The 69,663-nt window shown below is 41.0% G+C and overlaps 5 protein-coding genes and 1 long non-coding RNA gene across 9 annotated transcripts; 3 read left to right on the plus strand and 3 right to left on the minus strand.

The window, feature by feature from the left end:
- Positions 1 to 899: 899 nt before the first annotated feature.
- Positions 900 to 11,958, plus strand: pde6b (phosphodiesterase 6B, cGMP-specific, rod, beta). The gene is made up of 23 exons (XM_035607212.2): positions 900 to 1,333; positions 1,526 to 1,837; positions 3,687 to 3,839; positions 4,686 to 4,775; positions 4,940 to 5,080; positions 5,187 to 5,261; positions 5,661 to 5,725; positions 5,960 to 6,026; positions 6,144 to 6,191; positions 6,281 to 6,430; positions 6,660 to 6,803; positions 7,028 to 7,093; positions 7,202 to 7,351; positions 7,460 to 7,567; positions 7,757 to 7,866; positions 8,029 to 8,116; positions 8,244 to 8,344; positions 8,471 to 8,578; positions 8,660 to 8,723; positions 8,947 to 9,021; positions 9,428 to 9,511; positions 9,759 to 9,912; positions 10,183 to 11,958. Exons 1-23 carry the CDS (start codon positions 1,175 to 1,177, stop codon positions 10,236 to 10,238), a joined length of 2,568 nt encoding a protein of 855 aa, XP_035463105.1. The 5' UTR covers positions 900 to 1,174; the 3' UTR covers positions 10,239 to 11,958.
- A 574-nt stretch (positions 11,959 to 12,532) lies between these two features.
- atp5mea (ATP synthase membrane subunit ea) lies at positions 12,533 to 14,346 on the minus strand. Its single transcript, XM_035607216.2, has 4 exons — positions 14,211 to 14,346; positions 13,502 to 13,556; positions 12,766 to 12,864; positions 12,533 to 12,622 (listed from the first exon to the last, which is right to left on the minus strand). Exons 1-4 carry the CDS (start codon positions 14,244 to 14,246, stop codon positions 12,597 to 12,599), a joined length of 216 nt encoding a protein of 71 aa, XP_035463109.1. The 5' UTR covers positions 14,247 to 14,346; the 3' UTR covers positions 12,533 to 12,596.
- LOC118284489 lies at positions 14,299 to 18,909 on the plus strand. The gene is made up of 3 exons (XR_004784886.2): positions 14,299 to 14,449; positions 14,941 to 14,991; positions 18,689 to 18,909. It is a non-coding gene; the product is annotated as an uncharacterized LOC118284489 (long non-coding RNA).
- Positions 15,409 to 27,301, minus strand: fybb (FYN binding protein b). 3 transcript variants are annotated; one of them, XM_035607213.2, is made up of 19 exons: positions 27,047 to 27,300; positions 22,630 to 23,593; positions 20,590 to 20,725; positions 20,431 to 20,504; positions 20,134 to 20,159; positions 19,769 to 19,821; positions 19,150 to 19,270; positions 18,767 to 18,926; positions 18,403 to 18,523; positions 18,281 to 18,300; positions 18,074 to 18,149; positions 17,800 to 17,886; positions 17,276 to 17,316; positions 16,656 to 16,722; positions 16,442 to 16,541; positions 16,130 to 16,292; positions 15,986 to 16,019; positions 15,867 to 15,898; positions 15,409 to 15,775 (listed from the first exon to the last, which is right to left on the minus strand). In XM_035607213.2, the coding sequence occupies exons 1-19, from the start codon at positions 27,047 to 27,049 to the stop codon at positions 15,753 to 15,755; spliced, it is 2,301 nt and encodes a 766-aa protein (XP_035463106.2). In that variant the 5' UTR covers positions 27,050 to 27,300; the 3' UTR covers positions 15,409 to 15,752. The 3 variants fall into 3 exon arrangements, 2 of the variants coding, with proteins under 2 accessions (XP_035463106.2, XP_035463107.2); XM_035607214.2 differs by lacking the exon at positions 17,800 to 17,886 and having other exon boundaries at positions 27,047 to 27,298; XR_004784885.2 differs by lacking the exons at positions 15,409 to 15,775; positions 15,867 to 15,898; positions 15,986 to 16,019; positions 16,130 to 16,292 and having other exon boundaries at positions 16,455 to 16,541; positions 17,783 to 17,886; positions 27,047 to 27,301.
- Positions 27,302 to 28,273: 972 nt separating this feature from the next.
- On the minus strand, positions 28,274 to 34,052 carry ccdc80l2 (coiled-coil domain containing 80 like 2). Of its 2 annotated transcripts, XM_035607215.2 has the most exons (13): positions 33,926 to 34,038; positions 33,485 to 33,837; positions 33,318 to 33,406; positions 33,029 to 33,202; positions 32,785 to 32,936; positions 32,340 to 32,669; positions 31,898 to 32,138; positions 31,592 to 31,745; positions 30,511 to 30,647; positions 29,949 to 30,097; positions 29,746 to 29,849; positions 29,461 to 29,541; positions 28,274 to 29,195 (listed from the first exon to the last, which is right to left on the minus strand). In XM_035607215.2, the coding sequence occupies exons 2-13, from the start codon at positions 33,765 to 33,767 to the stop codon at positions 28,861 to 28,863; spliced, it is 2,229 nt and encodes a 742-aa protein (XP_035463108.2). In that variant the 5' UTR covers positions 33,768 to 33,837; positions 33,926 to 34,038; the 3' UTR covers positions 28,274 to 28,860. The 2 variants fall into 2 exon arrangements, with proteins under 2 accessions (XP_035463108.2, XP_047185617.1); XM_047329661.1 differs by having other exon boundaries at positions 33,485 to 34,052.
- A 3,562-nt stretch (positions 34,053 to 37,614) lies between these two features.
- nnt (nicotinamide nucleotide transhydrogenase) lies at positions 37,615 to 68,028 on the plus strand. Its single transcript, XM_035607208.2, has 22 exons — positions 37,615 to 37,767; positions 39,366 to 39,589; positions 42,687 to 42,916; positions 43,015 to 43,232; positions 43,537 to 43,624; positions 43,722 to 43,810; positions 44,109 to 44,296; positions 44,856 to 44,989; positions 45,152 to 45,343; positions 46,818 to 46,971; positions 48,322 to 48,483; positions 51,715 to 51,825; positions 54,330 to 54,475; positions 54,714 to 54,909; positions 55,527 to 55,760; positions 56,756 to 56,916; positions 58,070 to 58,249; positions 58,605 to 58,764; positions 62,378 to 62,459; positions 63,607 to 63,725; positions 64,519 to 64,634; positions 65,545 to 68,028. The coding sequence occupies exons 2-22, from the start codon at positions 39,436 to 39,438 to the stop codon at positions 65,692 to 65,694; spliced, it is 3,264 nt and encodes a 1,087-aa protein (XP_035463101.1). The 5' UTR covers positions 37,615 to 37,767; positions 39,366 to 39,435; the 3' UTR covers positions 65,695 to 68,028.
- Positions 68,029 to 69,663: the final 1,635 nt, after the last annotated feature.

The following is a 69,663-nucleotide window of genomic DNA, read 5'->3' on the forward strand; positions in this document are numbered from 1 at the left end:
AGTACCCAGCTTCTTGCTGGGTACTAAACTCCCTCAGTCTTCTCATAAAATCAATGGCAGTCACTCCCTCGTCTCCTAAATCTAACTCTGTGGTTGTCACTAGGCCGACTGCTGTGGGAACTCACAGAGTCGGGACAGGTAGACCGTATTAAAAGACTGCATGTAGTGTAGAGGAAGAGGGAGAGTTGGGGTGCTGAGATAATCAGCCAGTGTCCTAACTAAATAGGGCTTATGCCAGGAGGAGGCCTTGTTTAATAAGGACTTAAAGAGCTTGTGTCTGTGGCCTGCATCTGTGACAGAGACTCTGTATCTCTTAGATGACACATTAAAAATGGAAAATGTGGAAAATTGTTTGGGAATATGATAAAGAAGAACATGCATGGATGTGTGCATTATGTCGTACACTGTTCTGTAGATATTTTATAACGAAGTGAGGGTTAAACTCATCAGACATGTTTGCACAAATACAGACAAACAACACAATCACAGTTTATCATCTAAAGTTTGGAGAAGCCTTGAAACTTGTTACAGAGACCTACAGTGGTATTTTTGTTGGTGCAAAACGAAAGACAGGTTGAGCGTGTTGCCGTTGGTAATCATATTTTAATCATATAAGCTATTTCATAATATGCTTACATCATTTCCACATGCAGTACATCGCAGCATGTATTTCACTTTAAACGTAACCAACAGTGTGTCTCAGTAAATAAACATTTTGCTGGTAACGTGTCAGACTTTGATCTGTGCTGTTAAAAAGGTAGTGAAGTGTGCACTGAAACACTTGTCAGCTGATCATCGTTACTAGATGATCAGCTGACAAGATCCCTGCTAACCTTCAGCACTATCTGCTGATGACACAAGGATTGTTTGGATTCAGCCCTCTGCCTCCTCCGCAGGGCTCTGCCTCTCTCAGTACGCTCATCACGGGGGGGGATTTTTTTTTTTTAACTGCATTTGAATGTGCCGACTTCCGTTTCCCCGTTTTCTATTTAATCCATGGGTAAGATCTGTTTTCCTTCTTCTCTTTAGGGGATAAACGGGGTGAACAAGCCGCTGCGAGTATTTTTTTTGTTGCTTCGTTTATCCCTGGATGCAGCTCATTTAGAGCAGCGTTGGACTGAGCTGAGGAGGGACAAGGCAGGGGCGTTTGGGAGAAGAGGGGGAAGAAGGAGCCATGGGTGTGCAAAAGGAAGACGTGGAAAAGTTCCTCAACGGGAATCCTGCGTTTGCAAAACAGTACTTTGCCAAAAAGATGAGTCCTGCCTCCATATCGAAGGCGTCGGGTCTGCCGGAGAAACAGATCGACTTCAGCCAGCTCCAGGAGCTCAGTCAGGTAAATGACATTATTTCTCTACTTGTCTCTGATGCAGAAAGGAGAAGGTGCTGTAGAGGATATCTGACTTACCTAAATAAACCTGTCAATAACCAGCACGACCTCTGGTAAACTGCTCGATTTATTATGAAGGCCATAGTCTTCTTTGCTGACACCAAAATCTCAAATGTAATTTGTCATCTTTTGTTCCAGGTTGAGGAAAGCCAAATAATGTACGACCTGATCAAAGACATGCAGGAGAGCATTAACGTGGAAAAGGTGGTCTTCAAGATCCTGAAGAGAATCAGCATGCTCATCCACGCCGACCGCTGCAGCTTGTTCATGTACCGGCAGCGGAACGGCATCGGCGAGCTCGCCACGCGGCTCTTCAACGTCAGCGCGACGGCAGAGCTGGACGACTGCGTGGTGCCTCCGGACTCCGAGATCGTCTATCCACTGGACATGGGAATAGTCGGCCACGTGGCCCAGACCAAGAAGACTGTCAACGTGAAAGATGTGCGAGAGGTAAAGTGGCAGAGTTGTCACGGGTGTAGTTCATGATACGACCACCGGGTGATGCCACAGCCTTCAACTTCCAGGTCCTACACATCGTGGCTTTAACTGGAATTTGTTCATCTCCTTAACAATTAGAACTTCATTTCTTCAACAGCAGGCCACTTTTTACAGTTCATTGTAACGATTTTCACCTTATTCTTATAATTAGATGTGGTTCAGTCAGTTTGCCCCTTGCAGTCCTCTGAAGCTGTGAAGAAAATTGCTTACCAACTTAAAAAATGACCTTCAATTGTTGGCACAGGAATGAATTAAGTTTTTTTCAAACTTGTCAACTTCTTAACTTGTAAAATCTAAGTTGCACAAACTTGGTTTATTTGTGTGTTACCAGTTGAAGTATTATTTTATAAGTGGGGAAACCATTTCAACTTTTTCAGGGTATGGAGGCAAGTAGAAACTGCATTCAGAGCCACTTTATGTGAGAAATATCAGTTAGAGTTGTGCAGCAAAGTGACGGGGAATCTTTTCTTTTATCTAAATTTAAGAGCGAATTCACAATATCTTTTGAATCGCCCTCGATGAAGTTCGAAAGACAATCAAAACTCAGGATAACTACAGAGTTTCTTCAGGAATGTGGAACATGTGAAACAGTAGTGAGACAATGACAAAAGATGGACAAGGGGGCAACGATTGTGAGTGAACAACTCCTAACCTTTTGGCTGTTGGAAAACTGCTGCTCAACCAATCAACATCCATCGTCTGATACAGATCATGTTTGTGGGGTTGTGTTCAACGTTACACGCAGTGTAGAAAGATTTTTGGGTAGTGCTCACAGAAAACACAGGGTGTACAGCAGTTTTGGTAGCCTTCATTTGGATTTTTATAGAAAATGGAACAAATATGTTAATATGAGTTTTTTAATCGGTCAATGACATATCCTTAGTAAATGTGTGTTTTCATGAAGTGTAATGTTTTTCTTACATTGACCAGTCCCTGCTGGTGGTAGACAACTAAAAGGAGAGATGGTAACACGTATCTATACTTGACCAAGTGAAGGTGTAAATCCCCCTTTCAGACATAATCCTTTTATTTCCAGATCCCATCAGCCTCTGCTCTAGCTGTGGATTAGACGCCTCTGGCATTTAGTCAGCAGTCAGCAGGAAACTAAAACAGATCAAAACTAGTTCACTTTGCACAGTGTGACCACGTTACGCTGCACCTTTATAACAGGATATTAATGGAGCAGACATTTCACATGAGATATCCTACTAAATACCTATTGTACCCAATTCAAACAAATACAGCTGAGCTCTGCGAAACAGACGGCTGACTATGATTGTGGGACAATTTGCTCATGTCAAAAGCTGTGAGTCTTGCAGGGAAAATATCTTACAAGGCAAATAATTATTAATAATAAGTACGTTTTACTGTGTTCATTGTAGTGGTTTCATGTTTTTACAAAGACTTGTTTTGGTCTATATTGCATAGGGCCAAAAACCACCAACAGTACCTAAACATTGCATTTCAAAAAAGAGACACTGATTAGGATATTGATCTGAGGACGATTAATAAAATGTATCAATGATTGGAGATTTGGTATCATTACTTCTAATAAGTTCCAAAGCCTAATGTACAGTACATTACAACAACTAATGTTCAGACAGACGACATCAAATATTTACTATGCCGGAAAAAAAATTATAAACTTATTTTTCAAAATAAACTTGTCAAACACTTAGATGAGAAATGGGTTTTTACAGTAACAACACTGAACAAAAATTGCAATGTACCATCAAATGTTGTGTGTTTGCAAATATGCTTCCCTATAAGTACTGAAAACATCATATTTTCTCTCTCTTAGAACCAGTTCTTCAGCTCATTCGTCGATGACCTCACAGAGTATCAGACCAGGAACATTCTGGCGACGCCCATCCTCAACGGTAAAGACATGGTGGCAGTGATCATGGCCCTGAACAAGACCACGGGGCCACATTTCACTGCCGACGACGAAGACGTGAGTCCTAAACACATATGACGCTGAGCACAGAGCTCACACAGTCCGCTGTCGAGATAAAATCCTAGTTTCTTCAACACAAACCATGGTTTCTGTCAAGTGACAGTCAGATTTTGATTGTGGCTCACATTAGTTACATAACACATTTTGATGAGAACTGTAAGAGACACTTTCAGGGTGTCACACTACAGCTGGAAGGGAATTCCCTTTGAGCCGACTGGAAGATTATGAAAGTGTTTACGAGGTGTGTTCAATATTCTCAAGTCATTAATCCAATCACGTCTGGTGATCCCACTCAGGAATAAAAATTTACAGTAGAAATAAGCCTGAGGTGAAGACAGGTCAATAATGGGACTTGGACCCACAGCAGGTTAATGGCGTTTTTAAACAGTCTTGATTGTTTTAAAGTCATTCACTTGATTATACAAGAGCAAATCCACTTGTATTCTTTTTCAGATGCTTAGCCAATAAATGAGTCTATTATGAGGATACAGATCATGAAAGAAACCTGGTTTGTTGGAGAAAAGACTTCTTCAAATTATAAATCATAACACTTTTCATGTGCTTCAATTCTGTCATAAAGTTCAACTGTTAACTAATCACAGAGTCATTTAGCTCCTCTTTCTCCAATCACATTATTTATCTGCTACAAGAAAAATGACTGACTGATGCAAAATGATTTTTGGGGTTATAGTCATATATTTTGATCTGTCTGCAGGGCGTCAAATTAAATCCTCCTCATCTATCACTTCATCTGATACTGTGTCATTAGCACTAACTCAGAATATTTGTTGTGTCATATCACGCCTCTAAATTGCTTTTTTCCTCTCTCGTTCGTCCATTTAGCTTTTTTTAAAGTATCTGAAAATTGCCACGTTGAACTTGAAGATCTACCATCTGATTTACCTGCACAGCTGCGAGACGCGTAAAGGACAGGTACAGCACACTGAGCTGCACATGGCTTCATAGACGTCACAGGCAGAGGTTGACTCGCCGCTCTACTCAATGAATACAAAGAGAGAAACATAAAAAACAACTACTTTGTGATCTGTGAGTGAACCGAACAGGCTGAGTATTAATTCCTCTGTGATGTTTCCTAGCTGCTGCTGTGGTCTGCCAACAAGGTGTTCGAGGAGCTGACGGACATCGAGCGACAGTTTCACAAAGCCTTGTACACAGTCCGAGCCTACCTCAACTGTGACCGCTACTCTGTTGGCTTACTCGACATGACGAAGGAAAAGGTACTCGGCCCGTGATTGTGTCTTTGCCAGTAATATCCCAACATTTTGTGTTCATGCACTTGTTACCATGCAGTGACCGTTTCCCTCTGCTCCTGTCTCCTGCCAGGAGTTCTTTGACATCTGGCCAGTGTTGATGGGGGAGCAGCCACCTTACTCTGGCCCTGTAACCCCAGACGGCAGGGTACTTTTTTTTTTAATCTTAAGAGGAGTATTCTTTTTTTTCCCTTTTGCATTTCAAGAATGAAGTCAAAATGTCAAGAATAGCGTCAAACTAAATCTGAGGCAGAGCTGAAAGAGAAGGAACTCCGTCGTGACCAAAACTGATTCCGGAGAACAATTTCATGAATTCATCCACACAAGGCATTTTGTGGAGGCATTCATTTACACACCAACGTTTGCAGAATGACATATTGTTCGACTTTAATCTAGAATTTTCAAGTATATATTCTCAAATTTCAAAATGAAAGAATTTCTTATGCCTGAGTAGTTATCAGCACTCTGTCACTGAAGGATACCTAAACATACTTGACGTTGCTCTTGCTTTTTCTACAAATCTCTGTGTTTTATTTTATTTCTCCAGGAGGTCATTTTCTACAAAGTGATTGATTATATATTACATGGAAAAGAAGACATCAAAGTAATACCGTGAGTAAATATGTGGTCGCTTCAAAGTTTGGCTCAGGCCGAGTATTAATTCCAGGCGTGGTGATGGATTTATATGACGACGACAACATCCAACAACTCAGTAGTAAAAAAAAATCTAATTAAAAAAAGATGAGGAATTGACAACAAATGAATTAACCAGAGCAGACTGTCAGTTGACCAATAGCAGCTTGGACACACATACCTGCTAACTTGTCTATTTAATCTCTCACACAGGGGCCCGCCCGCAGATCACTGGGCCTTGAGTAGCGGCCTGCCAACTTATGTGGCTGAGAGCGGTTTTGTGAGTTATTTTCTTTATATACACATTACAAAAAGTGGTTGAATCAGTTCAGACCAAATTTAAAGTGTTTGCACATTTAACCTCTTGATCGGTACGTTCTCTTCCTGCTCCTTATAGATTTGTAACATAATGAACGCTGCTGCTGACGAGACGTTCGCGTTTCAGGCAAGAGAACCTACAGTTAAAGGGACAAGAAATGAATTTCAGTCCCGGGATCTGAACATGTTTTCACTCGTTGTTTTCCGATGTTGCAGACTGAGCCACTTGACAACAGTGGCTGGACCATAAAAAACGTTCTCTCGTTGCCAATTGTCAACAAAAAAGAAGAGATAGTAGGCGTGGCCACGTTTTACAACAGGAAAGACGGAAAGCCTTTTGATGAGCAGGATGAGCAGCTGATGGAGGTAACGTTATCACTCCTGTACTGATGTCATACAAATTAGATTCTATTTGGTAGTTTTTCACAATATGTGCACTGAATACACTGTTGTTTACTACTGTATTCCTCATGTGATGCTCAAGAAAAATACTCAAGTTCACCGTCTGTATTTTGTCTGAGAGCCGTCCTCTCCTGATGGATAACAAGACGTACAGTAAATAATGATCCAATCCTGATTTTCTGCTGTTTCTCAGGCTTTGACCCAGTTCCTGGGCTGGTCGGTTTTGAACACAGACACTTACGACAAGATGAACAAGCTCGAGAATCGGAAGGAGATTGCTCAGGACATGGTGCTGTATCATGTCAAATGTCGGGATGATGAGATTCAGAATATCCTGGTCAGTACTTTGTACCGTTATAAAAAGGCCCAGTGAGCACTCACACATTATTTCTTGGGTTTTTTTGTGACTGTATTTTTGATTTGATTGAACTTTAACTAGAATTCAAAGTATGCTGCTGATTTTTGGATCCAACGACAGGCCCCTGAAATGGTTCCAGCATTGTACTTAACCAATTTGTCACTTCAAGCATGAAACCTTAATGGTTTTCCCGTTTCTCCCAGAACACCAGAGAGCTCTATGGCTGTGAGCCCGCACAGTGTGAAGAGGATGAGCTCCTAGGCATCCTGGTAAATGTGACACCTAAAATAAATCAGATACTTAATCAGAGCTGTCTGTCTGCGAAGGAGCTGTGTACTGGCTTATCCCACCCTGCTCCTTGTTCATTTCCCTCGCAGAAAAAAGACCTACCTCCCTTGATTAAGAAGTTTGAGATCTACGAATTCCGCTTCTCGGATTTTAACTGCACAGAGATGGAGCTGGTGAGGTGCGGGATCCAGATGTACTATGAGGTCGGAGTGGTCAAGAAGTTCCAGGTCCCTCAAGAGGTGATCTAGACGACACAAAACGACAAACACACACAAAAAGCGTTTTATCTTCGGACTGTGTGCAACAAACCTCGTAATGTCTTGGTTCTCCTCCACTCCGCGGTTCAGGTGCTGGTTCGGTTCATGTACTCAGTCAGTAAAGGCTACAGACGAATCACCTACCACAACTGGCGTCATGGCTTCAACGTGGGACAGACCATGTTTACACTATTAACGGTATCATTCAACATGCATTATTTTAACCTCCTTTTAGAGTAGAAACTTTTTAAATTTGCCTTGAACCCTAGAAAGTGCAATTTAGTCTTTGCAGCACCATGTTTTGCATATATTATTTACTGGAATACTTTGTGTGTGTGTGTGTGTGTGTGTGTGTGTGTGTGTGTGTGTGTGTGCGTGTGTGCTCAGACGGGAATGCTGAAGCGATACTACACTGACTTGGAGGTAATGGCCATGATAACTGCAGGCTTCCTGCATGATATTGATCACAGAGGGACAAATAACTTGTACCAAGTCAAGTAAGTGCTGTTGGGAAACTTTTCATTTTTTTTAAGTAGAAAACAAAATTCAACTTAAACTGTCTAAAATTATACTGTTTTTAGAAAACATCAGTCAATGCATTTTAAGGCGTGATTGTTGTTAATCTCGTGTTTAATCCCATTGATTTCTGATGCCAACAGATCTGGTAACCCTCTGGCCAAACTACACGGCTCCTCCATCATGGAGCGACACCATCTAGAGTTTGGAAAGTTCCTCTTGGCTGACGAGGTGAGAAAGAAGAGGCGAACTATAGAGGATAACCAAACTCCTGCATTAGTGAAACCTCCTGATCCTCACATCCTCTGGTCAATAACTCTGACTGATGCCCGTCTCGCTCCTTTCATCTCACCCGCAGTCACTGAACATCTACCAGAACCTCCACAGGCGCCAGGTGGAGCATGTCATTCATCTCATGGACATCGCCATCATCGCCACCGACCTGGCTCTTTATTTCAAGTCAGCACAGTCTCTTTATTTACCCACCCTACCTTCTTGTTCATCTCCTCACTTTGCCTTCATGTTTATACGACAAAAACAACAACACTCGAGCGAAACAGTTCCTCTCTGTGTACCTTGCTACAGGAAGAGAACCATGTTTCAGAAGATCGTGGACCTTTCGCACACATATGAGGATGAAAAGAAGTGGGTGGACTTCATGTCTCTAGAAACAACCAGGAAAGAGATCCTCATGTGAGTCGAACGAACGCACGTTCATTGCTCATTGTTGTTCCTCGACTTTTGTCTGACTCTCCAAGTCTTTTTTCATCTCAGGGCCATGATGATGACCGCATGTGACTTGTCCGCCATCACAAAGCCTTGGGAGGTGCAGAGCAAGGTGAGAAGCACCAACGTTAAATAACTGAGTGACTCAATGAGTGTCTCTGTGCTGCATCCCGAAGGTGACCGGATGCGTGTGTGTGTGTGTGTGTGTGTGTGTGTGTGTGTGTGTGTGTGTGTGTGTGTGTGTGTGTGTGTGTGTGTGTGTGTGTGTGTGTGTGTGTGTGTGTGTGTGTGTGTGTGTGTGTGTGTGTGTGTGTGTGTGTGTGTGTGTCTTTCAGGTTGCTCTGTTGGTAGCAGCAGAGTTTTGGGAGCAGGGGGACCTGGAGAGGACTGTACTGGAACAACAACCCATTGTGAGTGAACAAATTAAAATCATGTGCATTTGTGTGACAATGTGCATGTTAATATCAGTAAATAACTGTTTAGGCTGTTTGTGTCTTTTAATCTGCCAATTATTTTCTTGATTCAGTGTTTAGTTGATTAAAAAAATGATCCATCACATTTTCTCATGGTGCGTGGAGACGTCATCAAATGTCTTGTTTTATCCAACCCACCCTTCAATTCTTATTTTTTTTTTTATTTCGAATAACATAAAACTCCTCACATTAGAGAATATGAAACCAGATAATTCTGGCGCTTTTGCTTAGCAAATAGATGTTGATTCATATTTTGGTGATCAGCAGATCACCTTCATATGGCAGCTTTGGTGTCTTTTGTGCTCTTGAGAGCTACTAACAGTTTTTGCCCCTCCCCAACCAGCCCATGATGGACCGGGCCAAGGCAGCTGATCTTCCAAAACTACAATGTGGTTTCATTGACTTCGTCTGCACGTTTGTCTACAAGGTAATTTTCTTTTTTTCCCGCTTAAAATGCCAAAATCATTCATTAGGATGGTGTTTTTTGGGCAGGTTAATTTTACTATTCGTTGTGAAATAATACAAAGTGGGTCTGAAAAAAATAAAGTCACTAACAGTATATTAATTGGAAAACCAAAGTTTGAACAAACCCACTTGTCGAAACTGTTCCATTTTCTTTGATTTGTTTGTATTTTCTCAAAATGTTCTGTTGTCTCTGACCCTTTTCTGTGCAGGAGTTCTCTCGCTTCCACCCACAAATCCAGCCCATGCTCGACGGCATCCTCAACAACAGGAAGGAGTGGAATGCTAGGAAAGAAGAGTATGAAGCTAAACTCAAAGTGATAGAGGAGGAGAAGGCTGCTCGAGAGGCGGCGGCAGCCGGAAAAGGTGCAGGGATTCTTTGGAATAATCACACGACTACAAGGAATTGCTGCAAAGTTGTTTACCTCAAGTTACTGTCATGATCTGGCATCTTGTGTCATCTGGTGGAGTCCAGTGCCAACATACCTGAGAGACAACACAGAGGCTTTAAATTTGAAAGTGTGCGATAATGTAGCTGTGTGTTTATCAGCACACGAACTGAACCTTTATTCCAAAGATGTTCGTCATTCGCAAATATACTGACTTTTTTTGTCTGATTTTCTCTTTGTCCACCAGGTACTGCAAATAACCCCAGTGGTGGTTCTGGCTCCAAGACATGCTGCATGTGTTAGAAGGTAAAAAAAGAAAATGCTGGACATCATGCTTTGTACATGATGGTAGTGCACTCGGACATTTAACAACGGACTGACTTCAGCATTACCCTCAGAATCGCAGACAGACAGTCAGTCAGTCAGTCAGTCAGTCAGCCAGTCAGCCAGCCTCACCGCCAAGGGAAAAATGCAAAAAGTATTTCTTCAAAAGAAAAACTTGAACAAGGAGAGAATCCTCACCAAGAAGAGCATTGTCTTATTTTGAGGGGACAGAAAGCAGAAGAGCATTAAAATACATAAATAAATCTTCAAAACAGGGATGGACATCGGAAAAACATCATAAACTGCCAGTGATGACTAGTGCATGTATGTCGGCTTGCACTTTAGGCAGAAATACTCACCCGTCTTTGAATTCTAAAAATGTAAATATGAGACAAGAGTCAAGGTTGATTTTGAATCTCAGCTTTGGTGTCATCCTCACCCAGAACCAGTTTCCTGATATTTGAGGACTAAGTATGGATTATGTAAGAAAGTAATTCTTATCTGCAAATTTTGTGTCACTGTAGATTGTGTGTCATGTTTGGAGCCATAATTTCAACCATACTGTATATTGCATTTAATGTCATTCGTTTTAGGTTTATAAATTCAGATCATGGGTAGATAGATACTATTATTGACCTACTGTACATTTATTCCGAAATGATAATATATCATTTCATGTTCACTCCTTCCAGTCACTTAACATTTACAAATGAGAGTTTGTTTACCTTGATTGCAGAGAGCCAGAGGTAGTAGACGAGCTCAGGGCTGCTCTATTTTTTCTCTCATCCCAATCCCCTTTTGTTCTGCTTCATATTTGCGAGGAGTATGGTTACTTTGTAGGAATGTTAAGGTATTTAAAGCCTGTAGCTGCTTTCTCATGATGCCTTCTTACTGTAAATACATCTGACAGAGTAGCTGAGAATGTTATGTTTTATTAATATTAAAAATGTCTTAATATAATAGAGCATATTGAATCCCAGTTAGACTGGAAATTGCTGGTTTGAGATAAGATACATTTTAAAGCTTAAGGCAAATATCTTTCTCAAACAACTGCTAATAAGAAAAGAAGGAATCATTAGTCCCGGATGGAAAATCCATAGTCTTGAACAGGAGCAGGGCTGAGCCATAACGCAGCACCTGAAGTCATTGTCTTTATAATGTGCAACACGTGAAGGGGAATGGAACCAAAATGTGGAGGAAATAAGAAAATCCACAGAAAAAAAGTATCAGGTCAAAGAGCTGAACCTAGAACAGTTTTAAGTCACTGCAGACAGACGGCGACGCTCCGTGGGAACGGAGCTGTTTGAAACAGCAAAAGAAAGCAACTTAACTTTTTGTAAAAACATGTAAATATTCCCACTATCTCTGTACATACTTAAAAACATAATATATTTTTAGTTAAAATATAGATGCTTATTTTTTTATTAGGAAGTTAATGATATTTAAAAGTACTGGCAATTGAGTCTTTGAGTCGTTTTGTTTCCGCCCTTAATTATGGTTTCATCCTACTTGCTTCGTTTTACTGATGTTTAAGTATTTCACATATGGAACAAAAAAAAGTAAGGGTTTTTCAGAGATGTCCATTTGTATTAGGCAATACCGGCAGTACTTCAATATGCTGCGGACATATCGATAAGATTTTTGAATAGAAGCTTGTCTCTTCACGTGATCCATGTGTACAATGAAGACCCAAATAAAGCAAAAGTATTTTTATCAGGTTTCTTGAGTGAATTGATTGAAACTACAACATATATACAATCTGGAATGACAAACTTAACATCACCAGCTAATAATATTTTTAAAACAAATTTTGCTTGTGTCACATGTCGCATCGGAAAACGTTAACAAACCCTCATGGACAGTCTCCTTGCCACCACAATCCTAATGCAATAACATGAACTGTATAATGCAACGCAGAGTTCACAATGAAGGTTAAAATATTACACAACACACAAAGACTATTGAGGGAACACTTCTGTCCACATTGCACTTTCTACTACTGGTCCCTGACCCCAATCCTGGGATTGCTGCTAAACTAGGCCGGGATTACAACCGTGCTCCAGCCCCAGGCTCATCTCCTACTGAAGGACAGGTACACATACACGTGCATGCACACACACACAGACAGGCAACTAACAAGCTAAACCTGAATTATGACTAAACTAGCCAATAGTTTTGGGAATAAAAAACAAAAAAGTAATGATAACTGCTTTGACAAAAATAATAATAATAAATCTGAACTCACAAAAACCACAAGTAAGACAAGGCCATTGTTACATGAAAAATAAGTTCTGTTTTATTTAGTTTGAAACATAACAACTCAGGTCCAGAGATAATTCATTTTAGGATGGTGTCTGAATTTGCTGCGGAGAAAAGAGAGAAAAAGAGGGGAAACCATAAGTATAAATTTGCTGAACATGCGTCAGTGTTTCATGTCTTATTATCATAACCAACAATAATCATATCTTTGAGTGACAGGAGCAAAGTGTGTGTGCGTCTTTGTTACCTTCAGCCAGTTGTTTGTAGATGCGCTCCTGCTCCTCTCTGGCCTTTTTCTCTGCCTCCTCAACCTTCCTCTCCTCCTCAGCAATGGGCTTTAGATAATCTGAAAAGGAACCACACCACAATCAAACATACTATAGGACATGAAAAAGTTCAATCTAAGTTTTAGCACAAGCTTAAAATGTTAAGAAATTATTTTTACACACTTGGACAAGGACTGGTTAAGTGCTTGATATTTATTTCTTTGGATTAATGAGTCGTTTTCAAAATGTTCTGGCATGGCCTTTGGTTTATTGTACTTTATGAACTGTAGAGGTTAGATACACTCAAACAAAAATGTATAGATGGTTAACAACTGACACCGACATGCAAATAAACTTCAATGGATAAATACTTGACTTTTAGAAAAAAATATTCTGAGGTTTTCAGCAGGTACAATCTATTAATTCATGGGACTGATGATAACTGCATTTCACACATTGGTTGTACTTTCCAGCTTAAATTGATTTGGCAAATATCCTTAGTATTTTATTGGTATTTCTAGTCTTCTTAATTTCAGGTTTGAAGGTGGCTTCCTCCTTGTGGGTGGGTTTCACTCCTGATGTTGCCATGATGCACAAAACCAGGAGCAGGTGTCTTTGTGAACCTTGTCATGTAAACGTTTAGTACACACAACTAGTTTAGCAGGGGGCAGTCTGTGCCTTCCTTCCTCGAACTGCCCTCGAAGTTTGACAACTCACCAAACCTCTGTTTGCCATAGAAGACGCCGAGCAGCAGGGCAGACCACCTGGCCGTCTGGAAAACAAAAAGGTCATTCCACATGTGTCAACTGGTACAACAAGCATGAGCAGCCAGCTGCACAGAGTCCATCTCTACTGTGAAGGTGTTAGCTGCACAGAACTGTGAAGGTGTTAGCTGCACAGAGTCCATCTTTACTGTGAAGGTGTTAGCTGCACAGAACTGTGAAGGTGTTAGCTGCACAGAGTCCATCTCTACTGTGAAGGTGTTAGCTGCACAGAACTGTGAAGGTGTTAGCTGCACAGAGTCCATCTTTACTGTGAAGGTGTTAGCAGTGACAGGGGCGAAGTTCAGCTTCTCCCTGACCTTCCTGATAAGAGTCATAATAGCGAGATATAACTCAATGAAACGACTCCCTGAGTTTATTATAGCTCGAATAACGACGATCGGGACTGTTGCATTAGCCACATGTGGCAGATCCAGGTGTTCCAGCTGTTTGCTCTTTGGAGAGCAGTTCACCTGTGAAGGCGCTTCAATGTCACTGCTAGCAAACACCAGCTAGCATGCTAACACGACAACTGTGACTAGCTTAGCCAAAGGCCGCACATCTCCACTCGACAGCAGCGAGCTTTACTTCACGACCGTTTCCAATAGGCTCGCACAAAAGCATATTCATACACTCTTCGGGTCAAGTAATCTGTGATGTTTTACCTTGATGAGCGGCGACACTGCGACTGGCGGAACCATTGTGGAGCGAGGATGTGACTTCCGGTCAGGGCGGAAACACGTTTTCAACCCTTTCACTTGACGAAACCACCGAAGCTAAAGTTCAACTGTTTAGCTAATTTCAAAATTTCAAAATGTCAATGTTTTTCCATCTTTTTTCCCGTCTTATTATTTTCCACTTCAAACAAAGGAACATTTCATCGTGGATTGACCAACTTCATGAGGTATTGATGTGCACACAGCTGGCAAATAAATGTACAAGTACAATAATTAATAATTCAATAGCCATAGTTCAAAATATTTGACAGTATAAAACTAACCAAATACTTGTTGTTCACTTAAACTAACACATGTTATATATATATATATATATATATATATATATATATATATATATATAAAAATTGTGGGTGGTTAAATTAATTTTGTTTATGTACCTTGGTTTATACATCAATAACAAGTTTTTTATTGCTTAGATAAGCAGTAATATTGCAAATATATCTAATTTAGTTACTTTACTCATTCACCTGATCATATTTGGCTGAAGAATTTAAGTCAAATTCAACTAAATCAATTTATACATGTTGTCTGTGGCATATTCCAGGGCCTCTGTTCAACTCTATGCATCTAATTAATTTAGCATTTTCTCTGCTCTTTGTCACCTCTGATTACTTCATCACCCGATGCTCATGTCACTCGATTTTTCTCCTGCTAGGTGTGACGTGATACGGCTGCCACCTCACCTGTGTCCTTCTGGAGGAGATAAGTAAGTATTAAATATGTATTTTGGCGATTATATGTGTACATTTAACATTGTTATTCAGTGCAGTCTTTGATCTGATCTCTTTGGCACTATTTAAAACCAACAGCAAATTTTTCTTCTTATTGATACCCAAATCACAGTGTAACATCTAGCTGCCACTAGATGTTACTGATACCCTTCTTGCACAAAACCTGCAGAGGATAGGCCAACATGATCAATGAGACAGTTTGTGCACACATAATCGTCTTCACACTTCATGCCCATACTGTAGCCTATATCACTCACGTTTAAAAGCCTCATACAATATGTTATTGTGCATGTTGGTGATAGATGAGTTCAACAAATGTGGCTCTTAATGGAAAATAAGCATTACCTTTATAGCAGATAGGATTAAAAAAAGAAAGATGTGGAGAGACAAACTGTTTGTATGTCATAACTTTATACATAACTTTTGTCAAAATCACTTTGGCACTAAAACAGTTGTTTATTTTAAATGCTGAAGGCCAAGAAAACAGTCATGAACAATAGCATATCATGGACAGATAATAATGACAACGTAGCAATGAAGGTTTTACAACTTTCATTTAAACATGCTGCTATTCTTATGATAAAAAAACTCAATGGAGGCATAAGTGAGGGGGAAAAACAGGCGAAAATATATAAACAGAAATATACAAATGTTGTGTATATCACCTTATTTATAATCGTACTCAATAACATGAACAAAATCAGTGTGAAACAACAAACCCAGTGCAGGATTTTTCTCAGTCGTTGTCATAAATACAACCTGAAAAATAAATTGAGATAAAAATGAATTAGACTTTTTATTTGACTGTGCTCACGTGTATTAATGAAATATTAAAGAATAACTTAAATACCATCTCCAATATCATCGTAGATATCACCATCGCTGTAAAGGAAAACAAAATCATCAGCTCAAATGTCTCACTTTCTTAGTCTGTGTGCGTTTGAATGTGTAAATGTTTGTGGCACTTACTCTGTAACAATGTGGCTGGTCGAAACATAACCAACTGTTAAAGACAGACAGAGATTCGAGCACAGAATGAAAAACCTGATTGATCACTGATTAATAGTCTTCGCTGTATCGTCAAACACAAACAAACAAAAAGCGCGCACTCACACTTGCCCTCCTCGTTCCGACAGATCAGTTTGTTGTCCACGGCTTTAACAATGACGTCAAGTTTCTCCCCTGCTTTGACCGGCAGCTCTTTCCCAGTCCACTTCTTGTTGGTGAGAGTGTGGACGATGGTCACCTCGTACAACACCTCTACCTCGCCATCATACTGAAAGAGATTGAACACGATATTCACGATTTGTGGTGCTCCAATGTTTTGAGGAATTTACTCGAGAAGGTTTTTTTTCAGCAGGCATGATCCTGCCAACAGTTAAGAGGACTGGATTGACAAGCATGTTTAAAAACAGAGAGACAAACTTTAAACTTTTTCCTGAAGTCTTTCTCCTCTTTCTCAAACTTCTTCTGCTTCTTTGGGTCCATCTCTTCAGTCTTGCTTTTGCCTTTCAGAATTGGAAAGCTGGAGAGAAACATAACAAGTAACGTGAAATGTTTTTAATGAAATTGATTCATGGTTTAATGGATGGACAATACTCTCAGATTGTGATGGTTTTTTTGGATTGATATATTGTACCTGCTGATTGGTGGAGTCACATTTTGAGAGTCAACATCATCGTATATCTCATCATCTTCTATCAGATCTGTGATAAACAAGTGGAAAACACCAGTGAGATAAAATTACATTAACAAGCACCTGGCACTTGACATTAGCATGCATTCAGAGATAAATGAATTTAAACCAGTACAAACTTTTCTTGTTAGAGATAAAATACATATTGTCAAAGGGATTTTCTTTAAAGGGAATCCTGTGTGAAGTTCGCTGAACACCAATCACTGTGGCCCCTAGTTACAACGACAGATGATACATGCTAAAATAAAGAAGAAGAGTCATTAAATCAGCAAATAGACTCAGAAATGGCAACTTTACAACAATATCTACCTAAACTACGCTAACACGAGCCACTGTGAGCTGCTTTGGTTTGGCCAGACCGAACCAAATTAAGCAGTAGCCGCGAAACTTCTTAGTGAATGACCAAGTGGCAGCTTCATAAGGGGAGGGGGGCGTTGCCCAATGACACTTTACAGATACTGTACGTACAGTACAGGTTCAAACCAGAACATCTCTACTTTGAAACAAGTGTATTTCCTTCATTAAACATCCATTCACAACATGGTTATGTTTGTGACTGATACCTGAATTCCTCTGTGTGTTAAACTGGCTGGGTGGAGGCACTCTGGCACAACACAAGAAAAATATGAAAATATTACATACATTTTCATGTCATCACAATATCATACATTAAAAGTAGGTGAATTTCATTCAAGGTAGGTCAAAGTAGTAATATTAATGCATTGCAACTCAACGGTTGATTCATATACTTGTTAAAACATGCTTTTGCTGGGGTGAAAAGATAATGCCTTGATTTTCTGATTGTGTCAAAACATGCACACACAAAAAAATGTTGAGAGGATTAGTAAAATCACAGATAGTCAGTTGCACTCTAAGTAATTACAGAAACAAAAGAAGACAATTTGTAAATTCAAGTCCTTCAAGTGTTATTCAGCCAGAGATGAAGTTGTTGATCTGATGAGCTCTGTAGAAAGTCAACATTTGAAAGGAGCTGTTGAGTTATTAAAAGGACAGTGATGGCTGAAAGTTTACGGATCAACAGTGGACAGTAGATCTGTGATCAGTCTTACTACTGAGTGTATTTTACACTTTAGTGCTGGCAGGACGATTGCTCCGCTCAAACATCCGCAGGAAGCTGCGGGGCTTCAGGGGAGAAGGCCTGGCGTCCAGGGGACTGGAGAGTCAACCAAGGATGAAAAGACCTGCATTTCTCTTTCTGTGTCATTTTTCAATCTCTCTTTTCTTCCCTTCTCCATTTAACATTTGCAGCTAGTGTTTGTTGTTTTATAGAGTTAAAGCACATTGTACAGTTATTCGCAATCTACCCGTTTCCTGTAAATGATGAACAGATCAGTTCACACCTGACTTCCAGGTTTGGATCAACAACATCATCGTATATTTCTCCTCCCTCTCCTCCTGGTAGCGGCGGCAAGGCAACTTCAAGACAAAGCCATACATTTTACATTGGTGACATGTTTTATCTCAGTGCAACAACCTCAACATTAATTCACTGCAAAGCTTGTTACTGAGGATGATGACATGACATTGTTTTGAGATTATGAGCATACCTCCTGGTCCTTTAAACCCACTGTAGGGAGAGAAGAAAGGGTGATATAAATATTGATGCACCTACCCTAACAACTAACAAATGTGGAGTAATATTATTTATACAATTTCACATTTCTGGTACCTGTTGTCAGAGGAGACGACATCAATGTCATCGTAGACCTCAGGGTCGTACGTCTGCGGAGCTTGACGATTCTTCAAAGTGTTGAAATCAATTTCCACTGAAGTGGTTTTTACATAACCAACTGTTGGGAACAAATATCAAAATGAAATGCTGATTCAATCCCATAATCATATAAACTAATACAGTGGGTGCAGTATAAAACTGTGTATATATATATATATACACATATACATATATATATATATATATATATGTTTTTGTATTATGCTTTATCCTGTTTTTCTAGGTGGGACTAAGGGGATGTCATAACATATACCGGAAGAAAATGAGACGGATGAGATGAATTATAAATATGTGAACGTACTGGAACCATCCTGAGTCCGTCCCAACCACTTCCCCTCTGGGTTTCCTTGTACACGGATGATGTCCAGGCACTCGCCCTGCTTCAGACCAAGGTCAGTTTTATTGCCTCTGCAGTCCACACAGGACTTACCCCGGTGGACGACCTCCAGGGGGCCAACCAACTGAAAACAGACACAGACATATATTAACAAGTACACTGTAAAAATGCTGTATGAAAGAAATTTGACGCGGTTTTAAGAGTGGAAAGACTAGATTCTTTTTTTAAGTACATAATCCACACAACATACAGACAGAAGCAGGCTAAATGTTGCTGCCTGTTTTAATCTGATCTTAATGCTAAGCTAAGCTAACCATCTCCCAGCAGTATTTTTTTCCCCCACTCACTTTGAATTTCTTCCTGGCATCTTGTTCCTTCTTCTCCCGTTCCTTCTGCTCTTTCCTCTCGGCATCCAGTCGTTTTTTCTCCTCCTTCGCGTCTTTCTTCTTTTCTTGTTCATTCGCTTCCCTTTTGAATGAAAGAGAGAGTGAGAGAGAGAGTGAGAGAGAGAGCGAGAGAGAGAGAGAGAGAGAGAGAGCACTGAGTTTGATAGAAAAACAAATGCACGTCTATGATATTGTGTACTTTGCCATGAATGTCCCTTTATGAGATTTTTTTTAAAAATACAAAACTTAATAACAACAGACATAATGAACTATGACTATCCACCCACCAAAAATTTAAATTGAACACAATCCTACTTGTGAACATTTTGTATTGAAAATAAATCAGTGACTGAAAAACCTCTTGTAGTGTTGCAAAACAACCACTAGAGAGCAGTGTTTGTCAGATACAGCTGAACCGGGAGTGAAACCAACACAAAACAAAAGTGATGCATTTGTGAAGAACACATTGTGTTTCGGAATCATCCATCGATGCAGAAAATAATTTTAAAGTGCCTGAATAATTTTTCAAATGATATGACAGTATAAACGGGTAAAGGTTTAATATGGAAAATTCTCTCACCATCGTTCGTCAAGATCGTCGTACATTTCTCCGACGTCATTGTCAGTTTCCTCCTGGACAGAGATGAAATGTGTTCAAAAACAGCAATTAAAACCTCTGTCTTTCATTCATCATACAATACGCAGTGTATGTGCTACACACCGCTGTAAACCCATGTGAGACTACTAATCATAAAACTTATCATCCGATTCATTCATCCTTGTCCTGAGTTCAACAGACTTGTGTGTGTGTGTGGGTGTGGGTGTGTGTGTGTCTTTGTGTGCGTGTGTGTGTGTACACACTACCTGCATGCAAATCTTTAGCTGTATTTAGGTAATTTTAGGTAATGAAATTTAGGTAAATGAAAGAAATGCAGCGTGTCTCACCTTTGCCCTCAGGTGACTTGGGTGAGCTGCAGAGGACAAACAATGTTGGTTTTTGGAAACAAGTTATGTAAAACAATCTTTTATGTTCGTCTAAACAAGGAAAAGGACCTACGAAACTACAGTGTATCATATGTAAATAATCAAACCAAAGTAGGTACAGTATGTAGCTGGGCAGTAAGATAGACAATACACTGGTAGGATATTATGGCAAAAAAAAGTATCTTTGATGTGTTTCTTTTCACATGTATTTACACACTACTCCTCTGTCTTGCACGTCAAACAGGATGATCACTGTACCTGAGGGTGGTGGTAGAGGTGGAGGAGAGTTTTTTATTTCATCAACGTCATCATAGAATTCCTCTTGCTGGATCCTGGGGAGCACAGTCAGGATTTACCTTTCTTTTTGTAAACTGGAGTAGTCTTTATTGTGTTTCTGTGCAGGACTGTGTGACTCACATGGACCCAGGGTGATGTGGGGGCAGACTGGGAAGTGCAGCCTGAGGGGGAGGAGGAGGGGCCACATGGTTGCTGTGGTTACTGAGATGAGAGGACTGAGGAGTTGGGGTGATGGATTTCCTAAAGGTGCCAGGACCTGTGTGTTAAGATAGAGAAGTTAAAGCAACAACAAAAAAGACATGAGTTAGAACAAGTACCATAGTAGAAGCAATATCTCTCCTTTCATCTGTTCCATAAAGAATTGGCTTTTGCCTGTTTGCATTCATGTTGTAATATACTGCATTGGATTATTATCAGTGGTACGTTAACGTGTAAGCAGCTTGTCACTGTTATAATTTGCAGAAGTGGAACAAATTTACTACTACTCTGTAATTTTTCAATAACTTAATAACAATACATCATATTTTATAAGCTAATCATAGGTTTTGCAGTAGCTTAAGTAGAATATTTGCCTCTGAAAATGAGGTTGAGTAGAAGTATAAAGTAGCACAAAATGGAAATACTCAAGTGCAAGCAGCTCGAAATTGTACTAAGGTATTACTTGAGTTAAGTTAATGAAATATTCACCACTGACAAATTACAAGTGAAAATATAAGTGAAAACACAAAACCAATAGTTTTAGACAAGTAAGAAATACATATGTCCGCTCATTGTTCTGGGGTGATATTGACAGACAGGGTAGCAGAGCATATAACAATGAGGAACAAAAGGCCCCTGAAAACAACTTTTGTAGACATGCTTATGAGGGCATGGTTTTTTTATCTTCCAGTATTTGGCCTTGATTTATGATGAACATCTGTTAGCAGCTACCCTTCACCTCTGGCTGAAAATCAATTCAGATCAGGTGTATTTGTGTCTACAAACACAGCCTCTCACCCGAAACTATTCCTGTTTGCTGCAACTTACTTCCCCATGTGGCTAAACCAGCTCAGCTGTCAGAGCGGAGAGTGAGGGGGGAGGAGAAAGGAGCAACTAGACAGGGAACTTGACGCGGGGGGGGAAATAGCAGAACCAAGAGTGTTTCTGTGACTTTGGTCCGTTCATCTTGTGCTCTGAGCGTTGCTCGGAGTTCTGTGTAACTTGCAGAAATAATGCACAGAATGTAGAAAATGCAAAATGATAAACTGTGTAAACAACATTGGAAATGGAAGCAATAACTTTGTTTTTAATGCCATGGTCTAGAAAAAGAGGTTGTTTGCATTGTTATCTGGTCAGATAACCCAAAGTAAACTCTGCAGCTGCAGCCTACACGTCGCTGATGAGGAGGTTTGAAGCAAGTCCTTCTTCACACTTCTGAATTTTGGTCACTAAGTCTGTCCAAAGTAGCACTTCTAGTGGCAGAGAAGAAATACACTTGAAGACCTGCCCTGCATCATTTAACCCACTGACAGTAATGTCTGTCTTTAGCTCTCAGAGGACGCTGACATGGATAAAAAGTTGTGTGTTCATTTTAAAAGGAATTATGCTGACACCTCAGTGTCACTTGCAGTATTTTGTGCGCTATATTTGTGGCAAACCGCCTCCACAAGAAACCCGGAAACAACACAGATGACATGTTCCTCAATGACAGCTATAGCCCCGTTAAGTCACATCAAAAATCATGTCTAACACACACACACACACACACACACACACAAACACACACACACACACACACACACACAGATAGAGAGATAGTGAGATGTCTTCCATTGTTGAAACATCAGTTAGTTTCGAATTTAATTAGCGAAATTAGCAACAAGATATCGTTTGCAGAGCTCTGAAGCAGAAGTAGAAGTTTGATGGAAATTAAGAAGTTTAGATGTGTGATCACACATCTTTGAGATACAGCACGTTCGGTGGTGCCTCTAACTACACTTCCACAGCAAACAAGCAACTTGTATATTGCAGGATTATGATATATCGACCCATAGTGAGGATTGATTGATCTGTATACATATTGATGGCTATAACCTTATAACATATTCAGCACCTTTGTTCATAATCTGTCACTGGTGTCACTATTTAACAAACATAGCCGTAACACCAAGTCCAACTCACCATCATCAGAGGCCTCAGCACCTCTTTTGAATTTCTCCAGGTTGACTCTGGGGGGCCGGTTAGGTTTGGCAGGAGCAGGGCCTAAAGCTAAAATGTTGGGTATGGGGTTATGCTTAGGGCCCAACGTGGCATCACCGTTAACGCCGCTGGGCTGAGGAGAGTCGTTGGCCTTCCCTCTCAAGCTAGGTTTTTTACTGACTGAAGGTTTGGGAGGGGGGATGGAGTTGGTGGCGCAGAGGGGCGGCCTGTTGGTTCCACCACTATCTGGCTGCTCATTCTTGTCCTTCTCCTTGTTGAACATATTCTGAGCAGTCCTGAAGTTGGATGGTTTGTTGGCGGCGTCCGTCTTAGCTCCTCCCTGCTCTTCATTTTGCTGCCATAACTTTAGAAGGCTGCTGCTCGGCTTTTGCTGCAAAGGAGGTATTTTGGGCGCGGAGCCGGTAGTGGCGGGCGCACCACCACCACCGCTGTCGTCTTTTATCCAGCTGGGCCTGGAGACTGATGGAGATGGTTTGGGAAAGGCAGGTTTGGAGTTGGAGAGGGTGGAGCCGAGGGAGGGCTTGTTGAGAGGAAGCTTCGGTCCAGGGCCTTTAGCTTCAGGACGCTGCGAAGGAGGTGGCTTCATGGGTATCTGCTGTTTATTACCTATTAAAGGTTTGCTGTTGATGTTGGTGTCATCCTGTGTGGTGTCAAACCTGCTGGCCATGGCTTTACCTCTGTTCGACTCTCGTACCACTGTGTCGCCGTTAGTGGGTATGGTATTTTTCCAGGAAGTTGGTTTAGGAGGAATATTTATTGCACTGCCCGAGAGGCACTCCGAGAAAGGGTTCTTGGTCTGAATGGTCGGGCCGGAGGAGAAGGTGGGTTGCAGGGGTTGTTTAGGTCGTCCAGCCGGTGTAGAGGAAGTCTCGTCAGTGCCTGACCCACTCGCTTGGAAGTGAGCCATGATGGCCTTAACATCAGACTTGTTTTCCCGGAATGAATGGAAGAGGATGAGAAGTAGAGTTAATATTCAAAACTTCATACAGTTTCTCATTCCACTGATTAATGATTACAAAGATAAACTGGAAACAGCACAAGTGCCTTAGAGAGAAACTGCTGCAAAAGTTCACACAGAAACAGACTTGCAAAACTTTAAAAATTACCTTATTTCCTGTGAAGACATTTCCTTCTCTTATTTCAGAATGTTGTTCCAATCAGAGATATTCCTTCTTTCACTTTAGTTACTTATTAAACTCATCTGGTTGTTTCTCACTCTCACACTCACAGGCAAACCATGTCAATAACACAACTTCTCACATGGCTGTGGCTCAGGAGGAACCGGTCGTCCATTAATCACAGGGTTTGCGGTTAAAACACATTTAAATGGCACAAAGAAAATAACACACAACACCAAATTAGTGTTGGTAGCCAGGACAGTGCTTTGATGTGTGTCACTTTCATACTGTTATGAATTATTAACTATTAATCATTAAGATGTTGTCTCAATCCTAAAGCAAATACATTAATCGACTCTATCTTGTTGTCCTCTTTGGTAAATTAAGACTCCCTCCACTTACAAGACTGTATAAACTAGGAGCCCCTCATAATACTTTATAATAATACTTAATCAACCCTTAAATAGCATTCTTAGTGAATGATTCTGAATTTTGTAGCTCATGGTTACATACATTCATCCAATGAAACGCTCTTTTCTTTTTTGGTGATGTAACCCACAAAGATTAGGAATCACATTCATGTATTATGTAATTTCATCTGTATTATCTTTAATAAAAAAGCATTTTTAAATTAAAATGTATAGATAAAATGCAGATGGATTATTCGAAAAAGTGAACATTCTTCAGGCGGGTATAAAAGTATCATGACAATTCAAAGCCAATCGATAATATGTTAAATTAACAGTACTAAGCATTTGCTACTCAGCAACTATTGACAAATATAACTCTCAAGTGCAGGTTACAGGCTTATAAAGAGCTTTATTGCTTGTCCGACCACAGATTTCCTGGTTGTTTGTTGTGAGCTTATTAGTTAATCATATACCATGTGAAAATGTCCCAGCGTAGGTAAACAAAAGGAATTTTTTAGTCTGTTATATACTGTTGAAGGAGAGGGTGTGGAGAGATTATAGTGTTTCTTTGGCTTTGACGTTAACAGATATGCCATCCAATTATCTGTTATCTGGAAGTCTCTCTATAAGAGTGTACAATAAGCAAATGTAGCAACAGATGCGTTATTAACCACATGCTGCATCCTAAATTAAATAGCAGGTTTGGTCCATTTGGTCCATCAGCCCTGTTATACCAGCTGTTTTAAAAAATGTCACAACGGAGTGACCAAGTCGCAGCCACACCTATTTTAATCAGGCTGGTTTGACTAGAGTCAGTCAGGTACCAGGAAGTGGAGATGAGAACAAGAGGACACACAGTCACTGCTATTATCATGCCAATATATATATAACACACCATATCATGCCAATGGCAGTTTAATAAAGTAAAGCTACAGTGTGTTATTGTTATTAGGATGTTTTCAATATGCTATTTGTGAGAAATGATGAAACCAAGTCACACTCATATTTACAGCCTGACATCATATAGGGCACACAATCTACAATACTAATGTGTCAATATGATTCACATAAGATTTTTTTCTATTTCTCATTTAAATTTTTTCCCACTCATGATTTCAAAGAAAGACTGTTATAGTCGCTGCCTGGATTTAATTCACTGAAAACATATTTTACAGTTCACAAAGTGCTCTTGCACCACACAGAAGTTGGAGGAAATGATTGTAACCTTTGGTTAAATGTTGAAAAAAAAAGAAAAAGTTCTGTCTTCCGTCACTTTTTCAATATTTAGCCAATATTTAGATTTTCTAACATTTTTGAGTTTAACCTAAAAAACATCCATGAACATTAAACATCCTTGTTGCCATTGCCCGTTTATTGCAGGGAGAAACGTTATTATGCCAACAGCTTGTTCATAATCAATTAAAAAAATTAGTTATTGTATGTGGATTAACAGTATGTTATCAATTCTGCATCATAATCCAATTCTCTATTGTCCATCCATCTACCATCCATTATCCAAAATATGATTTACACTAAACCGGACTGTTGTTCGTTTTTCCCCACCAGGTGTGAACACAGTAATTGCACTTGTGTCTGGACCAAGACATTCGCACCAAGACCGTCTGCAGGAAATGGTTTTGGTTTGGTCCGGAACAAACTCTGGACCTGCTTGTTTGTGGTTGGAAAGTGATCTAGCCTCAATCCGACCCAACTGACATGTGTAGTAGCAGTTTGAGTTAGCCGCAGCCTCTGCTGTCATTGGGAAGGAAGCTATCTAATTTTTAACAACTGCATTCTAAGTAACTCAGGTTGTTTATGTGGTGTTGAAAAGATACATTTTAGTGATGCCAGTAACATCTTTCATCAGAACAAAGTGTTTCAGGATATTAAATCAGAGGAAAAGAAACAAAAGAAAGTTCCCACATTGTGCTTCTGTTTTTCAACTGCGGTAAACTAAAAATTACCCAATATGTTCTGCACTAGAGTAACAGTTACTGCTTCTCTAAACGTTTGTGCAGCTGCAATTTTGTTAACAGTGTAACACGGTCCAGTTCAACGACAGTAACTTCAGATTCCAGAATGGCTGGAAATATCAATCGACATCTCGCTAAAACTAGAAATTAACATTATCTTCATGATGATAGTGTTTAACGCAGGACTGTATCAGACTACCTTATAAACTGGCTACTGAGTGAGCTTGTATTCTGGATGAGAAAACGTTTATTTGGATTTACTCTGTACGCAACAAAATGTTAGGAGTCATTTTATTATGCGTACACAGCATGTAGGAAGTCATATGATGAAGTGAAAACAACTGCATTGTTGGCCACAAACCACATGCAGGTGGATGGTTAGGTGTTTGGGTTATATATATATATTCTGTTAGTGCAAATATGAATACAAATACAAATATCTGTATAGTTTTCTAAGCGAGAACATTTGGAATCTTATAACCTGCTGGGACAGAACAGGAGCAAAGAAGGAGATCTGCTCAAACCAAAGAGGAACCACGATTTCTCTTTCCATAAAGTGGAGGCAAACGTCGCCTTGCTTAATCTAGCTGACACAAAACCAAGAAGTACCCACCCTCATGGTGTCTTCTTCTGTTTTTACACAACATGTGTGAAGAAATGTGTCAAAAACCTGTCTTGAATATCCAATTCAAAACTGCCAACTTAAATTCTACAATAGGATAAGTTAAAGCCCACTAATCATTAAAGTGACTCTTTGTCCAAGATAGCAGATAGCAGTTTTCTTGAGCCCATTTCTATCAGGACACGCCAGAGAAATTCTAACACCTAGCAGGTGGATATTTTATTCAGTTTTGGTTGATTATTGAGTTGTACTCACCATGTTGAGGACAACAATCCCGGAGGACTCCGCTATGTCCGACTAGTTGGTGGATAAAGTGCTGCAAAGTGTTTGTTCAGTGTCTCTGTGTGAGTTTCTGTTGCTGTCGAAGAGAGGGTGAGTGATGTGACAGTGAATGAGTGAGTCTGTGTGTTTTTATGTTGGGGGATGAGCTCTGTCGGTGACATAAGCGTCTGTCTAAAACGGGACTTCTTCCTCTCTCAGTAGTATGTGTTTGACATGAGTGCGAGTGTCGCAGACTCTGTTATCAGTGGGTTTTCATCTCGTGGATTTGCCTGTGTCAGGCAAACTGCCTGCACTTCCCCTCTGCGCTCACACAAACGATGGCCATTCACTCACTGGCAGGTCAACAATCCCGCGAGCAGATGTTGACATATTTCATTTCTGAAACAAAAAGTGGTGGTCTGCACGAGTTATGTGGACCACGATATATTTTTGTTCTGCGCCAGGTGCAGGAGTCAAACCGATGGTGGTTGACTACTGGCTCGGTCACCTGTGTGACCTATTATTAAAGTGAGCCAGCTTGTGTCCATTTACTGTACAGTATGTAGCTGCTGTATTTGACTAGGTTTGTGGATGGCTTGTTTTGATGTTGCTGCCAATCTGTGGCCACATTAGACAGTGGGGGTGGACAGAAGTGGCCTGGCTAATCAGCATGAGCAAAGAGGTATTTGCAGTCCCCCTGGCGGACGTCATCGGTGTTCTAGTGTCATCCCTGCACAATAAAACTAAGTGTGTAAAAAAAAGTGGCAGGGAAAGATGCAAGACTTATTGTCAAACCCAAGAAATCGGTCAAGGCTCTCAATGATATGAAATTGGTCACAGGTAGTTATTTTTACAGGGATTCATTTCTACCTAAAAAAAAATTTTTCTTTTTTTTTTCCAATTCTGCAAGACCAATCCTGAAGCAGCTTATTTATGTGTTAACATTAATGTTTTTAGTTTTTAGGTCCATTATCACAAACCACAGGTTTTTCTGAATATAGCTGAAGGAAAGTTTTCGTACCTGCATCTCTTTTTTTTTTTTTATAGTTTGATGATTTTCCATGTGGTGTAATGTGGAAAAACGTCCCTAATAAGACAGTAGGATTAAAGGGATTGGGGGGAATTCTGGTGCTATTCTTGATGTAACAACTTGAAAACCTTGTAGAGAAGTTGAATTATGCTGTTCAAAGAAATGTTATAAAAGGATGTACTGGGACATCCAAAGAGTCCAGCATCAATAACTGATTGTTTTATTGACCCTAAGGTGTCTGCAGACTGCAGCTCTTTAAAAACAGATGTTTAGCTCAGAGTAAAAAAACTAAAAACAACAACATTTGTTCCATTAAAACACAGTTTTCAGCATCTCAAATGTCTCTGGAACTTTCCATTTGTATTCTTATGTCACACATTGAATGTGTTTGGGAAAGATTGCACAGATGTGAAGCCAAAAAGAACAATGTGCTCGGCCTTGCATGGACATTCCTCCTTGTTCCACTGCGGCTGCCATCAGCAAAATAATCACAGAGCACCGACCTTTCTAAAGAACAGTTGAAGAGTGCACATATGCTTTCATCAAGACTTTCTTGTTTTAAACCATTCAACTGTTTTCTGCTCCACATTTGTCATTTTCATTACTTGCAAACATATGATACATCAACTCCTGTAAGTCCTGAAGATGAGTTTTTGATGTTTATTCTTTTATGTTTATTAGTTTGCTCATTTTAAGAATCCCTGTGTTGTCCATCTCATCTCAAGAATTTAGGTAGGTCTTCCTCACTGCCTCCTCTTCCTTCTTCCTTCTTTCCTCATCATTCTTCTGACCCGTGATATGAGTACATCTCCTCCGCCCTGTCTTCATCATAGCCTCGATAGTGTCCCGCCTCGCTGCCTCCTCTTCCTCTCTCCTCGGGGCAGTGGATCCCCAGTCGCTTCTGCAGCTTCTCCTCCCGAAGGCGAAGTTCCATGGAGTCCACCAGGTCATAAATGTTATCCAAGGACCACATGGGCGAGGGGAACCATGCCTTGACATCGCCGTCCTTCCCCACGATCAGCATGCTGAAGTAGTCCTTGCTGATCTTCAGCTGTTCTCTCAGGTTGTTGACCATGTCGCGGGATAAGGGCTCAACCTCACTCTGACTACGACCTGGGAGAAAGACGACGGAGTGAAATCGAAGCTGGACACTTCACAAACGACAACAATTTATAAAGCAAAGAGCTGCCGGGAATTCGGAAAAACATATTCCCATTTTTGATGATGACCCGAGGATTAACAGAATTTTGGATAGGAGTCAGATTTTTTCTCTCTCCTTTTTTTCACAATTTGTCCCTCCTAGTTGAAAATAAACTCCAAGTTTCTGGATCCATTTCTGTCCCATGTCCCTGGACTGGTCCACACCGCTGTGACTCACCATTTAGCGGAAATAACTCAACAGTGCCTGATGCTTTGTCCCCAGTTCCTATCAGCTTTAACATGGCAAAGTGGCGAATACCTGAGGAAAGAGCCAACAATGTGTCTTTCAGCAATATGAGCTTGAATGAGTGGGTAGTAAAAACATTAAGGTATTTTATTACATCTTTCTCCAGCTTAATACATGTTTGGTTGTGGTTGAATATTTTCAATAGTTAGTTTGTTTTACTGTACATTAGGTACATCTGTGACCTTTTCATATTCATCAGTGTGCTGCGTTACTGACCCAGGTGACACGCCTGTCTGCTGAGAGCAGAGAGCTGCTGTTGGAAGGAGTAGTCGTCCTCAGAGGGAGCCGAGATGAGCAGCAGTCGCCTCTTTGACATGAACCTAAACATAAATCTTTACTTTTAGTTAACCGTTTTGATTTGGATACAGACATTGTTGCCTCAAGGATACTAGACAATAAAGAGCACTGCAGTAATTCACCTGAGCAGGGAATTCTCTGCTCCAGGCTCTTTGTCTTTGGAGCAGTCCGGAGGACTCTTCCTCTCCTTTTCTTTTTCTGAACGCCTTGAGGGAAAGTTGTCTATGTACTCAAACAGAGCGGGGCTTGATGGTGGCGCTTCAAAGACTCTCTGGGGGAAGAAACATTGAACATCTACCACATATTTCCTCTGTTCCAAATTAAAAATATTGAACTAGGGACAATGATATATAGGATGTTTCAAACAGGCATCAATCCATTGTTTTACTTAATTATTTGTTAACAAGAAAATACAATATTTGTTAACTTTCAGTTGAATGGTGCTGGATTCTTTGACAATTTCGCAATACAATTGAAGGATGGTGCTAGCTTGGAGTTTAATCATACGCAGGTGTAAGAATGATTTGAACTGGTCTTGGCAGAGGAGGTGACAATCCTGCATCTGTAAAACAAGCCAGCTTCCAGGTGTGAGCATGTGTGTAAATGTGGTGCTGAAAAGGAGAAGAAATACACTACACTTGATTCGTAGTAAAACAACAGAAAAGCAGGGGAAAACGTTCTTACACTGGACTTGATGTCGTAGTCTGTGACGGCCATGGAGAAGAGGTCAGGGGACGACAGGCCGAGCTCCGCTCTCAACAGGGAGATCAGGCCTGGATCTAACAACTGCTCTGGTACGTCACTGAGTGGAGCCTCCGATTCTGAAACACACACATGAAGTGAATATATAAATGAACGTGTGTATATTAAACAACAGGGACACCAGGCAGTGCAATGAAGCCCCGCCACGGAATAACCACTATAACACTAACTGCTCTGCAAGTACCTGTAACTTCTATTCTTAAAGAACTGTTTTCAACTAAAAGGTTCTGAAGACCAGAACTTTTTACATTACATTTAGGAGACGCTTTTTTCCAAAGCGACTTATAAGTGCATTCGACCATGAAGATATTACCCAAAAGTGCAAGAATCAACCTCTGCACATTCATGCTTTCATAGAAATCCTAATAACTTTGGTGATCCCCCGACTTTTCCTCTCGCGCCACCAGGTGGCTGATATTTTGGGGTTTTGACCAAAAAGTCTGAACAACTATTGGATGGATTTGTCATGAAATTTGGTTCACACGTTAATATATTCCCCCAGAATGAATTGTAATGGGTTTGCTGACTTTTTCTCCAGCAAAAATATATCACAGTTTCCTATAGGCCACAGCTTTAGTTTGTATTTACTGCAAATTAGCAAATGTTATTGTGCTCGCAAGCTAAACCAAGATGTGTTATCCATTAGCTCGGAGCTAAAACCTCTGTGGTTTTATTGCCTGATTACAACCTCGCTGGAGCACTGACGTGGCTGGAGACGCGTTGTTATCCACTAAAATCAGCTGCTGTTCAGCTGCTGACTAATTTCGCGGAAGTCCGAATTTCCCACAGCATGTAAACACAACACAACAACAAACGTTTGCAACCCAGTCAAACAGCAGTTTGCTGCGATTACTTTTTTTTCGAAAATTTAAACAAAGCGGATGAAGCTTGAGAAATGCCATGGTTGATCCCGGGAAGCAGTTCAGTACACACCATACAACCTCACACACACACACACACACACACACACACACACACAGAGAAATGTACAAAAACCTCCTACTGAGCTGGTGGTGTTGCAGTGTAAGCGTGGCGTCACTGCCCTCCACGATGGTCGCCACAGAGATCTTCCTGGTGGCGAGGTCACAGTGATGCCTCTCGTTTTCTTCTTTCTGCTGGATGTAAAGTGTTGCATCTCTGCTGGGCGTCGAGATCAGCTAGTACCAGAACAACACACAGACAGGCACGTTTCTCAAACTGGAGTGTAGCGGGAAGGTGCTGAACAAGGACAGATGTATGTCCAATGTCCAATGCATGCATTTGTAATGTAGATATCACTTGACAGCTCGAAGATCGAAAAAGTTCTCACCATCAACCTTCTTGTTCCCCTTAAACTGTCCAAAAACTCCTTTAAGGCTGTTTTATCCTTCTCGCTGACTTCTCTGTTGGACTTCTTCCCACGTCCTTTTCCTTTCTTTCCTTTCTTTCCTTTTCCCTTTTTCTTAGAGGTTTGTTTTTCCTGCACGTCATCCTTAACATTTTGATCTTTTTCATCCTCACTGTTTTTCCCTCTGTGTTTTTTCTTTCCTTCTTCCACGGCGGGGTCAGGCCTGTAATACAATACAAAGGGTTTACTTTGATGTTCATCCAGCACAAAAAAAAAAAAAGCATCTCCGTCTGATGTAAAGGGGAAGCGGGATATACCAGATGGGACCTAAAAATTCAATAGCAATTTCAATGAAATAAATCAAAATAATCCTATTTTTTCCGGCATGTTTGAAAAACTGATGAGGAATATGAAAACACAGCACCTGTTTTTCTTCACTTCCTCTTTGTTGCTTGACACAGGGGGAGGACTGTGCGCTCTCTCTTTTTCCAGCCCATTAGAAGCGGCACGACCGCTACCGCTCGAGTCCTTTCCCCTCGTGGACCCCACAGCCGCCACCTTACGGATTACAAACCTCGACCGTCCACTTAGTATGTCCTGGATCTTACTCTTCAGGGCAGCTTTCTTGTCCAGAGGAGGTTTTCTTTGTAATGCCACCACAGACGTCACATTCCCATGCCTCTGAGGGCTGAGCACCATCTTCCTCTTTATCTTTTTCCTTTTCACCACAAGCTTCTTTTTAGTTGCGTTACAACTGAAATGAAAAACATCAGACAGCATGTGTCAGATAATATGTGCTAAAACCACAAATTCACACATGTTTAATTCTCTGTTAGCGCAGTGAAGAACAAATTTTGGTATAACAGAACCTCAAGTTGGCTCCTTTTCTGGTCATCTTCTCCAGCTTCCTCATGGGGAATTGATCTATGAGCTCCAAAATAGCCTCAACACGGACCGGATAGGGAAACCTCTCACTGACCCGCAGATTCTTCTTCAGGACCAGCATGGTGAAGCCTTGCTCCTGAAACGATCGGTGTTAAGTGAGAAGCACCAGTTGTGACCATCAAAAGGCTGCAAATTTGTTAAATCGTGTAAGGGGATGAAAGTGTTTACCTGGCTGTTAAGCTCCAGGTAGTGCAGCAGCTTGGTGACCGTGTCCGGGTCTAGGCTCTCTACTGTGGCTTCTCCTTGGAAGGTTGTTTTCTGTAGCCGACCTTCCATCATGGCGTTCTGGATAATGGTGATGATGAAGGTGTCTCTTTCTGCTAGACGGCAGTTGAGCCCTTTCTGAGCGAGAGAGGAGCAAGAAAAAGAAAGACATTGAGTTACAGAAAACAACAATTATGAGTGAAATACCAATGTGTTATCTTCCACCTAAAGAGGTAATAAATAAGTACAGTACCTGCTCCATGTCTTCCAGTTGTTTCTCCATCATACGCAAGTAGTGGTCATTGTGTGATGGGGCTGTTATCACCCACAGACGTTTTTTAGCTGGAGGGGGAGTGGAGTGTAAGTACTGTAAGTAGACACTCAAATACATACATCACCTGATCAGTTCATTTGTCTTGCCTGCAAATTCTGCCAGGAAATCCAGCTCCGGAGCCAGGCTCGATGTTGATTCTCCGACTCCTCTGTTGTCCCCACGTTCTGCCTCTTCGTCCAACCCCAGTCCCTGCTCGATTCCTGGAGGGAGGTCTGAATAGTCTCCCCAGTCCCGCACATTGGGGTCCAGCTGATCCTTTGGCTTGCTTCGACCGATGCCCGGCCTGGCAGCGAGCGAACTCGGGCAGCTGAGGCTCCACAAAGCAGCAAACAACAACAGATGCGAGTGTGAGGTATAGAAATGACACATCCTTACTGACACAGGTGGCTGGTTTGTTTGTCGATCAGCTGGAACTGGTTAGCATCTCACAAATCCTCCTCTGGAAACAAAACAAGTCACAGGCACTAATGTTGGATTCACCAGCTGATTGAAAAATTAAACGCAATAGTTAAAAGAAATGTACACACTGTGAATCCAAATTCAAAACCCCACTGAAAGGTGAAACATTCTGTAACCTTAAAAAAAAAGGTAAAAGGATTCGCAAACACCTCTTGCACCCGCAGCCAGAGACTGACTGGGGGATACTTCTCTGTGCTTGCACACAGACACACTCCTGGTTCATATTACACCCCAGGCTTGTTAACAGGAAACTCCTGGAATTTTCTCTGACTTCAAAGCATTTTCCTGCTAAAAAAATAGTTTTTTCTCTCTCTTTCTCCCTGTTTCTCTCTTTCTCTCTCACACACACACACACACACACACACACATTATCTTGTGTGTATGTGTGTGGCACTGTTTGGTCCCACAGCTGACTATTTTGTTGTCCACTAAAAAAAATCCTCAAAATCACTCACATACAGTATATTACATAATCATATGTACACAGACACACACACACATTAGAAATCACTCAATCATTGTTATGGACAGTTGGGTTGTGTGAGGTAAGTTGCGTTGCTCCATCCTTGATCATGAGGTTGAATCCCTGCTCACTTCAGGGCTGCTGACGCTGATCCCGACCTCTGACCTTACCCGTGTGGAGGGAGGTGAAGAGACAATATCCCTGAAAGGATCAGTGGTGAAAGTTGATTATACTTGATCATTTTGGTTGTAATATCTGTCACTTTACATCAGAGGTTGTTAATAGCTTGAGTTAAATGACTCAGTGTTCTGCAGCCTGCATGACGTTGAACAGTGCTTAAAGCCGAAGCAGTTCAGCCTAAAGCCATTTGTTCAACTGAAGCTTGATCTTTTAAGTGACGGGTAAATGGCAGCAACCATAAATAAGCCTGACAGGGTTAACAGACGCTGCCGTCTGAAAAAGTGCACACCAGTTCAAAGTCTGAGTCAAATGTGCCCACAGGTGAGTTCACTTTGATGACTCTCTGACAGGAAAACACACGTCTTGCTCCCACAACCACCGCCAACAAATAATGACAAATCACAGCTAATGAAATCAGTTTGATTTAATGCAGTAGAAAACTGAATCAAAGTAAATTTAATTTTATAACTAAATATAAAGTGGTATGAAGCAAAACATCAGGAATCTGGAAGTGAGAACAGCATTGACTGAGAATGGGATTACCAAGAGAATTCTCGTAAAATCCATATGGGAGTGGGATTTGAGTCATGATCCTGTTGTTTTCCCATTATTTTTTTGTAATTCCCAGGGTCTGTCACTTTAAGACTGTAATAGCCTTTTATGTACAAAAGTCTTTGCCATTTTCCAGCCATATATTGAGTCCAAAGACTTGGATCAAAGGGAAATATGTTTTTGTGTGTGTGATATAATGATCCATGATTGGTAGCTATTGCATTGCAGTGGCAGTGGTTTCTTTTCATTATTAATTGACAGCTGTAAAGGCTTCTCGTTCTCATTCTCAGACTTTAATTCTCCAAACAATAACATGGAAAACACATGTGGCATGTAAAAAGAAAAAGTGACAGAACATGCGAGTACTGATACCTTGTAAACACATATGCAACCACAGCATAGAGCAACGTTCAGCAACAGGTAGTGTGACTCACTTTAAACTGACTGACACTTATTTTAACAGGTGTTAAACATAGAAATGCTCCTCCACCTGCCTGCTGACCTCAAAATTGCACGTGTTGGTTAGATTTACAGTCTTAGAGTCAAAGCGGATGAAGGAGAAATGGAAAGAGAATATAGGAAAAAGAAAAATCAAAGCTGTGCAAAGCAAAGCGAATGCAATTAGAAGAGCCGTCTTTATGGTGAAAGGCTACAATGAGAACCAGACGTAGCAACAATGCATTCCTCTCGCTGTGCCAGATAAACAGAACCAGATGATCTGTGTGTGTGTGTGTGGGAGGGGGATATCTGCTTTCCACAGTATATACAACACTGCTGGCGCAGAGTGAACCGATGCACAGATTACGACAAACAAAGAAGTTTCATTAACACAGTTAAAAAGAAAACCAACGCCCTTCCATCTGTCTTCATCAGCTTTGACGCACAGACACAAGTTGTCGCTCAGAAGCACTACATTTTACGGCACGTCAGCACTGGAGGAACGAGGCAGTGCGCACGTGCTGTCATTATGGGGCTGGAGAGCAGAGAACAGACTTCATGTCAGCAACCTGAAACCTCAAGCCAGTGATAATCAGTGTAGATAGCAGTTAATTGTTAATCAGATCAGATTATCAGTTTCTCATTTTGCAGCAAAATATTGATAAAAATGAAGTCATGACACAATGTAAAACAGTAGAAATGTACCTGTTAGTGTAGATATACGAGTATCGCACTGTATGTTTGAAGAACTGTGCCTGGAATGTGGAGAGGCAAAAGTTCAACATTGATGTCAGGGCTGAGAATTTGGACTCTAGGCAGTTTAATCATAAAAATGATTTAAATCAGACAGAATGTGACAGATATTGTCCATTTCCTTGGATACATAATACTTTTGGAGCTTTTTTTTTGACGTGCTTCAACAAGACGTGACACTTAATGTGACATCAATCACTGAACAAAGAAACACTGGATCACTTTGTAAAGGTATTAAGACACTTGAGCTAATTAAAGTCCACATAGAGTAATGCTCTGTTTAAGAATTGAATTTGTGTACCTGTATCAGGGCAATGTCGAAAAGTGGATGACTAATAATAAGGGCACAATATCACTCTAACCTGATTTAATAAAATATTTGGGAATATAGATCGTTAAAGAATATTAAGGCCTTAAAGTAAGTCCTGCTTTATTTCCTAATGAAGCCCTGTTTTGAAGATGATCCCTGTGTCAAAATCTACTCTCAGGAATTGAATTTTTCCCCTTTTGTGCTTACTGTACATTACATTAAGGTGGAACAGTGTCACCTCACTACATGAAAGCTTTGGGTTTGAACCCAAAACTGCCAGCTAAGCCAGCAAAAACTGCCAGCTAAGCCTTTTTCTTTATGTTCTCCCCCTGCCTTATTGCCTTCAGATGACTGTTGCATATTCCCAAATTAATTTGTTCTTAATAAGAGAACCACAATGCAAATCTGGGTATTTCACATTGCATATACAAAATGTCAATGTATGCCAATTCTTCACATACTTCTGTATGTTTATTCAAATGTACATATCAGAACAATATGAGTTTGATTTAGGAAAATTAAGTTTTTGTGTAGTCTGACACTGAAAAGAGGGTCCAGATAGATAGATATAGAAATAGAAATTTAGATAGACATATAAATAGATATATATAGAGATAGATAGATAGATAGATAGATTCATATATATAGATAAATAGATAGACAGATAGAGACAGTTGTTGATAAAATGGTAAAAGGGCGACCCTCAGTGGAAGTATGCAAAGCTGCATCTTCCCGATGAATTCAGTTTTGGGACGCCATTTCTGATTTGGTAAAATATATCACTGCACTGAATTATCTATAACTTTATCAGTGGACACGGATGTAAATCCAGTTGTTTATGATGAAATGTACTTCGTGCATATGTTTTAAAATATGACCTCTAACATAGTTTTGTGTCATAATCGGCGGATAATATAAAACATGAAGGTTAAATGATATTGTTAATGAATGAGGATGTCGAGGTAACTTTCACCCGGTGATATATACACAAATAGATACATAAACACACAGTATTCATATATATAAATATATGTTTTTTTATTTATTTAATCCCCTGCCAGGGCCGACACATCAAAAGCCGTCGGATATCCTCTGATGCATCTCATCTGACCCAGTAACATCGGCACTCCGGGCCCCTGCGACAGACGTCTTCCGGGTCGACTCGGCGAAGTTGGCCTGTCGCTGCTGCACCAGAGACCGGACCGTCTGCAAAGGTCAGTGGACGCAGAGCTCACCGCTTCACTTTCACTTGTTCCTTTCTCTCCCGCCGGTGCACTCGTGTCGGTTTTGCGTGTCCGTGGAGCTCAAAACACGCAAGCGGGGTTCTTTTGGTTTTAGCCGCCGAGCTACACGAGCGTTAACGTTAGCTCGTTCTGTAGCTTTTTGTCCCCCCCCTCCCCCCGTCCCCCTTCTCACAGATGCACTGAGAGGAGACAATAAGAGAATAACACCATGTTAGTCTCTGACGTGGCTCGGACCTACAACTACATCAACAACAACAACAACAACACTCCTTCCATCGCTTTGTACGCTTCAGCTTCTCATGTTGCTGTTATTTGAAAGAAAGAAAGAAAAAAAAAACCCCGCCGGTTTTAGCGGACATTTGTTTTTAATGTTGTCATAATGAGAGGTTCATGAGGCGTTCAAGTACCGAGTGAAACGCGGATATTCACGTCCACTGGTTCACTTAGTTTGAATGAGCTAATGTTAGCAAGACCGTTAGCTGCACCTGAGTCGTTCATATTTTTGGTGACGTGTTACCTTCCCCCTTTTTATATATCATGTCCTGAACACACACACACACACACACACACACACACACACACACCGAGTATCGTTTTAGTTTTATGTACTTGAGTTGTTGGTTTGACATTTGACACAGGACATTACCTGTATATGATGTTTGCCTTGACTTTATTTTATTCATCTTGGATAGTCCACAAAATAATAAGTTGCAGCCCTAATGATTGTCCTTTGACTCAATTTAATTAAACTTGGTCAAATTCTAATTTGACTACATTGTATATGTAAAGACCTCTTCTCTTCCATTTTGTTCCAATTTGCATCATGGGAAATTACTTCTAAACGCTGCAACTAACAATTGGTGTTGTTATCATTTAATCAGACCATTTCATAATGAATATATTATTTAATCTTTAAAATATCAGAAAATATTGAAAAATGACAAGTCCTATCACAAGGTGTCAAGAGTATAAAACCCACAAATATTCAATTAACTGTGGAATAATAAAAAAAACTTTGACTAATGATTTGATCACTTGTCTTTTTTTAAATTCAAAGTGTCGGCACTAATGAGTGAATGTGTGGACTTTCAAACTGATGTGTGCTTTTGACCTTATAAATGTCAAAGAAGGACACGGAGAATGACAGACTAGTTTTTATTGCCAGTCAATTCTGGTTAATACTCCACTGCATGAGCCATGCTGCTCCAGTCCATGTCTGCTTTATTATCTCTCTAACCAAGGACAGATTATTAGCGTTTATCCAGCAGCCAGATTCTGTGTCGGATGTTGGTGCAAATACACGTAGAAATGTCAGTGAATGTATTGTGTTGTATAAACAAAAGGTCACACGTGCTTGTTCTACAAGTGAACAGGGTAGGACATACTTCTGCTGGACTTTTTCCAAATATAATTGCATTTAACTGATAAAGCTGGAAAAAGGATTAACTCTCTAACTTTCACTTTGACTCTTTTATCCTCTTGTATTTCTTCTTTACCCACAATCCTCCTCCCCTTCTCTGTCTGTTGGTGCCCTCATGCCTCACCTGTCTCTCATGTCTCCTCCCCAGGAGGAGTGCTGCCTGTCCTGTTGAGCTCCTCCTGGTGTGTGAGCGTCCGGTGTGTGTGTGTGTGTGCACCATGGCGAGCCTCCTTCGTGTTGTGGCGACCAACTGCTCGGCCCCTGTGTTCAGCGGGGTGTCCTGCGTGAAGCTGCAGAGCGGCCGTACGATCAAATCATCATGCCTGCGCTTTTTCAGGACCCATCAAGCTCTTGGACGATGTGCCACTCCAGGTAAGGTACACACTGATTTGGAAGCAGCATATGTAATAAGGTTGATTTAGAAAAACAGAAGCATTTATGACTATATTCAGTACAAAAACTGCAGAAAACTGAGTTTTCTTAAAACTTAAATAGAACATTCATTGATGTGTGGAATGGATCTTGCAGACTTTTCTGTGACACATGATCTTAACAACTTGTGTCTCATATGTCCAACATAGATAGAAAGCATAGAGGTTGTCAGGGGTGACACACACTGTACCAGTGCCATAGCAACATCTGAATCTTTTCCAGCCCACTCTGAGCAAATAAAACTCCAAACATATATATTCTGACAGCATGTCAGGGTTTGGACATTTGATTTATTGACTGCATGCCTGCACTGGTAGACAATCAATGATATATTGAGTTTAAATATACCTGCAAAATTGTACAGCTACTATATGTAAGTAACATTACCACTTTGAGATTTAGAGCTGAATTAGGTTTAATTGATTTGCAGATCAACAAATTAAGATTAATCCAATTACTAATGATTTAATTCCCCTTACAAAAACACCAACCATTGCCTGCTTTTAATCACTTTGATCCAGTCCTGGACTGTTGGAAAATGGTGAGATTATATTCTGAAATCTTATAAAGGTGAATTTCACACCATTTCCTCTCAGTTTTCTTTGCAGGAGGAGTGCTACACTTTGAACTGGACAATTATTTAGCAAATACAGGACAGTATATTTGCATTTAGGTCATGTTTTTTTTTATAAAAGAAGTACTAAGTAAGCAAGATCATAATTGGGTGGTTTTATTCAGTGTTGCCATGCCAGTTTTCCTCTTTTTGGAAATTTAAACACTGTTGAAGTTTATAGATTCATGTTTTACAGCTGATAGCAACATGAAAGCAGAGCCACCTGTAGAGTCTGTGTGCTTTCTCATGTACCGGTGTATCAGCTGCAGGTGTCACCTACTCATTACACACACACAATGACTGAGGTTGTGTTTTCAGTAAAACGGTACTACACACATTTACAAAGGACAAGTGTGCTATTCATAACCATTGTCCTTCGTTGGCCTTGGCAGCTGGTTAATAAAAGATCTGTCATTGTTCTTAAAGTATGCAGCGCAGCAACCATTCCTTCATTCTTTCTTTCATTTTGCAATGTGTGTACATTGTTATGGAGAAGTTTATCCACTGTTTAGACAGAATAGATATAAATGAAATTCAACATCCAGTTTTTTCACATCTGTTGTAAATGTCAGACGTTCGTTTGCTCTGAGCTCCAAGGTCACATTCATTCTCCTGTGTGCAGTGTGTGCAGTGTGTGCAAGCCAGTACCAGCTGGTTTGCCGGTGCTTCATGTCTGTGCTGTGTTTTGCCGGGTTCACGGTTGTTTCACTGTCGCCCTCACTCTCTCTGTGTAGTGTTGAAGTATTGCTGGTGACCCTATTGCTGGCTCACACTGACTAGAGGTTTTTGACATTCCTGCAGGTCAGTTAGCTCCAGCAGCAGCTGGCAGGGTCTATTCTGGACAAGCAAGTATCAGCTTACAATCTCGCAGACAAGTAGAGGAGGGGAACACACACACACACACACACACACTTGATAATGCTTTCACCTCTGGGGAGCCTATAGACGTACAGTATAGACGGAGGCAGCGTGCTGATGTCAGGCTGGATTTATGAACTGTGACATGGACATATTGACACTGAGACTTTAAGAACAGACTTGGCATTATCATCTTTGACGCAATCGTTTGTGGGACTAGTATTATGAAATTAATACACAAATTATGCTTCTTGGTTTGCAGATGCTACCTATGCTGAGTTGTCTTTTTTTTCCCCCAAGTTGTGAAAGAGACATAGAACCCTTAACCCGTATCAACTGTTCAAACTGAAGACAGGGTTGGTTGCTTCAGCTGCTGGTTTGAATGTTTATCAAACTCAACAACTCTTTTTTGGTGTGTTAACACCACCACCTTCTAAAATGTCAATCAATCAAAGCATTTTCGGCAGTATCAAAGGCCTTTCCGATACTGGTATCGGAATCAGAACATCTCTACGTCTGTACCCAAGTTTATTAGACTCATGCCGCGCAGTGTGACTTAAATGTGTCTAACGCTGATTTCTACCCGAGAGCAAACTAGTTTACCATCAGTGTCAATGTGGTGACTTTTGGTTTAAAGACTCAGCAACAATCAAACGCAGAGCTGGTAGCTAATAATTTTTTCTTGTGTTGTGGATCTGAATGTGAAACTACAGTTGTGAGAGGACAGGTCACCACTGCAGGGTGAGAGGAAAGGCAGCCTGTCAGAGGCTCTGGTGTTTATATATAGACGAGGAGACAGTGGTAAAAGAGCTGCGCTGGAATTTTCCATAGGAGCCAACGCAGCATGTGACCTGCCTGTCGCTTGCACACTAGACCTGGACAGAGTACTAGCCTTAGTCTTTCATTTGCAAGTCATTCGTCTCCTGCGTTTCTTTCCTTTACCAATGTCATTTACATATTAGCTCCTCTGGTTTTCCCATATGTTGAAACAGCTGTGCTTAGAATAGCAGAAAAAAAAGCTTGTGGTCTTGGATGAACTGCTGACTCTCACTCAGCAGATGAGATATAATGAAATATTTTTTCTGTGATATTTAGTTCAAACATTTGAATCTCCAAAGAATGAGCTGTGGCTCCATCTTCAGGTTAAACATGAATGTGTCCAATTCTTTGGTTTATGACCAAATACCTGCAAAGTGAAGACATTTCCATCAGCCTCTGATTAGCAGATCATAGCACATTGGATTAAGATCTTGAAAAGCTTCACAGATGGCGGCATGTTGTTACAGGACACTAACCTAAATACTGCATTCAGTATTTATGGTATAAACTCAGTCATTTACTGAGGTGTTTTCTCCTTCAAGCTCCACTGGAATTGTGCATGGAAGATAATTTTTCTCTGTGCTTTTGTAATTTTATGATTTTTTTTTTAAAGTGTCAAACTTCTTAAATCGTCAGCTCCAATTTATTTCATCCTCCTATCTGTGTTTTATTTTTCATCTTGTTTGTGAAAATATGCAGAGAAACATCTCTCACGTGCTCCTGTATTGTTTGTCTTTGCCTCTCCAGGTATTCCATACAAACAACTCACGGTCGGCGTTCCCAAAGAAATTTTCCAGAGCGAACGTCGTGTGGCGCTGTCTCCCGCTGGCGTCCAGGCACTCATCAAACAGGGCTTCAATGTGGTCGTGGAGTCCGGAGCCGGGGAGCCTTCCAAGTTCGCCGATGAACACTACACCCAGGCTGGAGCAACAATCAAAGACGTCAAAGATGTCCTGGCATCTGATGTGCTGGTCAAGGTGAGATTAAAAGTGCCAGGGGTGGTGGCGGCTGGAGGATGGGGGGTCAACTTGTCAACATACTGTCTCTTCTCCGACCAAAATGTTTCTGCTTCCAGGTCCGTGCTCCCGTTTTCAACCCCGCTTTGGGCATCCATGAGGCGGAGATGATGAAGGAAGCGGCCACGTTGATCAGCTTCATCTACCCGGCTCAGAACCCAGAGTTGATGGACCTGCTGTCCCAGAAGAAAGCCACTGTCATGGCTATGGACCAGGTTCCGCGAGTCACCATCGCCCAGGGCTATGATGCCCTGAGCTCCATGGCAAACATTGCCGGGTATGTACATGGTGCCTTCAAGTGTTTGCTGTTTTTATGAGAATGGTCAATAAATTAATCTATTTTTTAACTTGCTATACCCTTAAAATATAAAAAAGTAAGCAATGTGGCACGAGTTGAGACAACTTCTAACTTAAAACATTTGCACGATTAGCTTGCAAGGTAGATCCTGGCTGGCTATTTTCTGCTGTTTGTGTTAATGCAGTAATATCCGTGGTGAAAAAGTATTGTTATGTTTAAACACAAGAAGAACAGTATTTATTCTGATTTGGTTTCACTGTTGTTTCCTGTGCTATAATTTCAGGTACAAGTCCGTTGTGCTGGCAGCGAACAGCTTTGGTCGCTTTTTCACTGGACAAATTACAGCAGCCGGGAAAGTGCCACCTGCGAAGGTGCGTGGAATGAGTGTTTGTGTTTCTTTTTTATAAGTATGAATGTGTCTTGTGTGACTGTATTGCAATCCCATGTCCTGTATGTGTTTTTGAATAGGTGCTGATCATCGGAGGTGGTGTGGCTGGATTGGCGGCTGCTGGCACTGCCAGGGCCATGGGAGCCATTGTCAGAGGATTTGATACCAGGTTTGTTTCTACTGTGACATGTCTTACTAACAAATTAAATGAATACTGGTGAAATTACGATCACATTATAGCCAATGTGATCATTTTTGTTAAAGGCAGGGTAGGCTATCAATTTTAAAACCATTTTGTCTTGTAAATCCTCTTTTCATCATTATAGTGAATAGACATTCAGACGTGCGTGCGTGCGTGCGTGCGTGCGTGTGTGAGAGTGTGTGAGTGAGTGAGAGCTCATGTTCTATCAGAGATATTTTCCTTCTGCCTAACTAAGACACCACCTCTTCTCACATCCTTCTCCCAGAGCTGCAGCTTTGGAGCAGTTTAAGTCTCTGGGCGCTGAACCGCTGGAGGTGGACTTCAAGGAGTCAGGAGAAGGTCAGGGAGGCTACGCCAAGGAAATGTCCAAGGAGTTCATAGAGGCTGAGATGAAGCTGTTTGCCAAACAGTGTCTGGAGGTGGACATTGTCATCACCACAGCTCTTATCCCTGGTACGCACAAACTGGCACACAACATAATCAACTGACTGTAGATGTAGAAAGTGAAAGGAACATTTTCATAATTAGACAGAGCTCAAACATTAGGGCATGTAAACAGCTTTTTCTCCTGGTCTTTGAATATCTGGAATATCACAGAATATGAGACATATTGTCAAAAAAATTGAAATAAAAAAGGGACAAATCGTGGAATATGGAACATTAAAAATTACATTACCGGAATTGAGTATGACATATTTTTTTCAGCAGCTTCACATTTGTGAATGGGAAATGGGATTTACATTTGTAATAGTATTAATTGTGAACTGCGTTTACACAGCACTTTTTAAAACACAATTACAAAAGGCCTTCATAGTTCAAATTTTAAAACATTAAGGAAAATAAGATTGGGGAATAAAATAATACAGTAATAAATCTTAACAATAACAATAAAGTAATAGAATTACCATAATTAACAAATAAAAGAAGACAATGCATGTAATAAAATGGTGTACTAAAATTAATGAAAGGTTGTTTAAAAATTGATGTCCGTGTTTCCATTTTTACATCGCAGGTAGGCGGGCGCCCATCCTGATCACCAAACCAATGGTGGAGAGCATGAAAGATGGCTCAGTGGTGGTGGACTTGGCTGCTGAGGCTGGAGGAAACATTGAGACCACAGTACCTGGAGAACTGTCCGTATACAGGGTCAGTGCACATACTGTCGACACATGCTCCCATCCTCAACAAATATGATAGATTTTTTTATTTAGTTTTTAGGTTGATTGCGTTTTTGAGGGTGTCAGACATTATCTGTCTTCTAATTTAGTGTAATATCACAAAACCTATTATTGTTGTTGTTGTTTTTAGGGAGTGACGCATATCGGCTTCACAGACCTGCCGAGCCGTTTGCCAACACAGTCCAGCACTCTGTACTCCAACAACATCACCAAGCTGATGCGGGCGGTCAGCCCCGGCACTGAGAACTTCTTCCTGGATGTGAAGGACGTGTTCGACTACGGGACCATGGATCACGTCGTCCGGGGATCTGTGGTCATGCAGGTACAGCGTGAGCTCGCACGTGGCCAGCAGTTGAACACACATGCCTTTGTTGTGCACTGAGGAGATTTCACACAAAATTCTCAGGCGATAATCTGAGGATACACACAGTCGTATAGAAAATCATTCAAAAGGCCTTGTAGGTCTCTGCCACAGTCACTAGATGTCACCCTGTGGACATGTAGTTCTCTTCTTACTCACTTACCCCTTTAGGATACCTAACGTGTTATTCTATCTTTATTGTTATACGGAAACAAACATCTTTATTCAGTGACTTAAGTCAAATTGTAAAGTAGATTCTAAACTGTTTCTTAATGTTTCAGACAATACGATTCTTATATTATTGCAAAAAAGAAGAAGTTAAATCCGGGAGAAATGTATTCTTCTTTTCTATAGTATTGGCATAATTTATGCTTTTATTCATTTAATGAAATAATTGGTTGGTCTGTCCAACTGTGGCTAATCAGCAGGTTATTGTCGTCAGTTCTGAAGTTTATTTATTTTAGCAGTATTCTATATACTTTTTAAAATGAGTTTCCATGATTGTTTAATTTCTAAAATGCTTTAAGTTTACATTAATAATGATCATATTGTCAGAAAGTGAATTAGCCTGTTGATAGAATTGACCACTATAATCTTATCACAGACATATTGGTTATGTCTGATAAGATTAAAACATAATGAAATTGAGAGAGGCTGCCACTCCACCTCCTTTTTTTACCCTTCAACTCCGACACGGTGAGGCACATGTTCATTTTCCAACTGAACAATTTGCACAACAGATCTTTGTCACACTTGTGCAATAAAAAATTGTGTTATGTAAAATGTTAAGTTAATTAAAAAAAACTTGCTAATATGTTATTTGATGTCTTAAAAATATCTATCAATGTTAATATCAGCCTGAAAAATCCAGCATATGTCTGACCTTATTGTTATTTACAAAGGAAAGTAAGTTATACCAATACTGTATCTGACTCATTAGGATTTGTCAGACTTGAGTCATGGTTTCTAATTCTGTTTTTTGGAAATGTTTTGCTCTCAATCGGTCTCAGTTAATCTGATTGACCCATATCTAGTCTCAGCAGTGGTCCCACATCTTATGAATGATGCTGAAATACAGATATTACTTACTCACTCTGCCCACTGATCATTAGTCTGTTCACTTTGATCTTGACAGCGTCGTCTAATGTTTCATACATTTACTAATGCAGCAGAGGTCGTTGCAGACAATCAGGTGATGAGATCAGGGAATAAAAGCAGACTTTAATAAGTCATTTGATATTGTTGATTTAAATAAAAAGAAATGGCTGCTGTAACTGCCAGGGCTTTCAATATCCATTCCTCACTTCTCTTTCAAGTAGAGATACCAACTTTTTTTTTTCTTTAACAAATTTCCCCATTGTGGAACTAATAATATTTTACGGATTATCTTTCTGTATTTCATATTGTACCACTCTCTGTTTATTATCACTTTCAGGATGGAAAGAACCTGTTCCCCGCTCCTCAGCCGAACAACGTGCCCGTTGCAGCTCCTCCGAAACCCAAGTCTATCCAGGAGCTGAATGCAGAGAAGGCTGCACAAGTCTCCCCCTTCAAGTCTACACTCACCACTGCCGGCATGTACACGGGAGGTCAGTTGCTGTCGTTGAAACTGAGTGTGCCATTACATTTCGATTTTGTGGTCAAGTAGAGAAATCGGGATGATGTTAATGTGAGTGAAGTGGTCATTTACAAAGCGTATTTCTGTTAATCACCCCTTGTTGGGTCTTGAGGGAGGTTAACTTTTGCCATTAGGTGAAAGATAGGTTAATAATCAGCTGCTGGAATGTGCACAGGAGGCGAGAAATGACACATTACAAGCGCGCGCACACACACTGACACCCTGTTAGTGTCAGGAAGTGTGCATTGTAAAAACAGTGTCATGCTGAGTGTTTGTTTGAAGTGTTGCTGTAGTGGCTGGCTCCCATGGTGCCACACAGGGCCGGGTGTAAGTGCACCGCATGCAGTTAATGTGGTTCACACATTGTTTAGGTGCTGGAGCAGTTTCCTACCTCACACCACCAGACAGCTAATGATTTTTTTTACCGTTCTTTTTTTAAAGTGAGAACCTGGTTAGTGCTGGTTACATGCTGCTTGTTAACCTGCGATGTAGAGTAGTCAGTTTTATATTTTATATATTAACTGTCATGGACATAGGCAACTAATTTTGCTATAACAGTTTGGTAAAGAACGTTTGTTACGTCAGACGTGTAACCAGACAGATTTCTCTTTAATAACTTAACACGTGAGTTGAAGGAATAGGAAATGGGGGCAGCATGGGTGGTACAGCGCTTGCCACATCTTCGAGTCGACCAAATGTGCCTTTGTTAACACAGAAGCGTCGAAAGACGATAACAGGATAGGAAAATAACCCAAAAATTAAAAGATTTTGTTTCCCGAAATTCATTTTGTCTCCAATTCCTGTAATCTTTGCCTTCTTTTGTGAGATATTAGAGTTTCATGTCTAGGGGCCTCTATAATGATTCAAGTGGAACAATCTGAGGAGATAAAATTACTCTTTGGCTTTGCATGAGGATAAACTTGTACGAGTCTTCCAAGTTGGATTCTCTAAACAAATCCCTCTGCCAAAATATGTGAATAAAAAATCAGACGACAAAACCTCCCAGTGGACAGAATATTCATTTTGCATTCGGTAAACTAGTTAAGGGAAAAGGTTGGTTTCATAATGAAAATTATTAATTCATTCAGATAAAGGTGTTTTGAGATGAACTGTCAGAAAGTGTTTTTTGACATGATTTGTATAATGAGTAAATTGGTGAATGCCACAGATTACATCAAATTGTATATGCAATTTAAGAACAAATATGTTACTATGAGTGTTTTTCACTTACTTGCAGATTTCTTTTTTTAAATCTCTTCGCAATTGTTACCAGAACTCCCCTTTACTTTCATTAACTCTTGTCTCTCTCTCTGTGTGCCAGGTGTCGCCACCCTGCTGGGTCTGGGTCTGTCGGCTCCAAACGCCGCCTTCACTCAGATGGTCACTACCTTTGGTCTCGCTGGCATCGTGGGATACCACACAGTGTGGGGGGTCACTCCCGCTCTGCACTCGCCGCTCATGTCTGTCACCAACGCCATCTCAGGTCAGTTGTGTTTAGTTGCAGTACTGGATAATGGCACTGATCTGATTCGTGTTGTGTACACGTACAAGTCCAGGACGACACAGTTTGACTTTGCATGGTTCGGTTGAATCAGATGAGGACCAATTGTGCATGAAGCGCCCCATAGAATTACATGGAGACAACTTATATTTCTATTCAACAAGTGTGCTACACTTTTTTTCCTTGAATATAAATTATGCACAGTGCACAGAAGAGGCTGAATTCTCAACACGTTTCCCAGTTGTGTAACTGGGGACCAAGGACTCATTTTCTTTGGCCAATCCCTCCCCAAAAAATAACAAAACACAACACATCAATATTTTTGAGGCTTATAAGTGCAAAACAGTCGAGCAAGAACAAAAAACTTACATCATATTGCATGTTTTAAAAAAAATAAAGGTTTTACCTCACATGGACATTCCCTTTAATGGTAACTCTGAGCAAATGAAACTTACAACAAGTGACTACTGCCTAGTCCATCAAATAACTAGAAATTGTCTGTAATGACTGCGGTCTCTCTCAATTCAATGAATCAATTAAACTTCATTTGTATATCATCCTTTGTTCAGGTCTGTGATTTACCGATGATTGACAAACTGATAAGACAAATGTCAACAATAAAACCGATAAAAAAAAATGTTGCTGAAAGACTAACAAATATCAGGTTCGACTTCAAAAATGTTAGAGCACAGTTTTCCTCGTAGACACTTAATTTATAATGATTAGATATAATAACCTGAAATGTAATAGAAGAGAATGCAACTTTATTGATCCACATGGAAAAATGTCTTGAACCCACCAACAGATAAAAGCGGTATGACAGAATGTAACAGAAAACAAATGTAGCATTAAACCGCACCATCAAATTATCATTAACAACACAAATAGAATATTTTTAAAGCAAAGCATCACACATTGAAAACCCACCATTAGATCAAACGTGTAGCACGTCGGTGCAGCCAGGTCCTTGCAGCCGCACCGTTGCTTTCAGTGGTGCTGCCATTCGGTCCAAATTAAAAACTTTAAAGATCGTGTCCTTATTGTTGGCTGCCTCTTAACACAGAGGGGTGGAGAGGTTAGAGGGGCATGTTGCATGTGTGTGTTCTCTTGGCTTTGATCACTCAAAGACCCACACTGAGGGTAGGAAGTAACACACCGTCGGTGATCTTTGAGGTTCAGGGAAGTCCTCTGCTCGTTTACCCGTGCACACAGCCGGACATCAGAGCTCCGGTGTGGTATCCCATTAAAACTTAATTAGTGACGCCTACACCCTATTTTCACATTCCCATCCTCAAACCATTTAAACTTTTCCCTCTTAGTCTGTATATCCCTCTTTTCACTTTTTGGAAATTTTAGAAATGTTATAAGGGGATCAATCTAAAAGCCACAAGAACATCATTGAATACCGAGTTGAATCTGAGACCACACAGTTCAATCGGAGGTTTTCCTCTTCTTCATCTCCTCATGTTGTCTGCCCTCCGTTTGTCCTCTTCTTCTTTTTCTTTTCTCTCACTTCCCTCCCTGTCCAGGTATTTTCCCCTTTCATATTTGTCATCGCCTTTTTTAAATTATTTCTGTCACTGACTGCTTTTGGTTCTGGAAACGTTGAGACCAGCAGGGTTCTGTTGTTGCGCCAGCCATCGTAAAGACACACTCGCGCACACACAATCACTCAGACATTAGGGAATCCGATTGGAATTTTCGGGTTTGAGTGAGAGACAGTTACATTCCTCGTGTTGGGATTATAGTGTTACAACCAGTCGTGACTCTGACTGGTGGGTCATGTTAAACTCTTCAGACACTGGTCTCATATCCAGTGGCTCATTGAAGTGCATCTTTATATCTGGTGTCTGATATAAAAGGCTTTAATCTATTTGAGAGCACTGATTCACAGTTACACTACTGCCTGTAGCCTGGTAGACACACCTACAGGTCATTGGCGTGTGCGCGCGTGTTTTTGATACTTGGCTTCCAATCGTATATAACTGGGTTTTGGTTTTATGATTGGGTAAAATGAATTTTTGGCAAAGTCATGGATGTGAATACTGTTTATACAGATATATATTACCACCAGTTTATCAGTTATTACTTAAGTCCTGGGTTACAATTAGATTTTAAATAAAGAACTGTAGTTAAGATGAATCAGATCTTTGGACTGGCTAGAACACAAGACAGAGGAGGCCATGTTTAATCTAAAGTGTGACCAACCTGGAAGAACATTTGTAAAAGTCACTGCTTTTTAAAATGCTTTTGCAAGTAAGTTGTCAGCCGCAAAAAAAAAAAAATGAGAAGCACAAGAAATCACTGCTACCGAGCATTGATAAACACATGAATTTGAGCACATACAGAGTTCGCAAGTCAGGTGTGAGCCATGTCGGAGCAGACACGAACATATGAGCTCACCCTATGGACATTGGCTTACATCTGTGTCAGCATGGGTAATTGTTGTGGCAGCCTGGCAAAATTTGGGGTAATTTTGTGCCAGAAACAAAACTGCAAATGCCTGTGGAGCTCGCTTTCGAAGTGAAGTCTGTCCCGTCCTATTCTGCCTTTGTAGCCGCCTCTTTCGTATCAATGGAAATTTTTACTTAGCTCGTGTTCATGTCGTGTAAGTTGTGAAATGATGTTTGGCAACGTTTGAAGCTTGCTTTGTTTAGAAGCTGATATACACACGTGATTATAAAGCCGAGGGGGAAAAGGGAGACTATTGAGGGAAGGTCAAACTTCTTTCCTCATGTCCAATCTAACACGGTCGACCTCAAGTGCAAACCCACTCGCACGCACACACGCGCACACACTCTCTACCTGTTATTCAACTTGAATTGTACACAAACAAGTCGGTGTGAATGCAGGCTCCGGGGGTGCTGTCTGTTGCATCTCGCTGCCTGTAAGTCATTACAGGACTGATGGTATCAAGGTTTCCTGATCCTCATTTTGGTAAACACACTCCCACACAACCTCAGGTTTCTCTTTCCTCTCTCTTTTATCTCTACATTTCTTTTTCTCCAGTCCGATTCCGAAGTATTTTTTAATTTAAAAAGCTATTAGACCAGTCTATAGATTTTGCTGGTTGTCCGTAAGATGCACTGACTGCCTGAATAAATGCTCTGTCTGTGTTGTTTTTGTAACATCGTCACCAAAGTGTTCATCGTTCCTGTATAATGTGTCATGAAAGGGGAGGTTCATGAATGCTTAAATATCTGTGTTGTGCAGGTCTGACGGCTGTGGGTGGTCTGTCCCTGATGGGAGGCGGCTACACCCCATCAACTACTGCTGAGACACTGGCTGTGCTCGCTGCCTTCATCTCCTCGGTCAACATTGCTGGTGAGTCTCCCTCACGTGGACGCCTCGCGGCGATCCCTGCCAGTCACAGCAACCTTTAGCCAATAAAACCTCAACTGAGGCTGAAGATTGAAGCCTTTTATATTGATTATACAATAACATGCCTGCGACCAAGTTTTGCAGCTGCCCTCTCTACCCACCTGCTCAGACCAAAGTCGGTGGCTCCATCCTGGACCACACACACATGTTCACGCCTGCTATTGCTCTCAATAATTCCCATTATAATGATAAAGTGTTCCTGGACTCATTATAATACTCATCACTCTCTGATAGTCCTGGGAAATGGAGTGTGCCTCCAGGGCTGAGCCAAGAATTAGTTTTAATTTTCTCTTATTTGGCACACAGTTGGACACCAGGGGAGTCTTGGATGCAAGCAATTGAATAGTTAACTTGCAAAATGGAGACAGTTCAGCCCTGTGTGTGTTTTACGGCTACACAAAAACATTTTTGGGTTTTGTGTGAAGCAGGACAACGCAAGGTTTTGAGTTCGAGGCAAAGCTGTGAATCCTGCCACGAATCACTAGCACTTGTGGCATCAACACGTTTTTTTCGTTTTAGATCCCTTAACAAAAGGGGGGGGGGAACGCCACAGCCTTTATAGACATACCTAGTTTCTAACCCATTGTTTAATTCCATTTTTGATGTTCTCCATTGGTCCGGTTCCACACGCACATTTCTAAGTGGTTCACCACATTACCCATGAACCCCCTGGGAACAGGGAGAAGAAAAAATCCATTCCATTAAAAAAAAAAAAAAGGCCCGGAACAGAAAAGTGAAATTTTGCTCCAATAAAACAGACCCTGAAATCTGTCTTGTGTGTCTGCGTCCCAGGCCGTAGGTCCTTGTTCACTCCATGTCTCTGTAGTGGTAAAATCTGGAAATCCATGGAAAACACCTGGGTGTGTTCAACCATCATGACACAAGCTGAATCTCAATCTGTGCCACCAGGCCTCATTAGATTCCATATTTTGTTTTATGGCACCAGGCCGCTCATTTCAGGCGCTAAGCTAAAACTTATCGGTGACTCAGATTTCAAAACGGATCTTAAGTCAATTCACTGATTGACCTCCCGAAGAATGATACAGTTGATGATGATAGAGCTCTGTCTCAAACACGTTTTTCTTTTCAGCTCAAATCAATTAGGCCAATATCCAAAAGGGCGTTGATCAGGTGCAAGTGGACTTTGTTGTAAATTCTTGAAGATGTTTCACATCTCATCTAAGAGGCTTCTTCAGTTCTAACCAAGCTGTAAACTGAAGAAGCGTCTTGGATGAGATGTGAAACTTCTTCAAGAATCTATAACCAAGTCTGCTTGCTCCTGATTCAACAACTTTTTGGATAACTATGACCTGGATGAATGATGAATGAGAATCTCTCTTTTGCTGCAGTGTACAGTACACATCTGTTATGTAAAACCACATTTCCCTGGCTCCCTTTTGGGAAAACAAAGATCATGTCACTAAACGGTGATATTTATATTTAGCATTTCTGGGTTCCGTGATTTATTTTCCTGTCAATATTTTCTGTCTGCATGGATGGAAATCCTTTCATTCTAACCATTTTAACTGCAGAACCCAATCAAACACCCACCAAGTGCTCTCCTGACAAAAGTTCGCAGGATAGTTAGCTCTTCAGACAAGTAGCATTTATAAAATATCCCCGAGGACCTTTTTGGTTCCTTTCGATTTTAACAGTAAATTTGAAAATAATGTTGACATAATTTTTGGCTGCAAAAGTGAATGATTCCAGGTGGACTTTATTAGACCTCGTGAGGGTGTCGCTGATTTGCTTTTATTCTTCCAAGCGTTCCTAATATAGCGCCAGCAGACTGAGTCTGGGGAAGAAGAAAAAAAAATAACGAAAAGAATTGAGTGGATACTGGCTTTGCGTTGTTTTAAATACATGAACATTCCTCCATATTAATATATTGACACAGATTGGTCTGCAATAATAGTAGTCAGATTGTTATTCTATGTTTTAACTGGGACAGTCTAAGACTAAAATTACATGAAGTGAAAAGAAACAGGTGCTAGCCTCTGATTCACCCTCGTGTGTACGGGTGCCTGTGTGTGCACGTGGCTGCAGTCGTGCCAGAGGGGAAGAGGGAGACATACACAAGGTAAAGTGATCTTCTCCTGTAAAGCGGTGAGACACTGTCTGGTCCCAGTTTGACACTTTTGATGTTTTCTACTTGAAATATTTACACTGACATAAAGTAGAGTCATTAAATTCCCAATGTCGGTTATTGTGCTTGGCATCGATTGCTAGCGATTGGTTTTAAAACACCTGTTGTCTAAAATTAGATGTTTTTCCATTTAATTTAGGTGCTTTGACTCGCTGCCTTTTCATTATTCCCCTTGTTGCCCTTAGCTTTTTTTTGGCTTTTTTTTTTGGGCATATTTCTGATCACTTTGTTCTGTGAAACGCCTTTTTTTTTTAAAACTGTTGGTGTACAGGTGTATTCACTCTCTCCGTCTCTCACCCAGGTGGTTTCCTGGTGACTAAGAAGATGTTGGACATGTTCAAGCGCCCCACTGATCCACCAGAGCATAACTACCTCTACCTGCTTCCTGGAGGCGTCTTCGTCGGAGGCTACGCTGCTGCTCTGCATTCTGGTTACAACATTGAGCAGGTGTGGGAGGATGTTTATGCCACGTCCACATGTTTAGTTCAAGAGTGTATCTGTGGTTTCCTGCAGAATTGGTGCAGAATAACCCAGGATCATGCAAACGTTGGCTAATTATCCTCCAAATGTATTCTGTTTGCCCAGATGTTGGACTGGACCTTCCAAATGAATCATTTGACGACCGTGTGGTCCCTCATTCCTGGTCTATAACACTTTTTTTCCCCCGTTCTTTCTGTCTCACCAGATGATGTACTTGGGCTCAGGTCTGTGCTGTGTCGGTGCCCTGGCCGGCCTGTCCAACCAGAAAACAGCCCGTCTGGGTAACGCTTTGGGTATGATGGGTGTTGCCGGGGGGATCATTGCCACTCTGGGTGCCCTCAAACCAAATCCTGAGCTTCTGGCACAGATGAGCGCCGCCATGGCTGTAGGTGGCACTGCTGGTGAGTCTGTGTTTACGTCAATAAGCAGAAGTGCAGAATTTTGTTGCAGAAAATGGAAAGTCTGTAAATTAGTGGACATGGATTTTCCCTTGTTTGTAAGTATTTTAAGCTTGGCCAGATTAAGCAGCAGGTGTGTTGAGGTTTCCTGTGATGTTTGCATCAAACACAGCATGACTAACTACAGTCAGACCCAGGAGGTTTGTCGAAATAGTCAGCATCGTGGATTACTCACTTTCTCTCGCTCACAACGATTGTTCCAGTAACAAAATCTAGACTAAACCATCCACACAGACAATGTCGCCCCTTTTCTAAATGCAGAACTGTTGCAAGGTTTCCTGCAGGATTCACACACACACACACACACACACACACACACACACACACACACACACACACACACACACACACACACACACACACACACACACACACACACACACACATGGAATTTCCCGGAACAGACCTCAGCAACGGCAGTAACACCTGGTCCTTAAGACGGACCCACTTCCCAGCAGTCCTCTAAGAGTGTGTGTGTGTGCATGTGATTGTGTTTTGCATACTATTTTTGTGTGGGTGTGTCAGGGCCTCTGAACTCTATTCATGCGTTATTTGTCTAGGCCTGACCATCGCTAAGAAGATCCAGATCACCGACCTGCCCCAGCTAGTGGCTGCCTTCCACAGCCTGGTGGGGCTCGCTGCCGTGCTCACCTGCGTGGCCGAATACATGATCGAGTACCCCCACTTCGCCACAGACCCCGCAGCCGACCTCACCAAGATAATCGCATACCTCGGCACCTTCATCGGTGGTGTCACTTTCAGTGGCTCTCTGGTGGCGTACGGCAAACTGCAAGGTGAGGGAAGGAGTCGTATATGTGCTTAAAGGAGACATATTAAGCTTTTTCAGGTTTTCTCTTTCCTTTAATGTGTCATATAGTCATATATCATGAAGTTAAAAAGCTGAAAGACCGTGGTCAATGGAGTTCCTCTCCCCGACAGAAAACACTGCGCCTCGTCAGTAGTCCAGCCGATAATTCCCTAACATGGTGACTCGCCATTTTACAGAAGTGCATGAAGTGCATAGCAGCTTGTTTACAGAAAATACAGTCATGGTGAAAAATAAGACGAGGGATTTCTTTTCTTGGAGCGACGACAAAGTCGAGCTGTTACTGACAGTGTTTACAGCATTGTGCCTTCACTGCTGGTAATCGAGTCGTGACTCACAAGAACAAGTCAGGAAGTGAATGCTGGGTGACGTCATCATTACAAACGTTTCCTTATCCGGCCAATCCGTACCACAGTGCAGCCCAGGAGATTTCCAACTAAAAGGGCCGAGCAGTGTTTCCAAACCTCTCCGGAGTTGTGGGGAGGGAAGGCATAAACGTAGGAGCAGGAGCAGTGTTTTAAAATAATTGATGAAACAGGTAGATAAAGAAGTGTCCTAAACTCTTTTACACGTTTGTTGGATCACTTAATTATTAAATTGAATCAAAAACTCGAAACAGAATTCAAATTGTATATTTTCTTAATCAAGAAGGCCTAATGCTTCGTACTTGTGAATGTAGGAGAAGTTCATCAGGTTCATGTGCTGGCACCAGTCCTGGCAGACGCACAGTAATTTCCACAGTTGGCTGCAAGTGTTTCATAAGGACAAATTATGCAGAAGCATGACTTTCAGTTTATGTCAAGCCTCACGTGGTGGCTGCTGAAGGAGAACTCTAGTTCACAGCTGAATGATAAATACATGTTTGTTTGCAGTTATCAGAGCAGTTTAAAAAAAAATTCCTTATCATTTTCTCTTTCCCTTTGTCTTCTTGTCATTCTCGTTCTCTCCCTTCTCTCCATGCAGGTGTGCTGAACAGTTCTCCCTTGATGCTCCCTGGCCGCCATGCCCTGAACGCCACTCTCATGGCAGCTTGTGTCGGTGGGATGATTCCCTACATGATGGATCCCAGCTACACCACAGGCATCACCTGTCTCGGATCTGTCTCTGCTCTCTCGGCTGTCATGGTATGCCGTGTGTTTTCGTATTTTTGAGGTCTGTTTTTGCTCTGGTTGAGAACCGTTGAAAGAGGAAAATCTGATTGGAATTTTCTTACATGCTGACTGACGAAACATGTAAGAATGTGTTTAAAAGACTTCAATAAACATCAGGAAGGGGAAAGGCATAAAAGAGTCAGAAAAATGTAATGTTGGAGAGACAGACTTGGATGTAATATGTGAGAAAAGAGACAACAGAGGGGATTTAGTGGGAAAAAAAGTCCAGTAAGAGGCTTCTTGCACAGGAAACAGTAGCTGCCCAAAAATTCATTGAGTTAAGCTGAAAGCTGTTAATAGTCTGGCTGGTTTAGTGGCAAACAGGCTCGACTTTGTAATTCTGCCAGGTTCCTGCTTGTGTTCGACTCATTATATTGGGCTTCATCAATGTAATGCTGCGCTTAACTTTTGAAAGTGTGCCACAGGGTTTGTCAGAGGTAAAGATGTCTACGGTCAACAGCACAATGTCGATATTTTCTCTTTAGTAGAGCTAAATGGTAAGTCTGTGGCAAATAAACCTCTTGCGTGAATGGTAACATTTTTAAGAATGTGTTAAATATTCCTACAGTTGGAAATAAATGTATCTGACATTGGCAGAATTTTTGTTCTCATACACTCATACATTAGACATTAGAAAATAAATATGCCTTATGAGCTGATCACGAAAAGATATTGGTGATTTAAATCTTCTGAAAATATTATGCTCGAGTGAATCCAGGCAGAGCAGCCAGAGGTAGAGAGACAGATGTAGACTTCTCAGCAGGAGCTCGACAGACTAATGTACTTAACATGGAAAGAAATTAAAGAATATATATGTACATTCAGTTGCAATTTCTGCTGTTTTGCATATTCTCATTTTGCTGGGGTAATTATCAGTTCGATTATATGTAGAGGTAAAATGTTTTCGTCTGTTTTTTGTTTTAAGATATCCTATTAAGATTTAAAGAGAACATTGTTGCACTTGTCCTCGATATTGGTTCACCCTTACTCCTCAGGTCTCCTTTATGGATCACTTCTTTTCTTTATGGCTGCCCCTTGTCATCTGCTCGAATCACCGTGTTGAACTAATCTGAGTACATTAACAGGTGAAACTCCCCCTCCTGTCGTTTTCCCCTCTCTCCTCCAGGGTGTAACCCTGACTGCAGCTATTGGGGGTGCTGACATGCCAGTGGTGATCACTGTCCTGAACAGTTACTCAGGTTGGGCCCTGTGCGCTGAGGGCTTCCTGCTCAATAACAACCTACTGACCATCGTCGGCGCTCTCATCGGTTCGTCTGGAGCCATTCTCTCATACATCATGTGTGTGGTGAGTAAGAGCACAGTCTCGGTTGGAAGAAGAAAATACACTGAATAGTTTCTGCTGTGAATCTCAGCTCCGCTGTTTGGAATTCTTAAGTAAAGTGCTGCATTTGATGAGCTACTATAGATGAGAAATACACATTTTCATGTGGTAGTTCCCCTCCTGTCCACCAGGAGGGACTCTAAGTTTAATATTATAGCGAGATAATGTAATCCCTGCATTTGAGTAAAATACTGGGTCTCAAATGTGGGTTTTCAAGAGGACTGTCCCCTTCAGATGTTCTGAGATTTTTCTATTGACAAACAGCAAAGTGTAAACAAGGATTATTATGAAATATAAAATGTCTTTTCTCTCCTCTCAGGCCATGAACCGTTCACTGGCCAATGTGATCCTGGGAGGCTACGGCACATCTTCCACCGGTACAGGAAAACCCATGGAGATCACAGGCACACACACCGAGGTTAACGTGGATCAGACTGTTGACATGATTAAAGACGCCCATAACATAATCATCACTCCAGGTAACACACACACCAACATACATACCCCTGCCTGCACTCACTTCAGAGGTCTTGTACGTGAGTGGAAAAACATGGTACTTTGTCTTTGCCAGTCTCTTTTTTTCCCCCCAGGGTTAGCGAAGTGTGTGTTCTGTTTATTTAACCTCTTCTTGACCCATGTTACATCACCATTTTGCTAGGCTAATTGACAAGTCATGGTAGGATGGTCGCACACATACCGGTTTCTGTGTGGTCGTCAGTCCGTGGTAAATAGACGTTCTACAGTGCAGCGTATATATATGTGCGAGGTCAAGGGAAAACTATGGGATGAGGGCATGTTGGATTTTTGTTGACAACTCAAGTTCTACGTTCAAAACTGGCTCCTATTTCCTTTTTTGGGGGGCTGGAGTGTGGGGTCCAACCTTTGTTCCAGCAACATGGGTTGTCTTCTATTTCACATGTTTTCAATATCTGACTCTAAATATGTGTCTGAACCTCCCACTTGGACGACGCTCCTCGGAGCCGCTGACCTAAAACCATCATTGTGTGGCCCAGTGACAGTTCATTGCTCTCAGCAGACTGTTGTTAACCAGTCGCAGTTCCACAGAGTTGTTTTACTCACGTGGGTACAAGTAAACACAGACTAAAGGCATCCAGCCTGCAAACTGGTGATTCCAGTCACAGCGCTGAGTGCCTGTATACAAAAACCAAGTCTTCAGAGGATTGCGCTGCAATTTACAGAAATTGCTAAATTTAAGTGGTCACATGGTTGAGAGGAAAATGCAAGTCGAAGACCGACATGCTCCATAGAGCAACATCCAATCTAGATTAAACCATCTTTTTTTTCTTTTTTAAAGACAAAGGAACACATCTGACAGCTACAACCAAAAATTAAATAAATGTGGAGTTGGAAAGTGTGGGAAACAGGAATGAGCGGAAATAAAAAATGATGTTGCTTTTTTTTCTTTTTTTCTTTGTGCCTTTATTTAAAATGGTCTACAAACAATTCCGCACCCAGATGAGACAGATAATAAAATGCTAATACAATGATTAGAATAATTAGAAACAAATTATAATGGTCAATTTCTAATTTTCACAGCTTGAAGAGCATCGATTAGTTTGTCAGGTCTCCCGAAGCCTCTAAGAGCCTCTGGGAGAAGAATGTGTCTCTGAAGTTTTAATGTTTGTATGAAATTTTTCAGCTGCACAGATAAAAATAAAGAGGCAGGCGAAGGTCAGTGTGTGTAACCAACATTATGCTCATGACATCAGTTTCAGTTTTCGTGCCATCCCAATACCTTACTCTCTTCCCCGCGGTAGTCGTCAGTAGTATTTTTACACACTGGCTCTCAGTCAGTCCACTTGTTTCCATTTTGACCAATCTCCCTAATTGGAGCCGTCACAGTCACTTTGTCTGATTGACATCTGTGGAAACGGTTAAGACTCTGCCTGATAAACATAAGTGTTTTCCTGGCTTCGTCTGGCCCATCTCTCCATGGTCTGGGTCCACTTGTTGTTCTCATTGGAGAAACTCCAGAGAGAATATTTGAAGCACAAGGAATGAAAGAATTGTGATGCAGAGGAAACGCACCAAAAAACAACAACATGAAAACCATTTAAATGCCTAGCTCTACTGCAGACAGTTGAACCATGTTTCTTGTAGAGCTTTTTTCTTTCTTTTCTCCACTATGCTGCGTTTGAAACTGTCATGTTGATCGGCACCTTGTGAGAAAACAGTTTCTGACTGGTTGTTGTGACAAGGCTAGTAAACACCACTGGAGCGTTTGACGCGTGTTTGTGTGAGTGAGACAGTGATAAAAATCAAGAACCACACATTCCAGCATTATGTAACACGAGAGAAAACCCAAGACACAGAATAAGGAAAAAAACACAAACATTTGCTACTAAAGGGCAAGTAACTTGATTGCATGTGTGTTCAAATTAAAAATGAATTATGAAAGGTAGCGAAGCCCATTTAGAGCAAGGCCAAAAAAATAAAGTGGCAGAAAAAGATTGAGTGAAATAAATGAACTAAATCAAACTACGACTGCTCATCTTTATGTCCGACCTCACGCTCTTCTGCTGCTGTTGAATCCCAAGCAGACCTCAGACGTTTCGTGGACAATAACGCAATGTTAAATTTCGAATTTAGATCAAAATCAACCAATTTCTTTAAAAGCTTGGTCAAATGTTTTACATTTAAGCACAAATGTACCATGTTGCTATACTCTCCACCACAGTCTACCGGCTTCTTCTGGATTTACTGTTTTTGTTTTAAGGAGGAAAATGGATGTAAATTTATTTACTTGCTTTTTTCTTGTTTAAGTCCAGTCCACGTCACACTGAGATTGGTCTCATAAGCTTTGTGTCACACATAATCTATGTCAGACTGCACAATATCAGATTTTGGGATTGATGCATAGTTAATCATTCTACTATGTTTATGGAAGGTTTAGTATACGACAGAAGAGCGTGTCATCCACGTGCACGAGCTGTTTCGAAAGTGCAGCCAAACAAGCACGCTATTATCATAGCGCTCAAAACACTCAATTTTATCTAGTAATGTGTTAACGAAACGTTGCACCGGGTCAATTAATTCTTTGTCATTTCATGTTGATGATCTGATTGATTGGTTTCGTAGATCGTAGCAGCAGAGAAACTGGTCATAAATTCCCGACACTCGCCAGAGCTCGAAATTCGACGATGTGATTTAGCACCACAGTTTTGGATTGTCGACATAAGTTTCCAACATTTTTCCTCATTATCATAAACCTTCATGTTAGACAACACTAAACTGCACAGTATAATGGGGCCTTAAAGGGACAGTAAGCGATTTAATTCCAATTCAGTCTTTGTATATGTTCAGCGAACATTTCCTGTCGGTTCTGTGTGCAGCAAATTTTGTTTTCAGTTTTCTGTAAATTAAAAACAAAACACGCAACACAGTGTATGCAGTTTGCAGACATCACTCCACAACACCTTATGAGACCTGCTACCGACAAGTGCTACGACTCAAGGGTTTTGTCGTCGCGGTTAGTGCGTCAACAAAGAGAGAAACACACTTTCTCCAAAATCGCTTTACTCCCCCTTTTACAGTAAGTCTTGCTGTACTGCTAACACTACTGTACAAGGTACTTTTCTTTGTCCCCAGACTGTTTCTCATGTTTTTGTGGGGGTGCACAAATTACACCACTGATGTCACAGGAGATGTTCTAGGAGATTATTTCAGTTGATGAGACCTGCAACTGGAGCAAATGAAAGCAATATGTGGCTTCAGTGTATGAGAAGTCACTGCGGGTGCGTCCATTGCCTCCTCCTTCCCTGCTCCCACTTTCATCTCCCGCATCAGACGTATCTCTGTGCCGCTCCAAGCGTTTTGTGTATTTGGATACAGCAAAATCAAACATGTTTAGGAAAAAACAACGTCATAGCATCACGGACAGTCGACGAGTCATGAGGTCAAAACACGTCTCAGACCCACTCGTCCTGGACAACGTGTTGTGGCGTCCGTGCTGACGAGGTTTTGTCTTGGACAGGCAAATCATGGCCAAAGTTGTGTATAGTCTCCACTGGGCTGTGATGTCAGGCTTTTTTTTTTTTTTTTTAACTGAAGTTGTGTCAAAATCTCTTTTAGGTTATGGACTCTGCGCTGCAAAGGCCCAGTACCCCATCGCTGAGTTGGTGAAGATGCTCCAAGCGGCCGGCAAGAAAGTCAGGTATGTTAATGGTTATTTTAATTATTATAGGCAATCTCTATAAAACAAGCTATTCACACCAATGGGTGGATTGGCAGCTAGATCTCGGTAGCACAGATTAATGTACATGTAAATTAAGGAGGGGAGCAACCATTCTACCCCAACACAAGATGTATGTATGATGAAGTTTTGGCCTGGATGACAAGACGATGTGACGGGACAGACGAAAACCTGTGTGCAAGGAGAGGCTTGAGAAAAGGGAAAATGCAAAGGAGGAGAGAGGAAAGGTACAGCGGAAGCTCGTGTAATTGTCTTGCCTCAGTCGTTTGATCCTGGCTGTTGCAGCTGCTGCTACTTAGAGCATTTGTACTTGATTAGAGGAAAGTGGGTGGTCAGTGAAAAACAGAAAGAAGGGGAAAAAAACCTCCTTCACGCAGATTTCTTGTTCTTTTTCTCTTCTGTATTAGAATTGTGAAGCATTTCCTCAATTCGTCTTAATTTCTGCTACTCTTCATACCTGCCTCTGAAATCCTCCTACACCTCCTCTCTTCCCTCTCGGTCTGTAAGGTGCTTCCTGCCACCTCGCGCCTCTTCCTTGGACACTACAACAGTATTAAGTGTAGAACCACAGCACACGTCCTGCCTCTTACCTTCTGTCTTCATCGGGCATGCATGAGGTGCGGAAATGAGGCAGCCACAGTCGCTAATACATCCCAGAACCAACCGGCCGTGTGCCCAAACTCTCCAAACAAATAGAAACCTACATTTCTAAATGGAGGTCGGTCACATGGCGGAGTGGCAAGAATGAGCCAGCTACCAGAATTCAGTGGCTGCTGTTAATTTCCTTGCCTGATTGCATGACATGGCTAATTGAGTTTGAGAGCTCTGTATACCCAGTCACACACATGCAAACATGGCCGGCATGTAATGGATGGTAGAAAAGTGCAGTGTGTGTGTAACAAGACTATAATCTCAAATGTCTCTCAGCTCCACTTGTCCAACATATCCATCTTATTGTCACCATCTCTGACATGTCTTCTCTCCCTTTGTCGTGTCTTTCTGTCTGATTGGTCAGTTTATGGTAAACGGTGGTTAAAACCCAGGTCTGCCGAGGAGGAACTGTTGTTCGTAAAGCACTCGTTAACAATGAGCCTCATGTCCTCCTCAGGTTTGGTATTCACCCGGTGGCTGGACGTATGCCCGGTCAGCTCAACGTGCTGCTGGCTGAAGCCGGTGTCCCATATGATATGGTTCTGGAAATGGAGGAGATTAACGAGGACTTTGCTGGTAAGTTCGATCTCTTCTCATCCGTCTATGTACTGTACCTGCCATTATTATATTGACTGTGTCATTGAGAATTACTGCAGAGAACGCAGTTTGCATTTTGTATGTATGGAGAGTTTTCCCCTGCTTTCAGTCTTAATGTTAAGCTAAACAAGCTTCAGATAAATAAAACAATCTCACCCACTGTTTATTCAATAAATATTGAATAAACAGTGGCCCAGTACTACTACTACTTTTCTGTTTTTGCCAAAAACATGGAAACAACTAGTTTTCCAGATAATGCTTTGTAAAAGACAAATCTGTTGCATATTGTTACTTTAACTTAAATCATGTTGGGTTTTCTTCAATTGGTATGTTTTGAAGAAACCTATTTTCCGAAACTCTCTAAACAATATTGATCTCATCATCTCCAAATGTTTCATGCACATGTCTCTGACTAAATGAGCCATAAGCCCATATCCGTATTTGTCACAAAGGGGCTACACATTCCTACTTACAGTAACTAAAAGTACTCAAATGTTTTTTGACGCTTTTATTTTAGGGAATACTTGACGAAAAAGAGCTGTGATATTATTTATTTTGTTACAAAGGTGTGACATACAGTAATTGGGTTTGAAGATTAAGTGAATAAAAGTGTTTTGAACTCCCAAACATTACAACAATATTGAATTAGACAAAAAGGATATGACCACTTAAGAAGCAAGAAGTCAAATTATTTTAAAAAGATAATAAAGATAAATGTGAGGTGAACTGACAAAGATAAAGTCTTTAATGACTTTGTCGTGTGTCACATCAGAGACTGACCTGGTCCTGGTGATCGGTGCCAATGACACCGTCAACTCAGCCGCCCAGGAAGATCCCAACTCTATCATCGCTGGTATGCCTGTGCTGGAGGTCTGGAAGTCGAAGCAGGTGAGACATCTGGGAAAGGCATGTGTGATAATGAGGTTGTCCTCAAGCCTCAAAAAATATAAAGAGGAATAGAAGATTTTACAACAACTGGACTGCTTTTTATTGCCTTAAATCAATGTTGCAGTCCACCCTCGAAGAGGGGGGCCTCCATTTGAAGATGCACACGAACCTAGAGACATGCATGCTCGCATACACAAGACACCGATTCCTGCAGTTCCAGGTGCACGTCCCATCCTGAAGCCATTAGTGGTGCCTGTGTCGCTGTGGAATGACGACATTCAGAGAATCGCACTGGCAGCGCTCCGAGATCTGGGATTTATAGAGCGCTCCCACTAGTTTCCACACACAGACTCCTCTGGGGAAATCAAAGAGGACACTCAACCTCACCACACACACTCGTCTAAACGCCTACAGAGACACACAGTCAGGTACACGGATAGAAACACACAGGGACACTCAACTGTGGTTTACAAGAAATCGCTCAAATACTTACTGATTCAAATGGTGATTCATAAGTGGCCGGTGATGCACGCACGAGTCATGTGAGAGCACACACGAATGTAAACTACAACATAGACTACTTTTAGACCTTAGGGAAATCTATATCGAAACAATCAACAAAAGCTTTTTAAGTAAGTGGATAATAAAATGATTGATGGCCAGCAAAAACATACAAAGGTCAGAGAAGGGATCATTTCTGTCTGCTTCAGAACTGTCATCTGTGTGTCTGTGTGTCTGTGTGTGTGTGTGTGTGTGTGTGTGTGTGTGTGTGTGTGTGTGTGTGTGTGTGTGTGTGTGTGTGTGTGTGTGTGTGTGTGTGTGTGTGTGTGTGTGTGTGTGTGTGTGTGTGTGTGTGTGTGTGTGTGTGTGTGTGTGTGTGTGTGTGTGTGTGTGTGTGTACACTCTTTAGGTGGTTGTGATGAAACGCTCCCTGGGTGTGGGATACGCAGCTGTCGACAACCCCATCTTCTACAAGCCCAACACTGCAATGTTGCTAGGCGACGCCAAGAAGACTTGCGATGCCCTGCAAGCCAAGGTCCGGGAGTCCCAGAGCCAGTAAGGCAACGCCGCTCCAAAAGGAAACCTCCACAAAGAGCACACATGACGTGAGCAAGGTATCAGACAATTAGACAAAAGTATTTCAGCATTAAGAGCACCTTTGTCTGACTATTACTAAATAGGGGCAAACCCTTCTTATGATCTGTAAATAAAAGAAAAGGTAAAGTTTATTGTAAAAAATATGCAGGTGCAGAAGGAGCTCAGCAATGCAGAAACTGTCGATTTTGGATTAGTGCTCCCACTGTGTTAAAACACAGTGGTTGTTTTTCTTTGTCGCTTCTTTTATTTCCAGATATTAAAGGAAGGGTTCGTCTGTGTAATCTCATCAACACTCAAGACACTTAAATTGATGTAGAACAACAACAACCAGAACTGTAGATGCATTAAGATGTGTTCACTGTCAAGATATTTTTAGGAAATAGTTGTTAAAATAAATTTTTTAGATGAATTGGAATGAATAAGGAACAGAAGCTGGGATATGAAAGTGAAACACTAGAGAAATGAAAGAGGGATGAGAGACGTAACATTTTCCCACAGTGTAAAGTGTTTCCTCCAACTTTTTCTCCTGAGTTTTTTTTTTTCTATAGTAAAGAAATTAATTTTCCCCTTTTTTTTCTTTTTCCAAACACTTATTTCAGACACGGTGTGTTCTCCTCTCTGTACCTTCTTTCTCTCGACAAAGTAAAAGAAAAAATCAGAATAGTGAAACATTTTTGTACAGTTCTTTCGGTTCAAGTTTTATACTGTACTGGGAGATTTTTGTATTCAATTGATCATCGTAAACTTAGAAAATGTCTATGCGATCACATTTTAGAAGCCATAGCCATTTATAGAAACAAAATCATGCTATCTGCTTTTTTCTTTTCTTCTTTTCACCTGATTGTGTCTTGTGGCCTCCAACCATGCCTCTAGTGAAACTATCACACATGGATCCAAAAGTTAAAACTCCTTTCAAACTTAATCTATCGAGCACTTGGCGCAATAAACAAAACGGATCTGACCTCTAAGTTTGAGACCGCAGCTGTCCTGTAATGACTAATTCTACAGACGGACACTCGTGTAGCTCTCAAGCTCCCAAGATGATTCAGTTCTAGCTGTTGGCCTTTGCGGTAAAGAAGGGTTGTTTTGTGAATGTTGCTAATTCACTCCAATGTGCCCTCTTTGTTGCTCTTGATGGAAATGAAGGGTCACTGTTTGTAAAGTAGGGCCAGATGTTGAAATGACTGTTAAAACAAAAATGCACCTATTTAATTATATTCTGTTGCTGCATTTCCGAATACATGAATTGTGTTGATTTCTAAACTTAAGTTGTCATTGCTTCCCCTCTGTCCAACATTTGCCATAAACAAAAACGTGTGCCAAACCTCGCCCCTTTTACACCCAATCTGAAGATAAAATCTACGTCATAAATCTCCAAGGTTTATCTGCTGTACAACCACTTGAGTAGTTTAAGAAAGATCACTGACAAACTGACATGAGTTAAAACTCTACACCTGTCCTGACTGCTCAACCAAACTAAAGACACCAGAAGGAGTTTAATTCCTGGCAGAGGTTGAACTGCTGCCATCCTTTTTCCCTACTTAGCTGAGTTTTTATGGTCTGACGAATAAGGAAGAATTTATACTGGTACATGGTTTGAGGAAGAATAGCCCATGAGGTGACATGTCAAAAGTCTGTTGCCTTTGGAAATGAATGCAAGTACTGTAATGAGTTAGTTATCTTGGGACCTGATACGTTAACCATGACAACTATCCTACCTCTCCATGAAACGACCAATAGCTACTCATAGGACCTTCACCTTTTACTAAATCTGCCACAGGATGGACCAGCCAATCTTCCATTCACCTACCTTATGTCTGAAACCTGACCAACCGCCTTCTCTTTTGTGTTCACGTTGCATTTTTAACCACCAGACCTCAGTTTGCTGTTGTGCTAGTGTAGAGCTGCAGAAGTCATTAGTGCTCGTGAGGGGTTATTGCTCTTACATGTCAATTAACACACTCAACCGCAGTCTTTAGAGACTATTAGACTAAGAATTTGGCTTAATGTTTGTAGCCTGTCACCATTTTTGAGTGATTGATCAAAGTAGGACAGATGGAAAATCTTGATAATTTTACCCAATATGCCCAAATATTTTTTCTTCTTAAGGAGAGTATTTTTGTAAAGAGGCGTCATATTTGTGCAGAGCAACAATGGGTTTTTGAAGTTGAACAATGTTTGAGTGCAGCATGTTAAGGAGATGAAATGTACTCTGAATGTGCCCCCCCCCCCCCCCCCCCCCCCCCTTTGTTTGTCATGGAACATTTTCATCCCTAATAAACCTGTATTTACACGAGATGTTGCCTGAAGGTGTCGTTTTTGGGTTTTTTCACTGACAAATTTCTTAAAGATGCAAATGAATTCCCTCATAGTAAACAAGTTGATCTGCGCCGTTTTCCCTGAGGTCCACCGCCGCTTTCATGGTAAATGTTGCCTGCCCAATTTTTGTACGGCAGGGTCTGAAAACTCAAATATTTGCTGCAATTACCTGGATGATGGATCATGAGGGGAAGGAGTTGTGTCCTCACTGGCAAACATAGTTAATCTGTTCAGTGCTGTTTCAAAGAGGGTCGGCCAAATAACGCGCACATTTCAGCTTTCACAAATTTTAGCTTTAACAAATTCAGAACGTTAAATACATTTTAAAACCTAAACATGTGAAATCAATAAAATAGCTCTGCCTTGATGTGGGATAGTGAGGAGAAGATGAACACGCTGGTTAGGAAAACCACCTCTGCAACCTCAGTGTCCCCGTGCAATGGAATAACATCGCATGAGTCTGTCATGAGGGTTGGGATAATGACTGAAATGTAAATATCAGTTTGTGGCCCATTTTCACCTACAAGCAGCACTTGATTGCTATTCATCAGCGGGGAGAGTGACCTGGAGGTACTTAGAAGGGGAGTGGTGCCCGCCGTGATGAAGTAGATTAGACCGTAGATAGATTTATGAGGATGTGGATTGCATGTGTGCGCGATGAGGGTGGCTTCATCTGGTAACAAGTAGCACTCAGACGGGCTGTTATCTGCTCTCACGCCGGGAGGAGATCTGAGGAGAACTGTCACTCCCACAGCAGAGGCGAGATGCAGTGATAGTGATAAAAGAAATGGCTTGAGCAATTACGGCCAAGATTTTTGTGCCTGCTTTGTGTATGATCACTTATTTTGTGTGCATCGTCTGTCTGAGATTGTTATCGTCTTGGATGTGAGTGGATGTTATTTCTAATCTAATTGCCCTCTTATTTTCGATAATTCAAATGTGCATCTGAAGGATCTTAAGTCCTGTCAAAGGTCACTTGTGCCTCTGATGTGTGTGAGAAAGCATGAAGAACCTTGATCTGATAAGTGCAAAGGTGAGAGGCTCCTCAGCTCGAGTTGGTCTATTTTCACTCTGCCAGTATTTATCCAGAGCGCTGAAGGGATAACCTGCATGCCCCCGCCACAACAAGCCTCCATCCCTCTTACACCTACAAGGATAGTCAATCATTCTTGGGAAAAGGAAAATAAATTCCAAGTTTGTTTTGCCTGGCCTTGCATGCAATTTGTTGCGGAGGCGTTTTAATTATTTATCACCAGTGTGTTTTAATGCTCTGGTATTCAGATTCTTTTACATGGGTAAAAGTATATAACCCGAAAATATCATTATGAATTACAAACCCACTTCAAACTGAACAGTCTCATTTCACTTGGAGAATTCAAACCGTTATTATTAGAACACTTCACTGAATCATGCAACTGCCTTTAGTTTTCCATTCTTGTTATTTTGTCTGTTGTCTAATCTTGCTGTCTGTCATTTGTGTTGTCATTTGTTGCTGTAAATGTAAAATTGTTCTCATGCCTCTCTTGAAAAAGAGATTTTTAAATCTCAATGAGTGAGCCTGATTAAATAAAGATTAAATCAAAAATAAATAAGAAATATCTAACCACAACTT

The sequence above is a fragment of the Scophthalmus maximus genome, chromosome 20 (genome assembly GCF_022379125.1).
Source record: "Scophthalmus maximus strain ysfricsl-2021 chromosome 20, ASM2237912v1, whole genome shotgun sequence".
Taxonomy (NCBI): domain Eukaryota; kingdom Metazoa; phylum Chordata; class Actinopteri; order Pleuronectiformes; family Scophthalmidae; genus Scophthalmus; species Scophthalmus maximus.

Bases quoted from the DNA above. Each gene is read 5' to 3' on its own strand.
- pde6b (XM_035607212.2), top strand. From the start codon at position 1,175: ATGGGTGTGCAAAAGGAAGACGTGGAAAAGTTCCTCAACGGGAATCCT. The intron at 7,094-7,201 runs GTAAATGTGACA...TTTCCCTCGCAG, and splicing joins ATGAGCTCCTAGGCATCCTG to AAAAAAGACCTACCTCCCTT. The intron at 9,913-10,182 runs GTGCAGGGATTC...TTTGTCCACCAG, and splicing joins GGCGGCGGCAGCCGGAAAAG to GTACTGCAAATAACCCCAGT.
- atp5mea (XM_035607216.2), bottom strand. From the start codon at position 14,246: ATGGTTCCGCCAGTCGCAGTGTCGCCGCTCATCAAG. The intron at 13,557-14,210 runs GTAAAACATCAC...TTTGTTTTCCAG, and splicing joins CAGTGTCGCCGCTCATCAAG to ACGGCCAGGTGGTCTGCCCT. The intron at 12,623-12,765 runs GTAACAAAGACG...TTTTCTCCGCAG, and splicing joins CTACAAACAACTGGCTGAAG to CAAATTCAGACACCATCCTA.
- fybb (XM_035607213.2), bottom strand. The intron at 18,524-18,766 runs GTACGTTCACAT...TGTTCCCAACAG, and splicing joins ACGGACTCAGGATGGTTCCA to TTGGTTATGTAAAAACCACT. The intron at 16,293-16,441 runs GTTTGTCTCTCT...AATCTCTTTCAG, and splicing joins ACTTCAGGAAAAAGTTTAAA to TATGATGGCGAGGTAGAGGT.
- ccdc80l2 (XM_047329661.1), bottom strand. From the start codon at position 33,767: ATGTGTCATTTCTATACCTCACACTCGCATCTGTTGTTGTTTGCTGCT. The intron at 33,407-33,484 runs GCAAGACAAATG...CTCCCCCTCCAG, and splicing joins TTTCCTGGCAGAATTTGCAG to CTAAAAAACGTCTGTGGGTG. The intron at 29,196-29,460 runs GTGAGTCACAGC...TCTTTCTCCCAG, and splicing joins TGAGTTATTTCCGCTAAATG to GTCGTAGTCAGAGTGAGGTT.
- nnt (XM_035607208.2), top strand. From the start codon at position 39,436: ATGGCGAGCCTCCTTCGTGTTGTGGCGACCAACTGCTCGGCCCCTGTG. The intron at 39,590-42,686 runs GTAAGGTACACA...TTGCCTCTCCAG, and splicing joins TGGACGATGTGCCACTCCAG to GTATTCCATACAAACAACTC. The intron at 64,635-65,544 runs GTGAGACATCTG...TACACTCTTTAG, and splicing joins AGGTCTGGAAGTCGAAGCAG to GTGGTTGTGATGAAACGCTC.